The sequence below is a fragment of the Arvicola amphibius genome, chromosome 4, assembly GCF_903992535.2.
Source record: "Arvicola amphibius chromosome 4, mArvAmp1.2, whole genome shotgun sequence".
Taxonomy (NCBI): Eukaryota; Metazoa; Chordata; class Mammalia; order Rodentia; family Cricetidae; genus Arvicola; species Arvicola amphibius.
The window spans coordinates 69090686-69162559 of record NC_052050.1 but is presented as its reverse complement, the minus strand read 5'-3'; the positions used below and the strand labels follow the sequence as shown (position 1 = coordinate 69162559).

The 71874-nt window shown below is 44.2% G+C and overlaps 2 protein-coding genes across 2 annotated transcripts in view; one reads left to right on the top strand and one right to left on the bottom strand.

The window, feature by feature from the left end:
- Positions 1-24444, bottom strand: part of Sec24a (SEC24 homolog A, COPII coat complex component) — a 64263-nt gene extending 39819 nt beyond the window's left edge. Inside the window, exons 1-4 of the mRNA XM_038324565.2 lie at positions 24062-24444; positions 9859-10314; positions 3474-3626; positions 547-624 (exon numbers count right to left, since the gene is read on the bottom strand). Of these exons, the coding sequence (XP_038180493.1) occupies positions 547-624; positions 3474-3626; positions 9859-10314; positions 24062-24158 (784 nt within the window). The 5' untranslated portion in view covers positions 24159-24444. The remainder of the gene's footprint in view (positions 1-546; positions 625-3473; positions 3627-9858; positions 10315-24061) is intronic.
- Positions 24445-33973: 9529 nt separating this feature from the next.
- Positions 33974-65938, top strand: Sar1b (secretion associated Ras related GTPase 1B). The gene is made up of 7 exons (XM_038324566.2): positions 33974-34144; positions 48311-48385; positions 53305-53424; positions 56424-56489; positions 60647-60750; positions 61704-61835; positions 65341-65938. The coding sequence occupies exons 2-7, from the start codon at positions 48328-48330 to the stop codon at positions 65455-65457; spliced, it is 597 nt and encodes a 198-aa protein (XP_038180494.1). The 5' UTR covers positions 33974-34144; positions 48311-48327; the 3' UTR covers positions 65458-65938.
- Positions 65939-71874: the final 5936 nt, after the last annotated feature.

Below are 71874 nucleotides of genomic sequence, written 5' to 3'. Positions count from 1 at the left end.
AGAAACTTGGATGCTTGGAAGTTAAAAACAAAACAAAACACAATTGTGGGTACATGTACATAACATACGTAAAAACATCAACGGTGGGTACATGTACATAATATACGTAAAAACATCAACGGTGGGTACATGTACATAATATACGTAAAAACATCAACGGTGGGTACATGTACATAATATATGTAAAAACATCAACGGTGGGTACATGTACATAATATACGTAAAAACATCAACGGTGGGTACATGTATATAACATACGTAAAAACACCAACAGTGCATGCATGTACACATGTAAAAACACCAACAGTGCGTGCATGTACACATGTAAAAACACCAACAGTGCATGCATGTACACATGTAAAAACACCAACAGTGCGTGCATGTACACATGTAAAAACACCAACAGTGCGTGCATGTACATACATATATAAAAATATCAACGGTGGGTACATGTACATAACAAACTTTTCCCCTCTTAGTTCCCTATAAGAACACATATTACTTCTATAATCAATGAAGAAAGAAAAATGTTCATAAGCATCTCACCCAAGAAGCCACCTCCTTCAATTTCATCGTAAGTACTATGAGCCACCATAGATCCACTATTGGCATTTGATGTAATACCTAAAAAGGAAATTCATCAACAAGATTTAAATAAGAACGACTGCTATAGTTTCTTCAAGAAATGAACTAATTCCTAAAAATTTATAAAACTGTTGAAAAAAAATTTAAACCATAACCTATCAAATATGTCAAACATTGCCAGGCACAATGGCGCACACCTTTTAATCTTCGCACTGGGAAGGCAGAAGCAGGCGGATCTCTGAGTTTGAGGCTAGACTGGTTCACATGGTGAGTTCCATGTCAAGGCTACACTGCAAACCCCATCTCAAAAACAAAACCACTACAAACAAAAATCTGGTTAGAAAGATGGCTCAATGGTTAAGAGCACTTACTGCTCTTCTAGAAGACCTGAGGTAGGTTCCCAGAAACCCACACCAAGCTCACAAACACCTGTAACTCCTACTCCACAGGATTCTGGTTCTTGTGTCTGAGGGAACTGCACACGTGTATATACCTACACACAGATACATATTAAGAAGTAATAACAAATCTTTATTGTTTGTTTTTTGAGACAGGGTCTGTCTCTCTGTGTATCCTTAGCTGTCCTGGAACTCACTCTGTAGACCAGTCTGGCCACAAACTCACAGAGATCTGCCTGCCTCTGCCTCCCAAGTGCTAGGATTAAGGGTGTGCACCACCACTGCCCAGCTATAACAATAAATCTTTAAAGGCGCCCGCCATCAAGCCTGTGAATGAACCAAGTTGATCACCAGGAAGGTGTGAAGGAATGGAATCATGTGCTGGAAAGTGTGAACCAACTTCAATAAATTATACTCTGACTCTTGCAGGTGTGCATGTACACATACACACAAACACATATGAATGTAACAAAAATATAATTTAAAATAAAAATAAAATAGCTGGTATGGTGGCACTTGCCTTTAAACCCAGCACTCAGGAGGCAGGTGCAGGTGGATCATTGTGAATTCAAGGCCAGCCTGTTTACAAAGCTATTTCCAGGACAGCCAGAGCTACTACACAGAGAAACATTGTCTTGAAAAGACAGACACACACACCCACAGAGAGAGAGAGAGAGAGAGAGAGAGAGAAAGAGAGAGAGAGAGAGAGAGACAGAGAGAGAGAGACAGAGACAGACAGACACACACACACAGACACACACACAGAGACAGACAGACAGACAAGCAAACAAAACTCCCAAACAAGCAAATGTTGACAAGAATGTGGGAAAGCAGACTCTTCCAGAGTGCTATTGGGAATGTAAAACAGTACAGTCATTACAGAAAAGTATCCAAGTGCTTCAAAAAGTAAAATTAGGAATACTGAAATTAGTGCATCAGAGAGATGCCTGCATCCCATTTATTGAACACGTCACACAATAGCCAAGATATGGAATGAACTTAATTGTTCATAAAGAAACTGAGGTATATCTACACAATGAAATATCAGTCCTAAAAAGGAAGGGAGAATATTATGTTAAATGAATTAGTCAGGCACAGAAACAACTACTATACCTTCTCATTCATATAGAGAGACTAAAAGAGTTGATCTCGGGGAATGAGGAGAATTATAACCAGATGACGGGGAAAGAAGGTAAAAGAGAAGTTGGTTAAGGGTGCAAAATTAGTCTCAGGACAATTTCTAGAGTTCTTTTCTTTTTCAAATTTATTTAACTTTATTTTATGTGCGTTGGTATGAAGGTGTCAGATCCCCTGGAACTGGAGTTAGAGACAGTTGTGAACTGCCATGTGGGTGCAGGAACTGAACCCAGATCCTCTTGGAAGAGCTGCCAGTGATCTTAACCACTGAGCCATCTCTCCAGCCCCTCTAGAGTTCTTTTTTTTTTTTTAGATTTATTTATTTATTATGTATACAACATTCTGCCTTGATGTATGCCCGCACGCCAGAGGAGGGCGCCAGATCTCAGTACAGATGGTTGTGAGCCACCATGTGGTTGCTGGGAATTGAACTCAGGACCTCCGGAAGAGCAGCCAGTGCTCTTAACCTCTGAGCCATCTCTCCAGCCCCCCCCCCCACCCAGAGTTTTTTTGTTGTTGTTTGTTTGTCTGCTTCAAGACAGGGTCTCTCTGTGCAGCCCTGGCTGTCCTGGAACTCATTCTGTAGACCAGACTGGCCTCAAATTCACAGAGATCTGCCTACTTCTACTTCCTAAGTTCTGGGACTAAAGGTGTGCGCCACCACTGCCCAGTCACTTTTCAGAGTTGTATAGAACACAAGGTGACTGAGTTAAAAACAACTCACCATTTTTCATAATACCTAGAGGTCTTTTGTTTATTCTGAAACAAGGTCTTCCTGTACAGCCTAAGTTGGCTTCAAATTCAAAATCCTCCTGTTTCAGCTACCAAATGCTGACAGGCATGTCTACCAAGCCTGGCTTAGAAGAGATGATTGTGAGTGCTCACCAAGTAAGGAATGACAGGCACTGGAGATGGCAGATGTCATAATTATTCTGACTAGACTGATCATCATCTATTGTACATCAGACCACCACACTCCACCCTCTACATATGTACCTTAAGTAGTAATTTTTAAAAAGCTCAAATGTGAAAATAAAAATTTAAATACTGGCAGGAGAAAGGCCAGGAATATATCTTAGTGGCTGAATGATTGCTTAGCACACGTAAGCCTCCAAATTAGACTCCTAAGTGCTGGAATTACAGGTGTGTGCCACCAAACTGTTTCCAATAACCTAGATGCAGCTTTATGGAAAAGGAGCATCAGTCCTGGAATCTTCTTTTCCCTGGAGATTGGAAAGGGATCTTACAATATTCTAATTCTAATGGAGTCTAGAAACAGGCTGCAAAGGCCCAGAGGTAGTCCATGCTCTCCTTTCTGTCACTGATGAGCTGAAATTCCTTCGATGGACTTACCCTCTTGGTTGACAGTTGAATTCAATGAAGGTAGGAGTGCAGCCCGAGGAGGTGCTTTCTGGGAGGGTGGACCTCCAGTGGGAGGGGGCCCAGGAGGAGCTCCCGGCTGAAAAGCAGTGGGCAGAGGTGGACTCTGTAAGGGAAGTGCAGAACCTATGGAAACATGGGTTTTCACGTCACGCACGTACTTAAGACAAAGGCCTCAAACAATCTGTACTAAAATCAAGCAGACTTCTAGATCGAAATTTTTAATAAAAATAGCAACCAATATATTAATAGAAATACACTAACTTCCTGAGTTTGCAACTCTACGTACAATCTACATTTTATAGTGCTTTCTTACCATGCTTCTTAGCTGCCAGTTTTTTTTCATTTTGTTTTTTCGAGACATGGTTTCTCTGTGAAACAGTCCTGGCTGTCCTGGAACTCACTCTGTAGACCAGGCTGACCTTGAACTCACAGATATCCACCTGCCTCTGCCTTCCAAGTGCTGGGATTAAAGATGTGCACCACCACCGCCTAGCTATCTGTCATTTCTTAATGTAAAATAATTAAACCAGCAACCTATGACCTCAGCACTCAGGAAGCTGAGACAATAGGATCAGCAAGCTGGAAGCCAGTCCAAGGCGGATTGGAAGTAAGACCTCATCCCCATAGAAAGTACATATACACTAGTACCAAATCACTTCTAGGGTAAATAGAATATTCTGATTATTTTTTTTTAACAAACTGATCATAAAAACTTTAAGTCATATGAAATATCCCAGAAATAAATTAAAATGAATAAAATTTCTGAAAAAAAATTGAGGGAGGGTTCACAGGGTTTCTCTGTAAAGCCTTAGCTGTACTGGAATCACTCTGTAGACCAGGCTGGCCGCAACCTCAGAGATCCACCTGCCTCTGCCTCCATGTCCAGTGCAATTTTTTAAATACACTATATAGTACAGGTGACTTCAAACATATGCAATCCTCATGCCTTAGCTTCTCATATACTCGCATTACCAGGGTGTGTGACCATGTCTGGCACATTTTATTCACTTTGTCTACTTGATAAAAATAGAGTATTACACTAATTCTCCAATTTTTATTTCGTTTTGCTTGTTTTTATTATGGTATAACTTGCCATAAGTGAAATTATAGGACATTCTTCCTTTGGTAGCTCTTTAACGTCATTATGGGGAGTTCTGTCTCATCTTCCTCTAATAAAGCCACATTCAGTCTGCTTAAAAATGAGATTATGGCCAGGGATAGTGGTACATGCCTTTAATCTCAGCAGGGAGGCAGAGGCAGGCTGATCCCTTTGAGTTTGAGGTCAGCCTGGTTTTACAGAGTGAGTTCCATGACAGCAAGGCCTACACAGAGAAACTCTATCTCAGAAAAAGCAAAACAAAACAAAACAAAACAAAACAAAAAACAAAAAAGCCGAAACCAAAAAAAAGAAGAGATTATGGCAGGCAGTGGTCACACACCTTTAATCCCAACATTTGAGAAGCAAAAGCAGGTGGATCTCTGTGAGTTCGAGGCCAGCCTGGTTCTACAAAGAAAGTTCCAGGACATCCAGGGCCGTTACTACAAGCTGTCCATACACACACACTAACCAAATAAAGAATTCCTGCAAATGACCTGGGTTTGATTCCCAGAACCTACATTGGGTTTACAACTATCTATAACTCCTGTGCCAGGGAATCCGATGCCCTCTTCTGACCTCTGGCATGGCATGAGGCAAGCATGCAGTGCACGTATATAGATGCAGGAAGAGGGGTGTAGTGACACAAGCCTTTAATCCTAGTATTTGGGAGGCAGAGGCAGGTGGATCTCTGTGAGTCTGAGGCCAGCCTGGACTACAGAGTGAGTTCCAGGACAGTCAAGGCTGTTAACAGGTACTGTGTCTCAAAACAAAACAAACAGAGGTGCAGGCAAAACACTTTTGCACAAAAATCTAAAATTTAAAAGATTATTTAATTTATGTGAATGTGTGTGTGCTGGCGTGTATGTAGGTTCCCCATATGCAAGCAGTGCTGGTGGAGGCCAAAAGAGGATATTAGATACCTGGAAGCTAGAGTTATAGGTAGTTTTCAGTGCTATGTGGGTGCTAGGACTTGGACTCAAGTCCTTTGTAAGAGTATTACACACTCTTAGCCACAGAGTCACCTCTCCAGTCCTTTGGTCTGTCTACTTATCTACCTACCTACCTACTTTCCTATTTGAGACAGTGCCTCATATTGCACAGGTGAGCCTATAAATCATTAAGTGGCTGAAGATGACCTTGAACTCTGCTCCTCCTGCCTCTACATCCTGAACACAGGCTGCCATCCTTGGTTTATGAAGTTCTGGAGAACTGGGGACCCAGAGCTTCAGCTGGGTAAACATTCTACCAACTGAGCCCTACTCTCAGCTCTTCTCCAGTTTTTGAGATCAAGCCTCATTGATCTTGAACTAATGATGCTCCTACCTCAGCCTCCTGAGGGCTGTATTTTTTAAGATTTATTTTTATTTTATGTGTATGGGTGTTTTATCTGTATGTCTATGAACATACTTGCATGCAGTACCACAGAGACCAGAAAGAAAAGGGTATCAAATCTTCTGGAGTTGGAATGATGGTTGTAAGACAGGGTTTCACATGTGGGTACTGGGAGCCAAACCTGGGTCCTCTGCAAGGGCAGCCAGTGCTCTTAACCACAGAGCCATCTCTCCAGCTCTTCATGTGCTGGGGTTATAGGCATGTATCCCTACACCTGGTTCCAAGACTTAAACAAATCCCAGCCCTCGGGAATCAGAAGAAGGCTGATCTCTGCTAGGCCAGCCTAGTTTATGAAGTTCCAGGACAGCCACAGCTGTTACACAGAGAAACCCTGTCTCAAAAAAATCCTATTGTTTTCATACTTGTTAGTGACATTGCTAATAAACTTTAATTATAGTAAACATTTTATAAACCAAAGGAACAAAGGTAGCCAAATATGAAAAATTGGAGAAAGCCATCTTATACTGTTAAATTTTCCAAGACTAAATGGAAAAACCTTTGTTATTAATAAACCTTATTGACCTTAGCAAGAATCAATCAGTGCTCACTGGAAAAGTAAAGATAAAGGTTGCTGCCAGGCAACTCCTTTATCAAGAAGGCACCCACTCATCTATGACAATACATACAGTTCAAAAGAACAAAGGGCAAGGTGCACTCCCAACTCAGCATTAATAAGAATCTACGACACTAAAAGATGTCTAACCACAAAGTTGCCAAGGCTTAATGTTTAACAAAACACAAGCTAGTTTACAGTGTTTTTCATATCTTTTAGATCATTCTTGAATCCAGAATATTCTATATTTCATAAAAGTATTTCAAGACTGAGTTTCTTTATGTAGCTCTGGCCGTCCTGAAATTCATTGACATTCTCTAGACAACCAAGGTGGCCTTGAACTCAGGCCTGTCCCTGCCTCCCAAGTGCTGGGATCAAATGTGTGTGCTACCATGCCAGGCCATAAAAGAGACTTTTTTTAAAAAAATATTTATTTATTTATAATGTATACAATATTCTATCTGTGTGTATGCCTGCAGGCCAGAAGCGGGCACCAGACCTCATTACAGATGGTTGTGAGCCACCATGTGGTTGCTGGGAATTGAACTCAGGACCTTTGGAAGAGCAGGCAATGCTCTTAACCTCTGAGCCATCTCTCCAGCCCCAAAAGAGACTTTTTATAAGCAGAGGGATTCCTGTTTTTTCACTGTTGGGGATTGATCATGGGCCTGGAACATGCTAGGCAGTGTTAAGTGATCAGCACCCCATTTATAACATGAAGAGTCTGAACTCGGCCTTTTCAGATCCCTAAAAGCTAATTAATGTGAGGGTGAAAAAGGCAGAAAAAAAACCCAACAGAAAATAGAATGTGAGGACTAGAAACAGGTATAACTTAGATTAGAGATTTTTTTCTCTTTTTTCTTCTTTTTTTTTAATGTTCTGTGTCGAAGGAGGGTTGGGTATGTATTTTAAAATTATTACTTATTTATTTTTATTTTATGTGCATTGGTCTTGCCTGCATGTATGTCCATGTGAGGGAGTCAGAGCTTGGAGTTACACAGTTGTGAGCTGCCATGTGGGTACTGGGAATTGAACCCAGGTGCTCTGGAAGTGCAGCCAGTGCTCTTCACTGCTGAGCCATCTCTCCAGTCAGTTTTTAGTTTTTAATGGCAGCTACTTCCTGTGTGTGTCACACATGTGGCAGTCAGAGGACAACTTGTGGGAGTCAGTTCTGTCCTTCTCTCCGATGAGCAGTGCATTGGGGATAGAAGAAGCTTATGTTACCAGGGTTGGCGGGTGGTGCTTCTCCCACTGAGCCTTCCTCTCCCTGCAGATCTGTAGTTATAGGTATGTCCAGGTCACACGACTTAGCGCACGAGTACTGAGACCTAACGCCTGTCCTCATCACTACACAGCAAGCACTCTTCATGGCCGAGTTTTCTAGACTCTAAAATAGTTGATACGTAATATGTTTTCCCAAACTATTTTATTGTTCACTGAACAAATTATTCAAGCTTCACATTTCTTAGCTGTCAAAGAGATTGCTATGAAAGCATTTTTTTTTGAGACAAGACCTCCTATAGAGGCCAGTCTAACCTAAAATTCATGATTCTCCTACCTTAGCTCCCCAAAAGAGAACCTATCGATGTGCATCATCATATCCAACTCTGCTCTGAAGCGATGATTAAATAACACAATGTATGTGCTAGTCTGGTAGAAAACTGGCGTCACATTGGGGGGCCCTGGCTCATGTGGCCTTTTTATTTTTTGTATAGTTTATGGAAGTTTTTTTTTAATGTATGTGTGTGTCTATCTGTGGGCTTGTGTGCACACTAGTGTGATGTGCGTGGAGTCCAGAAGAGGATGTCAGAGCCTCTGGAGAAGTCCCGCTTGGGTGCTGGGAACTCATCTCAAGTCCTCTAAGAGCAATATGCACTCTTTCTTTTTTGTTTTTTTGAGACAGGGTTTCTCTGTGTAACAGTCCTGACTGTCTCAGTCCTGGCTGTCCTGGAACTTACTTTGTAGGCCAGGTTGGCCTCAAACTCACAGAGATCTACCTACCTCTGCCTGACTGCTGGGATTAAATGTGTGCACACCATGTCCAGCCTCAATATGCACTCTTAATCACTGTGTAGCCCAGGCAAGCCTTGGTCCACCTGTCTTGTTGCCCATGTGCTGGGATTACAGCCATGTTCTACCATGACTAGCATATTTTATTATTATCGTGTGCATGTGTATGAATAATGAGAGGGGCACAAGGCACACATGCCACAACTGTGTGGAAGTCAGAGGACAACTTTCTGGGGTTAGTTCTCTCTTTCCACCATGGCATAGTCTACCAATCGAACTCAGATAAAGCTTGCGTAGCACTTTTACCCACCGAGCCACCTCATCAACCTGACATCTTCAGGTCTATTCTTAGCACATACTCTGAGGAAATGAAACAGTAAAACCTTTCAAATGAAATGGCTATTATCAATATCTATCTTCTTTTATTCATATTCCCTTAACTATATACAGATATTTTCCATCAAGCATGTAGTTTGTTAGCTGCTGAAAGTGATCTTAGAGGGGTAGAGTGGACAGTATTCAAGACTGATTCAAAGTCCTGGCATTTGTTAAGCACACATCTGTAATTTAACAATATTCCCACGTCCCTGGGCTTGGTAGTGCATGCCTGCAATCCCCACACTTGAGACATCCATAAGGAGACCAGTTCAAGGTCATCTTTAGCTGCATAGTAAACTCAAGAACAAGGCTGGTCCAAACTAAAGAACATCCTGTCTCCCTCCCCCAAAAAAAGGATGAAAGAAAAAGAGAAAAGCAAATCTGAACAAGTGGTGGAGCCCAGACCCTTCAGTTCACTCTCACCACGACTGTCCTCATGCCAGAGCAATATCTGAAACTCATCTCACATCTAGAAATATACATTATTTTCTAGGGCACCACCAAACCCTTTGTGTGTGTGTGTATCTCAAGTGCTAAGGTTTAAAAAGCCTGTGCCACAATAGCTGTTATCTTTCAGGCCTATGGAAGGACTGCACAAAAACAAGTCCCTAGAAATCTCAGGAGAGACTGAGAGGAAGATAGCTTGAGAACCAGATGTTTGGGAGGCTGAGTACAGAGTTGCAACTCAGCACAGATAGCATGACAAGACCCTGTCTCCTTAAAAAGAAAAGAGAAACAAAACACCTACAAAGCAAGAGCAGCAAGAGTTCAGGAATGTAAGCAATCTATTAAGTCAACTTAAAGATGTGAGGGAAACTTATTTAAAGATTAATTTTTAAAACCATCTTTCTATAAGGTTTAAGGTTTCAAGTATTCAGTGCAAGTTTTATATTTTTACATTTCAAACACTCCTCAGTGAATACCTGGCTTGACGAAGCTGGTTTGAAGTGCAGGGTCTCCAGGAGAAACATACTGATGGTCTGCTGTTAAATTTGTATTACCAGATATAGTTGGTTGAGCTACATGAGGAAAATGGTTAGTCTGTGGTCCTGTAGATGGATAATTATATTGCCAATTCAGAGGTGGTGGTGGGTTGGCTCCAGGAAGAAAGCTACCAGAAGGCATTGGTGTAGCAGCTGGGTTCTGAGAAGCAGGTAGTGGCACTCGGGGAACAGGACCACCATGAAGTGAAGGTGGTACTGGACTGGAAGCCACAAGTGGTCTATTAAGAGTCTGCCCAGATCCCTGAGAACCACCATAGTTTGAATGTGCAGAGAATGGATTCAAAGTCTTTGCTGGCATTGGACGAAGGTAGGATCCTGGAAGCTGGGAATCATATCCTTGGCTTGATGACACTTGTGATGTATTTTGGACAGGACCTTCAGATGAGACAGGAAAAAAAAAATCAGTCTTGCAAACAAATGTAACAATGCATTAAAAAATACAATAGGGGCTAAGAGCGTGGCACATACAAAAGATCCTGATTTCAATACCCAGGAGCAGGGAACAATAAGTATAGCACTTAGAAGACTATTGCAGGATTGTAAATCCCAAGATAGCCTGAGCTACAATGAGATTGTATATACAAAAAAAAAAAAAAAAAAAAAAAAAAAAAAAAAAAAAAAACCCACCACAAAAAACAAAACAAAACAAAAAAACCCAAACAAACAAAAAAGAGGCATGGGGAGCACTGGCTCAGGAGTAAAGAGCATTTACTATATGCTAAGCATGGTAGTGCACGCCTTTAATACCAGCTCTTGGGGGGCAGAAGCAGGTTAAGTCTGTGAGTATGAGGCCAGCATGATCTAAATGGCAAATTCCAAGGTAACCACGACTAAACTAGGAATAGTGGTATATAATTTTTGTTTGTTTGTTTTGTCTTTTGTGGTTTTTTGAGACAGGGTTTCTCTATGTAGCCCTGGATGTCCTGGAACTCACTCTGTAGATCAGGCTGGCCTCAAATTCACAGAGATCTGCCTGCCTCTGCCTCTCAAGTGCTAGAACCAAAAGTATGAACCAACTAGTGCATTCATTCATTCATTTATTGTCTGTGTAACAGCTCTGGTTGTCCTAAAACTTGCTTTGTAGACCAGGCTAGCCTTGAACTCACAGAGATCTGCCTGCCTCTGCCTCCCAAGTGCTTGTGTAAGCTTTTAATCCCAGCACTTGGGAAGTAGAGGGAGGTGGATCTTTGGAAGTTCAAGTCCAGTCTGATTTACTTAGGGAATTCCAAGCCAGTCAAGGGTTACAACAGTGAGAACCTATATCAAAACAAAACACACAAAGCTAACAAATATTAAATATTATACTCAAGGGCTAAGGAGATGACTCAATGGTTAAGAGCACTGGCTGCTTTTGCTGAGGAACAGGGTTCAATTCCCAGCACCTACATGATGGCTCACAACCACCTCTAATTTATAGTCTCAGAGAATCCAATGCTGTCTTCTGACCTCCAAAGGCAACAGATATATGGCATACAAGCAAGCAAAATACCCATACACATAAAAATATTAAAGAAGTCTTAATTTCTCCTTAAATGTTGTTATATTTAACAGTAGAGACAACACAATTAAGAAATAAACAGATCTTTTCTTGTTTGTTTTCCAGACAGGGGTTCTCTGTGTAGCCCTGGCTGTCCTCGAACTCAGAGACCCACCTGTCTCTGCTTTCCAAGTACTGGGATGGTGAGGGAGAATTGTTTGTATTCTGTCAATCATCTTTTAAATAAATGCTGATTGGCCAGGCAGGAAGTATAGGCAGGTCAACCAAACAGGAAGTAGAGGTGGGTCAATGAGAACAGAATTCTGGGAAAGAGGAAGCCCATTCCTCCCATTCCTACCCAGATCACCAAAGAAGCAGGATGTGATCTACCCAGCTGAGAAAGGTACCGACCCACGTGGCTAACACAGATAAGAATAATGGGTTATATTATATTATATTAATAAGCTACAAGAGCTAATAAGAAGCCTGAGCCAATGGGCCAATCAGTTTATCATTAATGCAGACTCTCTGTGTGATTTTCTTTGGGACCTACCGGCTGCGGAAACTGGGCAGGACAGAAACCCCAACAAGCCTGGCCCATGTTACACTAGGATTAAAGGTGGGCGCCACCACGCACGGCCAGCAGAAGATCTTAAAAGTCATACCAAGAAAACATACATAAGCTGGGCATGGTGGCACATGCCTTTAATCTAACAACTCTCAACCTGTGGGTCTCGACTCCTTCGGGAGTTGCAAGACCCTTTCACAGGAGTCACCTAAGACCATAGGAAAACACAGCTATTTACATTACAATTTATAACAGTAGCAAAATTACAGTTATGAAGTAGCAACAAAAATAATTTTATGGTTGGGGTCACCACATGAGGAACTGTATTAAAGGGTTGCAGCTTTAGGAAGATTGAGAACCACTGCTTTAATTCCAGGGAGACAGAGACAGGTGAATCTCTGTGATTGAGGCAAGCTTGAAATACAAAGCAAGTCCTGGGACAGTCAGGGCTGCTACACAAATAAATACTGTCGGGGGTGGGGAGAAAGAAAGAAAAGGAAATGAGACATACACACTTAATAATTATGTGCAAAGACATTAACTTGGAGCTGCAGAGACGGCTCAGGAGGTAAGAGAACTTGATGTGTTATCATGAAGACTAGTGTCCAACACTTAGAGAACAAGCCAAGTATCCCACAACCACCTGACTCCAGCTCCAAGGGATCTCAGGCCCTCTTCTGGCCCCACACAGGCAAAGGCACTTGCACCTGCACGCACACATGCACAGACTCACACAGACATATAAATAAATAAAATCAATCTAAAACCAGACATTCATTTATTCAACATACTAGCCACTGGAGAATGGCAAATGAGAACTAAACAGTAAGAGAACCTCTCAGACAAGCCAGGTGGTTAAAACAAAAAAGAAGTAAGAAGTCAGCATGCTGGTGGGAATATTAACTCATGCAGCTGCCATCCCTGCTCCCAACATTTGAAACACTGTATGATCCTACAATTCCTTTAGGTTGCACAACAACTTTACACAAATGTTCAGAGAAGCACTGCTTACAGTGTATGTGGGGCTGCCATCTTTCCCAAATTGACGATAATGAACTAAGCCTCTAAAATTGTAAGCAAGCCCCAATTAAATGCTCCCCCTTTTAAGAGTTACCTTGGGAGCCGGGTGGTTGTGGAGCATACCTTTAATCCCAGCACTCGGGAGGCAGAGGCAGGTGGATCTCTGAGTTCAGGGCCAGCCTGGTCTTCAAGATACAAGAGCTAGTTCCAAGACACAGGCTCCAAAGCTACAGAGAAACCTGATCTTAAGAAAAAAAAAAAAAAAGGTTACCCTGGGGGGCTGGTGATATGTTTCAGCAATTAAGACTACTGGCTACTCTTCCAGAGGTCCTGAGTTCAATTCCCAGCAACCACATGGTGGCTCACAACCACATATAATGAGTTCTGATGCCCTCTTTAGGCATGCAGGTATACATGCAGACAGGGCCCTCATAAATAAATAATTTTTTAAAAGTTACTTTAAATTTGTCATGGTGTCTCTTCATAGCAATAGAACAGTTACTAAGCCAGAAGTTGGTACCAGAGATTGGGCTATTGTGACAGGTCTGGCCATGCTGCTTGCTGGAGGAATCTGAAAGACTTTGGGATTCAGACTAGAAAAGCAGTTGGACACTGTAAATGGGGCTCAATGGGCCACTAGTAGGAGCATGGAAGACAGTGCTGAAAGCAATTTGAATTGTGGAGGCCCAGCTCAAGAAATTTCAGAGGGGAAGAACAGTAGTAAGTGGACTAGAGACTATTCTTGTAATATTATGGCAAAGAATGTGGCTGCTTCTTGTCCTTCTCCTAAACACCTGCCTGATCTACAATAAAAAGAAGCAAGTGGCGCAAGAAGAAATACAAAATGTACAGTTTGAGGAGAAAGGAGTACCAGGAAATGTAATGGAGCTTTTATCTCTAGTGCTCCAGGAGATAAAAGGTTGAAAGAAAAGCCTGGAGCAAAATGAAATAAAGAGAGTGGTGACCTCAGGGTAAGACCCAACTCAGTTAGGGTTCCAGTTGGGAAAAGGAATTAAGGAAAAGTTTAGGGAGTAAAGGAAACCACATACAACAAAAAAGTGGTGCAGATATAATTGAACAAGGGAGCCAAGTTCCAGCCCCATAAAGAAGCAGAACTTGGCAGCTTTGGCCATGTGGTTCTGGCTTTAGAGTTAAGGATACAAAGAAATGGTTATGGAATCTCCCTTCAAGGCTAAGGAAAGTCACAGAGGACATCCATGTGTGTATCAGGGGCATCCCTACATGGAGGCCTAGAGAGACCACTGTGTGAAGCTATGAAAGGGAAGCCTGGATTTCCCTGAAGACTTCAAGATGATGGAGATGCCATATTCGTCAGATGCCTGACAAACAACCAGCAGTCAACAAAGCTGAAAGGAGCTGAGAGACGAAGAGCACTTTGATATCAGACATAAAGACACAGAATTTGGAGTTTGTCCTGCTGGTTTTATGTCTTGCTTTGGCCCAGTGTTTCCTTACTATGCTCCCTTTCCTTCCTTTTGGAATGGTAATGTATATTCTGTGCTACTGCAAGTTGGAAGCATGTGATCTGCTTTTTTATTTTGATTTTACAGAGGCTTACAGCTAAGATAATCCTATTGAGTCTCAGAAGGGACTTGAATTTTGTTTTTTGGGGTTTGTTTGATTGTTTGTTTTGTTTTGTTTTTTAAGACAGGATTTCTTTATGTAGCTGTGGCTGTCCTGGAACTCAGTCTGTAGATCAAGCTGGCCTTGAACTCAAGAGACCTGCTGGTCTCTGCCTCCCAAATGCTGGGATTAAAGGGTGAGCCACAAATGCTGGCCTCAATTTGGACTTTCAAACAATATTGAGACTGAAAGAATATGGGGACTTTTGACGTTGGACTAAATGCACTCTGCATTATGAGCTTATGTAAACCAGGGAGTAGAATGTGGTGATTTGAATAAGAATGGCTCCATATGCTCATATATGTGAATGCTTAGTCATCAGGGAATGGCACTATTTGAGAAGGACTAGGAGGTTTGACCTTGTTGGAAGAAGTACATCACTGGGGTGTTTTGAGGCTTCCAAAGCCCATGCCAAGCCCAGTTCTCTCTCTTCCTGTGGCCTGCAGGTCAGGATGTACCTCTTGGCTACTGCTCCAGTGCCATGTACACCACCATGTCTCCTGCCATGATGCTAATGGACTAAGCCTCTGTAACTGTAAGCAAGCTTCGCCAATTAAATGCTTCCTTTTTAAAGAGTTGTCTAGGTCAAAAATGGTGATGGCGCACGCCTTTAATCCCAACATTCATATTGGGGAGGTAGAGGCAGGCAGATCGCTGTGAGTTCAAGGCCAACCTGGTCTACAAGAGCTAGTTATAGTACAGGCTCCAAAGCTACAGAGAAACCCAGTTTCGGAAAAAAAAAAATCCTATCTTGAAAAACAAAGAGTTGTATTGGTCTTGCCGGGTGGTAGTGGCAGCGGCGCACAACTTTAATCCCAGCACTTGAGAGGCAGAGGCAGGAAGATCTCTGTAAGTTCGACAAGGCCAGCCTGGTCTCCAAGGCAAGTTCCAGGACAGCCAGGACTGTTACACAGAGAAACCCTGTCTCGACAACAAACAAAAAAGAATTGCCATGGTCATGGTGTCTCTTCATAGCACTACTACAGTGACTAAAACAATATCCCCCAAATGGAGACAACCACCATCAGCAGGAGGACAACCCTGTGGGATATATCTATACAGTGGAATATGATTTGATAGCAAAAATAAAGCACTGCAAAATGCTATAAATGAATAAACCTTAAAAATATCATCGTATTGGGGGCTGGAGAGATGGCTCAGTGGTTAAGAGCACTGGCTGCTCTTCCAGAGGTCCTGAGTTCAATTCCCAGCAACCACATGGTAGCTCACAACCATCTGTAATGAGATCTGGCGCCCTCTTCGGGCATGTGAGCATATATGCAGGCAGAATGTTGTATACATAACTAACTAAATAAATAAATCCTTAAAAAAAAAAAAATCACCGTATGTTGGGACTAGTTCTCGCTCAGCAGAACAGTGTCTGTTGCTATGTATAAGGCCCGGAGATCACTTCCCATCACCACACACAATCTTTTAGTTGAAAAAAGCCAGACACAGGAGGGTGTAATTAGACTTGCACTGTATAATTAACCCATATACAATGTCCAGAATAGGAAAACTCGGACACAAAAACCAATTCACGGCTGGGGCACTGGAGTGATGGCTGAAGGTTTGTTTTTTTTTTTTTTTGTTTTTTTTTTTTTTTTTTTTTTGGTTTTTCGAGACAGGGTTTCTCTGTGGCTTTGGAGCCTGTCCTGGAACTAGCTCTTGTAGACCAGGCTGGTCTCGAACTCACAGAGATCTGCCTGCCTCTGCCTCCCTAGTGCTGGGATTAAAGGCGTGCGCCACCACTGCCCAGTGGCTGAAGGGTTTTGCTTGTCTCTGGGGATAGCAATGTTCTGAAATGCTCATCGGGGAAAGGCATATGCCATGCAAGCTGACAACTTGAAGTCATAACAGTAGAAGAGAATCAACTCACCAAAGATGTCCTCTGCCCTCCACATGTATGCACCATGGTATGTATACATCTTATCACACATACACGCAAACACACAGTATATAAGTAAAATAAAATGTTGCTTTCTTTAAGTGTGCATACCAGTGCCAAGTATGGTAGCTCATACCCATATATCTCAATATTCCAGAGGTTGAGGCATGAGGATCTCTGTGACCTCAGAATATGAGGCCAGCCCTAGGCAACAGAGACCGTGTTGGGGGTGGACTTCCATATTATATACCCGGTCACTGTCATAAAACTATCCCATCCTATAGATGTGATGACCTTCAAGGTTGCTGAAGACACAGTCTAAGAGGGTTGCTCTTCCCCACTCCCCTGCTTGCTCATATGAACCATTACAAATGTTTCCTCATGTTCTGTGAACTGTCTATCAAATTACTACATCCAAGCAGAAAGGTCACAGGATTCACTGATATAACCCATCAGAAGCACAGGTCAGAAGTCTGGACTTGGTACTGGTGTCTGAAACAACTTATGGGGCTGAATCCTTATTTGACCTGAAGAATCTGTTGTATCTCCAGGTAGATGGGGTCACAACTGAACAAGGACAGGTTGTTTGTAGTTGTTGCACTTGGTGTCTACTGAAGTGTATGTGCCCACACCCCAGCGTGGTCACAGGAGGGCTCTCTGCTGTGTGAGAGCAAGCAGACAGAAGCAGTGTTTGTTCCTTTACTACTGACCGCTTCTTAATGCCATTTAAGTGTCCTCCAAGAGGCAGCGCCCCTCCCTCCCCCACAGACCTCACAGGGGCTTAGAAACACCTGTAGTAACATTCACACAACAGTCCCTTCACAGCAATTACTGGGCAATTTAGTTCCCAGTGTTTTGCACTCTATTATCTTAAAGCAAGAGAGTAGAGGGTGAGGGACAACTATTTCTCAAAGTACTTTGTTTCCCCTAATTGCCTATCTACTTCTCATTTCCCTACTAAGATTGCCTTAAAAACCCTACATAAGTAGCTGGGTATGGTGATGCACACCTTATATTCCACTGCTAGGGAAGCAAAGCCAAGTGGTCTCATAGTGAGTTCCAGGACAGCCAGAGCTACACAGTGAGACCCAGTCTTCAAAAAACCAAACCAACCAAACAAATTTAAATACTTTTTTCCAGTTTTTGTATTTTATAATTTTTTCTTTTATTACTTTCAATTATGTGTGTGTATCTATATGCAGGTACCCACAGAGGTCAGAGGTGTTGGATCCCCTAGGGCTTGAGTTACAAGTAGTTGTGAGCTGCATAATGTGGGTGCTGGCAATGGAATCTGGATCCTCTAGAAGAGCAGGAGGTTCTTTTAACGACTGAGCCATCTCTCTGACTCCATGGGATTTAGGGTTTTTGGTTGTTTAGTTTTCTTGTTAAGACAGCATCTCAGATGTCATAGTTGGTCTTGAATTCATTATGTAGGGAAGACATCTGGCCTTGAATTCCTTGATCCTCTGCCTCTACCTGCCAAGATCCAGGATTAACATTTTTACAGGTAGTCATCTGTGGCTCTATTAAGGACAGTCTAAGGAACACGTGGGAACAGAAGCTGTCTTAGTTAGGGTTTCAATTGCTGTAAAGAAACACCATGACCACAGGAACTCTTTTTGTTTGTTTGGTTTGTTTTTCAAGATTGAGTTTCTCTGTGTGTAGTCCTGGCTGTCCTGGATCTCATTCTGTAGACCAGGCTGGCCTGGGCCTTGAATTCACAGAGATCTGCCTGCCTCTGCCTCCCAAGTGCTAGGATTAAAGGCGTGCACCATCACTGCCCGACCATGGCTACTCTTATAAAGGAAAGCATTTAATTGGACCTGGATTACAGGTTCAGAGGTTTAAGCCCATTATCATTCATGGTAGGGAACATGGTGGCATCACAGGCAGACTGCGATGGTGCTGGAGAAGGAGCCGAGAGTTCTACATCTGAATCTGCAGGCAGCCGGAAAAGAGAGGCACACTGGGCCTGGCTTGAGCATCTGAAACCTCAAAGCGTACCCCGTGACACACTTCCTCCAACAAGTCCACATCTCCTAAAAGTCACTCTCTATGAGCCTATAGGGGCCATTTTCATTCAAACCACCACAGTGGCCAAATAAGACAAAAAAAAAAGTAACAAAGCAAAAGAGCGTCAGTTTAGTATAGAAAAGTGTTTCACGTTCCTGCCAACGGCAGCTCAGAATCAAAGAGGAATTTGTAACAAGGGTACAAATTGAGACCCCAGGTCTAACTTTAGTAAATTTACATTCTACAAGACTCATGGAAGCCAGGCATGGTAACCATGGTAGTTTGAATGTAATTGGCTCCCTTAAGCTCATGGCGAGTGGTGTTAATAGGAAGTGTGGCTTTTAGGAATAGGTATGGCCTTATTCAAGGATAAGGCCTTTTGTCACTGTGGAGGCAGGCTTTGAGGTCTCATACATGATCAAGCCACACCCAGTGGTTCAGATCACTTCTTGTTGCCTGCTGAGCAAACTGTAGGACTCTCAGCTCCAGCACCATGTTTGCTTCACACATCCATGTCCCTCCATGATGATAATAGACTAAACCTCTGAAACTGTGAGCCACCCCATTACATGTTTTCCTTTGTAAGAGTTGTCATGGTCACGGTGTCTTCACAGCCATAGGAACCTTCAGACAGTAACTCACACTTGTAGCTCCAGTACTTGGGAGACAGATACTGGAGGACCGCTGTGAGCTGGAGGTCTGCCTGGGCTACAGGAGACAATGCTTTACGCCTCCCAAACCTCCAGAAACAGACGGATAAATAACAACAGAATCCGAGCACCTGGAAGAGTGCATGCCTCATGAACTGATAGTTCACATAGATTTTGGAATGGACCTTAGAAACCACTGCTTTAATATGATAGTATGATATGGCATATCATATTTAGTATGATATGGCATATAATATTTAGTATGATATGGCATACTTCTGTAATTCTAACAATTTGGAGGCAGAGACAGGAGGACCCATCAAGTTTAAGGCTAGCCTGTTCTACATGGTGTTGTAGGCCAACAGTAAGATTCTGTCCTAAGAGAAAATGACAGCGGCAGCAGAGGGAGAAGGATGATGCACATACAAACTCACACAGACAGACATTCAGGCCAGCGTTGTTAAACTAGCAAGACACTGTCTCAAAAGCGGGGAGGAGCCGGACAGTGGTGGCGCCTTTAATCCCAGCACTCTTGGAGACAGAGGCAGGCGGATCTCTGTGAGTTCGAGACCAGCCTGGTCTACAAGAGCTAGTTCCAGGACAGGCTCCAGAGCTACAGAGAAATCCTGTCTCAAAAAACAAACAAACAAAAAAACAAACAAACAAAAAGTGGCGAGGAATGCCTGTGATATTTTAGCTCTAGGACAGCAAGCTTGCTAGCTATGTGAGACCACGTGCTCAATCCCTAGCAACCCTAAAACAAAAAAACTAACTGATATAGATAACTTTTAAAACAATTGATGTCCTTATTATTCTTCATAAATCAAACATAAAATTAAAAGAATCCTTTGGGTAGCATCACGCCAATTAATAAAAAAAACATGATTTATAAGCTGCCTAGTAAGCCTACTAAGCAGTTAAACTACCTCCTTCACATCAAAGTCCGTGGAGAAGAGAAGGCTGGTCCTGGCAGTTCAGGCCTATAACCTGGGAGGCTGAGGTAGAAGGATCACATGTTTAAAGACTACCCGGACTACAGAATGAGCTTGAGGTCAGCCTGAGCAACTCACTGAGATTCTCTCAAAATTTAAAAGTACAAAAAGGGTTTGGGATGTTGCTCACCAAGTACATATAAAGCCCTGAATTTAATCCTCGGTATCATATAATAAGTAAATAAACAAAACGTAAAGGAAGCAGATATGTCCCAGCTGGTTTTCCTTAAAATTCTCAGTAGGATAAGGACCGAGGACCTTTCTACTCCTTCAGCCATTCATTTACTAGTCCGTTACATACTGAACCACTATTGAGCAGGTGGTTTTTATTTGCCAACTATCACACATGGGCCCAAAGGAAAGACTAGTTTAAAATTAATTGGGGGGGGGGGGAAGCTGGAGAGGTGGCTCAGTGGTTAAAAGAGCACTGGTTATTCTTACAGAAGATTTGAGTTAAATTCGCTGCACCCACATGGCAACTCGCAAACCTGTAAATCCAGTCCCAGGGAATCGACAGTCCAGGGGACCTAACTTAGTACCTCATCTCACATCATTAATCAAAATACATTCTTCACCTGAAGAATCTGTCAACGAAAACAAAAGGAAAGAAAAGCCAGTTGTGATGGTATTTACCTATAACCACAGCACTTGTGAGGTAGAGGCCTGAGGATCAGCAATTTACGGAATTCTTTGCTACAGTTAGCTTAAGGCCAGTCTGGGCTACCTGAGACTCAGTCTCAGAAAAAACAAACAAAAAGGGCTGAAGGCGTGGTTGAGGGCATTTGCTTCTCTTTTAGATGACTAGAGGTCAGTTCCATATCATCTGGTTCACAACTCCACGTAACTCCAGCTCCAGGGGATTAGACACCCTCTTCTGGCCTCTAATGGCACTCATATATGTGTGCGTGTGTGTGCACACACACACAGAGGTTTAAAAAGCAGGGTGGGGGTGCACTAAGGATGCAACTCAGCAGGGAAGTGTTGGCCTAGCATGCAGAGAGCTTGGGTTCGCTCCTCAGCACCATAAAACAACAACAAAAGGAGGAAAGTGTCAGGTGCTGGCGCACACCTTTAATCCCAGCACTAGGAAAGCAGAGGCAGGCGGATCTCTGAGTGTGAGGCCAGCCTGGTCTACAAAATGAGTTCCAGGACAACCAGAGCTGTTACATAGAGAAACCTTGTCTCAAAAAACAAAAAGGGAGCAATCCTGAGCTGCAGATAGAGGTATATACCTATATAAGGAAACCCAAAATAAGGCTCTGATCCCTGATTCCTGCGCTAGTTCAAGGAGAAGACTAGGGAAGTAATCAGATGATACTGAGCCATTGGCCAGAGGCGGTGGGAGTGCTAGCTCCTATTATGTCTTTCTCCCAGAGCCCCGCCACCCGCAGAGACACAGAAGCTGCTCACCAGCTACTCCATGCAACAATGATGCATTCTTGGGACTTGCTCTCTTCTTCTAGCAGTGCTGAGCGTTGAACCAAAAACCTTGTACAAGCTAAGCAGGTGTTTCACTGCCGAGTGTTATCTCTGGCCTCCGTAATACAGAGGTACACAAAGAATTATGGGAGCTCAGTTTCTGCCCATTCTGAAAACAATAAATGGAGCTCAGCCACAAAGCCAGTAGGAGGGACTAGACACCACCTTTAAGCAGAGCCTGTTTCTGAATAAAGACTGCCCATAAAAGGGGCTGAACCAGTGGCTCAGCGGTTAAGAGCACTTGCTGCTCTTCCAAAGGACCCAATTTCAGCTGTAAGCACCCATATCAGGTAGCTCACAACTGCCTGTAGCTCCAGCTCCAGGGCATCTGATGCCTTCTTTTGGTTTCTGAGGGCACCTTCACACGTGATATATATATATATACAGAAACTAAGTGTAAGCACGCATGCGCGCGCACACACACACACACACACACACACACAAAAAGCTTTTTTTTTTAAAGCTGAAAATGTGACTTGGAGAGATAAATGGGTTAGCAGCTGTTAGGAGCTGGATTGCTCCTCCAGAGGTCCCAACTTCAATTACCAGAGCCCATGTCAGACGGCTCACAACCACCCGAACTCCAATTCTAGAGGATCCTACAACTTTGGCCTATGTGGGCATCGATGAGTGCACACACACACACACACACACACACACACACACACAATTTAAAATAAATAAAAGCCAGACAGTGGTGGTGCACATCTTTAATTCCAGCACTCAGGAGGCAGACAGGCGGATCTCTGTGAGTTCGAGGACAGCTTGGTCTACAGAGCTAGTTCTAGGACAGCCAGGGTTACAAAGAGAAAGCTTGCCTCAAAAAACCAAAGAGTTTTCTATTTGCAGGCATATGACTCTATTCCTTATTTAACTGATGGCATTTCCAGCACAATCACCAGCTTCATATCTGAATTCCCAGATGGATCTAAACAACCCACCCGTGAGTGCTCTCATTCTCTTACAGTCAAGTCAGAACGTGGATGTGCGACAGGTGCGCATTTAGCTTTGCCCAAACTAGTGAGGTAAGTAGGACATGGAAATTCCACCTCCGTAATCCCAGCACTCGAGCAGCTGAGACAGGAGGATCGCCACAAGTTTCAGGCCAACTGGAGATACAGAGTGAGACACTGTCTCAAAGCACAGCCTATCATCCTGATTAAATTCCTGCAGCCTCTCAAAAATCCTAACAACTATACTTACCTGTAAGCTCACAGGCACATTTACAGAATTTGCCATTTAAGTGCAATTTATAAGAAAAACCTATACCAGAGATATCTTGCTTGTTCTCACCTTAAAGGGAATGGTTTCATCTTCTGTGCAATGTTGCTGTCACAGAAGAAAATGTAGTTTACATAATTTGTTACTATAAACTTAAGAATCAATTCAAGTTGACTTGTCAATGCCTCTAGCTTCTCTTGCCCTGCCCACATAGTTGCCTACCCACAGACATTTTTAAGTCTTATAAAGAGTCCTTTTTGGAAAGAAAACAGTAGTCTTCTTTAAACGCATTGTAACCAGCAATTTTAGTCACTGGCTATTTTCTCCAACACCAATGAGCACAGTAAGTGCTTGAGTATTATTCTCCCTGTCTTCTTCCCACAAAGCAAAGATTTGTAGGCTAATTTGTAAGTAGGCAGAAAATGTGTCTTTATTATATCAATTAAAATACGCTTAGCAATTCACGCTGTAGAAAAGCTTCAGGAATCCTAGAAGAGGTATCAAATTATAAGATATTCTCATGCCAAATGATAAACCATAGTGCCAGATGTACACTCTCCCCCGGTTCAGAGAGTTGTGTCAAAGTCCCAAGTGAGGAAGAGTCCTCTAGAAACGATCCCTAGCCTTCCATCTATTTGGCTTGTCCACAACCGAAAAACTGCACAGGCGGCCAAGGGACAGCTGCGGGAAGATCCTTGGAGAAAGATCCCTGGAGGGATGAGTAGTCCTAAAGGGGTCTGCCAAAGGCGGAGTCATTCATTCATCTCCGCAAACTCGGACTAATAAACACGATCCGCACCCCAGTGAGCTCCGAGCTCACGGACCCGAGATGAACCCTGCCCTCCAGGACACCGGACCGAGGTTGGCGCGGAGGGTGATGACACCCAGACACTATGACCTCCCCTGTAAGGCAGTTCTGAAGAACTGATTTCGTTTGCGATTCTTTTTCACCCCTTGTTTCTCTCGGACGCTGCAGAGCGCAGGTGCTTACTGTTTGCTAGCCGAATGTATAAATACATGTGAAACTGTGACCCCAGCGCGGGGCTGCAGGTGCATTTCTGCCGAGGCTCCCGGGTTGAGCGGTCACCTGCCACTCCCCGCGGCAGACCCAGCAGGGAGGTCTCCCGGGTCCTGGCCGTGCCGTCCTCCCCACCCCCATGCGGCACTCACCGTTGGTGTAGGGAGACCCTGAGGCCGAGGCGGCCCCGTTCTGGGCCTGGAGACGGGCTGCGGCGCCGCGGGCAGCCGGGATCCCGGGCTGGGCCATGGCGCCCGGAGTTCTCAGGGTAGGACTGAGTCCTCGGGGTCGATCGCAGCGCCGAGCCAAGAGCTCTAAGAGGAAAGCCGAGGGAAGGGAGCTGAAGGCCGGAGAAGTGGGACTCGCGAGGGCGGCACGTCAAGGCCGAGGCATGGCGTCTCGGTCTCCTCAGCCCGCCGGCGGCCACGACCCGGCCTGGGCGCGGAGAGGCTCGGGAGTCAGGCCGGCGGGGCCGCGAACGCCGGGCTCGGAGGCGCCAGCCAAACCCGGAGAGGAGGGAGGTCCTGGGCGGAGCCGCCGGCCGCGCAGGCACAGTGGGGACACGTGGCACTTCCGGTTCCGGCTGGCAGCGCTCTGTCCCGGCGGAGCTGCCCCGAGGCCACCTGACATTCCCGTGTCCGGGCCCGGAGGACCGTGCACGGACTCGCCCGCCACGTCACTGACTCCCGCCGCCCACCGGAAGTGGCATGTGTGGCCACTACGAAAATCCCCGGCGTGGAGAACGTCACCTTCCTGACAGATCCGGCATCCGAGAGCGGTGCGGACTTTTAGAGTGGGATAGGACGGACCCCGCTTCTCTTCTGGGATTCTCTGAGGATTACCTGAGACAGACGTCATCGTCTACTGTCGAGACCCAGCCACCGCTAGTGACTCAGTCCGTGCTATGCCGGGTGTAGAGGGCAAGAGAATTTTAAAAAGAGATGTTAAAATACATGTGTATGTCAGTGTCACGGGCTGAACCTGGTAGCAGCTGAGAGGCCGAGGCAGGAGTATTGCTCTAAGTTCGAAAGCGGTCTAATCAGGTCTGGCAGGGTTGGAGAGGTCAAGGTGAGAAGAAAAAAAATGTGTGATGACGTTTAGGAGGAAGCCTTTTCTTTTCAACTGGAAGACTGAGAGGTCATTTTAATTTTGACGTTAGCTTATTCATAACATAGTCACTCCGAAGTACGCTCCCACACGTGGATCGGCACTCCCCACTCTTCCTCTCCCAATGTTGACCTTGGAATCTAAGGTCTTCGGGAAGTTACTTTACCACTCAGCACATAACTTCTAACAGCAAGTATTTAGCTAATACTGAGGGTCCGGGCTTAACACATTAAATAGTAGTTTTAATCCAGAGGTGGTGCCGTACTCTTGGAGTCCTGGGTACTGGAAAATGAGGTGATGTTGAATCCAAGACCAACCTGGGTAATGTAGCAGGACTTTGTTTCTCAAAAAAGGATTAGGGATGTAGATTACTGGTAGAGAGTTTGCTTAACCTTGTTAGGAAGAAAACCTGAGTTCAAAATTTAAAGGCAGTTTTAATTCCTCTTTTAGGAGTTTAAATTAAGGTGAGTAATTCACACTTCCTTTCTAGGCAAGTAATTTGTGGGCTTCTTTCATTTTTACTTGTTTTTTTAACCATAAATAGACTTTTTGACTTTTAAGGCACAGCCGAAGTAGAAGCTGGTGGGTTACACAACGTAACTAGTGATATCAATAGTAATCTTAGCTACCTTCCTTCTACTTTAGTTTTTCCTGCTCCACGCTGATGACAAAGTCCTTCACAGATGTGCACTGCTGATTAAAATGTCACGTTATGCCTTGAGTTTCACAACGTCAGGGGAAAGTACAGCTTACCTAATTCATCAAACATCTCATGCCTGCTGTGAAGTATTACACAGAAAAAGAGCACAGTCTGACTACTGTCAGACCCAAGAAGCAGGCAGTAATGACATATAACAATTTATCCTCACCAGATGGTGGCAGTGCACGCCTTTAACCCCAGCATTTGGGAGGCAGAGGCAGGTGGATCTCTATGAGTTCGAGGCCAGCCTGGTATTACAAAGTGGGTTCCAGGACATCAGGACTGTTATACAGAGAAACCCTGTCTTGCTAAGTAAATAATTTTTAAATAAATATATAAAAATTTAGCCTCCAGCTGGGCATACCTTTAATCCCAGCACTCCGGAAACAGACAGGTTTTCAGGACAGCCAAGACTGTGCAGAGAAACCCTGTCTCAAAAACAAAACAAAAATTTAAAAAATGTATCCTAACCTTGATTTGTTATCATTTACCTCAAAACCACACTAAAACCTATTTTCTCTGAGTGGAATTTTAAAAAATTGTCTTAAAGTTTATTTTCTGTATGTATGAGTGCCTACCTGAAAGTATTTTACACCATGTGGAGACAGTGCCCAGAGAGGCAGGAAGAGGGCGTTGCATCCCCTGATGCTGGAGTTGACAAGCAATTGTGAAGCCCCTGATGTGGGTGATGGAAAAGGAACCTTAGTCCTCTGTGCAAGAACAGTCAGTGCTCTGTTGTTGGCTTTTTTGGATTTGTTTTGTTTCTAAACTCTTTTGACTCTTTGCTCTTTTTGGCAGCCCACCACCCAGCTCCCAGATAAATACACGGAGGCTTATTCTTGTCAATGCCCGGCCTTAGCTTGGCTTGCTTCTAGCCAGCTTTTCTTAAATTACCCTGTTTATATTTTGCCTCTGGGCTTTTATTTTTCTCTATTTTATTTGCATTTCTTTTTTTCCTTCTTTCTCTTTCTTTCCTGCCTTCCTTCCTTACTTCTTTCCTTCTTCCCTCCCTCCATTGCTGGTTCTGTAGCTGGGTGGCTGGACCCTTGAGTGCTCCTCCTTCTCTTATTCCTTGATCTTTCTTGCTTCTCTTTTTCTCCTTCTATTTATTCTGTCTGCCAGCCCCACCTATCCTCTCTCCTGCCTTGCTATCCACTATGCAGCTCTTTATTAGACCAGTCAGGTGTTTCAGACAAGCAAAGTAATACAGTTTCATAGAGTTAAACAAATGCAATATAAAAGAATGCAACACATCTTTGCATCATTAAACAAATGTTCCACAGCACAAACAAATGTAACACACCTTAAAATAATAGTTCACAACAGTGTTCTTCTCTGCTGAGTTGTCTCTTCATCCCCCCACCCCTTATTACAAAGTCTAGGTAGGCTTCTTTAGGATGAAGATACTTATATCCAAATTTTCACCTAAAAGTATCTCTTACAACATCCTAAATTACATATCTAAGAACATTAAACAACAACAAAAAAAAAACAACAAAAACACGTCTTGCTTTAAAGAGAAAATAGAACTCAGATAGAAAACAAAGCTTTGAAAGGTTAGAAAAAGAAAAGATCACTCTTCAAAGAGGTAAATGCAATGATTTCTAACTTCTGTTGACTTTATCGTCTCTTTTTATTCAACTCCTTTGGAATAATCTTGGTTTGTTGACCTTGGCACAGTGGTTTGGTTTGGTTACATCAATCTTTCTTTGAACTTTGTCCTGTTTAAGCAATATCTGTGTGTTCAAATCTTTAAAAGTACATAATCTCATTGGTTAAATCAGTTAAATATCTATAAATAGTTTGCTAATAAGTAAACAATTTGTTCCATCTTTAAATTTCTTTGTTGCTATTATTAACCCCAAACTATGGTTAAATCTCTGAATGTTTTTTTACATTTTCAGTTAGTCATCTTTAAGATACTGAGGAGAAGCTAGGCAGTGGTAGCTCATGCCTTTAATCCCAGCATTTGGGAAGGAGAGGCAGGTGGATCTCTGTGAGTTCAAGGCCAGCCTGGTTTATAGAGTTAGTTCCAGGACAGTCAGGGCTACACAAGTAAACCCCATCTGGAAAAACAAAATCAGTCAAACAAGAAAAGATACTAAGGAGAGGCGAGGCATGGTGGTATTTGGGAGGCATTTGGGAGGCAGAGCCAGGTGGACTGATCTCTGAGAGTTTGAGGCCAGCCTGATCTACATCGTAAGTTCCAGGACAGCCAGGGCCACACAGGGAAACCCTGTCTTGAAAAAACAAAAACAAAAGAAAGAAATTGCTGATACTCATAAGTAGACTGAGGCTCATAATAGGCTCCTTTGCCCATGTACCCAGGCTGTTAGGTTATCAGCTGATGAAATCAAACTTTCAGGAAGGGGGATAGCGGAGAGAAGACTTTGTAGGAAGAGATGCTCAGTGCCAAGTCTCATGACGTAAGTTCGATCCCAGGAACTCTCATGGTGGACAGAAACAACTCCCTGATAGCTGTCCTCTGACCTCCAAGAACCCACAGATACACATGTGCACATGTGTGCGCGCACACACACAAAACAAAAAAAAACACATGAGAAAATACATATATTTAACATTCTTTTTAGTTTAGTCTTTGTGTCTTTCACATCATGCATCTCTATCCCATTCTTTTCCCTGTCTCTTCGTATCTACCCTCTGCCTTTGTAACCTCCCCCCAAAATAAAATAAAATAAAATTTAGGAGAAAGATAAAAGAAAAAACCAATCTTGTCATGGAAGCTGCAGTGTGACACAGTGAGCCACACAGTAAACCCCCTCTGTCCATACATCTTTACTGTCCATTGTGAAGAGTTATTGGTTTGGTTCAAAGCCTCTGGTTTCTGCTGTTATTGATGCTGAGCTCTCACTGGGATTCCTCTTGGTTATCCTGCTGATGTCCTGTGTCATGGAGGTCCTGCAGTTTTGGGTCTGCAGGACCGGTCCCTTCACATGCTCCAGCAGATCACAGATGGAGTGGATGTTGGGGTGCACCAACTCCTAACCCTGGATCTGAGCCGCCAGCTCTTTCTTGTCCTCACCACCAGGGTGAGCTCTCCTGCATTGCCCTGGCTAGTTCAGCCCTTGGAACCATGAGAAGGGGTGAGACCAGTTCTCCAGCTTCCATGTCCTCAGTCTTCAGGGTGGGCTCTCCTACATCCACGCCTCCAGGGCCAGCTCTACTGTGTTGTTCAGGTGTGGCTTAGAGCTCACTCTCCCAAGTGCTGCAGTTGAGGAGGGGCAGGGACAACTCTCCCACTCTTAGGACCTCAGGACTAGAGCTCTCACCTGCCGCAGGCATTGATGGGGGTTGAATCTCTCCCCAGCCCATGCCACCACATGACAGATGAGTAACGGGGGGACAGTTCTCCCATGCTAACAACTTCAGAACTGGCTCACCCCCACCTCCACCAACAGGATTGGCTCTATAGTGCTGCCCAGGTGAGGTGTTCTCCCACCTGCCTGGGGTGTTGCAGCCAGTGGGGGTCAGACAGGCAGCTCTCCCACCTGCCTCAGGCATTGATGGAGGGGATATATTTTTTAAAAGGTCAAATTACCAGACATGTTGGCCTTTAATCCCAGTACTCAGAAGATAGAGGCAGATCTCTGTGAGTTTGAGGTCAGCCTGGTCTACATAGTTCCAGGACAGCCAGAGCTATGTAGAGAAATCTTGTCTCAAAAAAAAAAAAAAAAAATTCTGTTTCTAGTTCAGACAGAACAATTTCAGTTGTAGACATTTGTATGAAACTCACTTGCCTCTCCAGTTTAGAAACAGTTCCTTTGCCCTCATTTGCCTGTATGTACCAGGACACCTGTTTGTATGTGACATCAACTGCTGGGAAGCACGCCCCGAGTACAGTCATCTTACAGCAAGCCAAGGAGCTTCCAGCTCTTGGAAGTCTCCCTTATGACATAGCATTCGCATTACCCACCATGTGGAGTTTGCAGCACCCTGGACTTAAACTACTAGAATGTTTTTTCTGGATTCTTTCTCCCTGGTCCATACTACAAGCTCCAGGTATAGATTCTGTTTTATCTTCGGGCACTCCAAAATGTGTTACTGTTGCTCCTGCTTGCTCAGTCAAGTTATAAATTCCTCTCAAAGGTTTTTCTTATCTCCTGCGGAATAAACCTGGAAGTCCTACCCACAGCCTTTCAAGCCCCTCATGAGCCAGCTTTGCAACCTCTCTGCCCTCACATCCAGCTAAGACAGTGGTCTTCAACTTTCTTAACACTGTGAATTAACCTTTAATTCAGTTCCTCATGTTGTGGTGACCCTAATCACAAGATTATTTTATTTTCACTGCTACTTTAGAACTGTAGTTTTGTTACTGTAAATAAAAAGAGAACCACTTAAGTAAGTGAAACATTGAGAAAAACCCAGCTGCTGCGAGACTAATTGATGGGAAGGAATGGGGAGTTGTTTTAATTGGGAACCGCCGATGACAGCGACTTACAGTACACGGTGTAGAACAGAAATGGACGTGTATTTGTTAATCCCTGTGAAAACTTTGGACTTTGCTCTCTTTATCCCTGCTAACCACATGAAACCTTGCAACGTATATTTTTTCCCCAACCCCAGGCCCTGGCTACCTCTCACCTGCCTGACTGCAGCTGCCTCATTGCCAATCTGACTTTCAGTTTTGACTTGCTCACTGTAACCTGTGTGTACTGTTACCACATGAAACCTCCCCAAACACAGTTTCCAACTATGCCTTTCCTGTTTTGATCAAAACGTCTCAGAGGTTTTTGGATTTTTGAGACAGGGTTTCTCTATGCAGTCCTGGCTGTTTTGGAACTTGCTCTGTAGACCAGGCTGGCCTCCAACTCACAGAGATCCCCTCTGCCTCCTGAATCTGGGACTCTAAAGGTGTGTGCTACAATGCCTGGCTAAAACCTCTAAGAGTTTGCAAGTTGAGGTCCTCAGTCTAGTTTAACCTAGTTAAACAGTAGTGCTTGCTAATGCTGTTCCCATAGTCACTGCTTTCTGTGCGTTTTTTCTGTCTGCTTTTAGACAGGGTCTCGTGTGGTCCTGACTGGTCTCAGACTTGGCTATGTATTCAAGTGAGGCCATTTTTGAACTCCTGACCCTCCTTGTTTCTGCCTCCCAGTTGGGATTACAAGGGTACTCCACCATGCTTGGCGACTGTTACTGTTTCTTCATAAAACTGTTCATTTATGGATATTAGTCCTAATTTTACAGAAGCAGGAACTAAAAAGAAAGCTGAAGTGACTGGTAACCTCGGAACTCATGTGGACAGACTAAGTACTGTGTTCTATAATGCTACCAACGATGTAAAAACTGGTAATATTGAGGGTTGAGAATGATCTTTATTTCTATTTTTTCCTGTTCTTCCAAACTTCAAATAATAAAAAAAATTCCCTCCTTCTTTCTGTGTGGAAAAATGGTAAACAAGCCATGATGCCCTTGCGGAAGTCAGATGACAAATTTCTTTATTCAGTCTTGGGGTTCCAGGGATTAAACTGTGGCCATGATGCCTTTACCTGCCGAGCTATCTCCCTGGCCTCCTTTCAAACTTGGACATCAAAAGGACTGGGGGATTTAGGGTGGGAGACATGGCTCAATTAGTAAAGTGCTTGCTCTGAAAGATGAGGACCTGAGATTGATCCCCCAAAGTCATGTAAAGAAATCATAGCACAGCAGCTCATGCCTGTCATTGCACTGCTGGCTGGAGAAGGGGACACAGCAGGATCCCCAGAGCTGGCCAGCCAGGGAGTCAGTTCATCTGTGAACTCCAGGGTCAGTGACTGTGCGGCTTATTTTATGTCAGTGTGACTCAGAAAAGGGAACCTCACAGGCAGATCTCTGAGTTCAAGGCCAGCCTGGTCTATATAGTGAGTTCCAGGACAGCCAGGGTGACACAGAGAAACCCTGTCTTGAAAAACCAAGAGGATGAAAGGAAAGGAAACCTCAGTTGAGAAAAGGCACCCCACCAGACAGACCAGTTGTGCGTTTTCTTGATTGATGGTGTGGGAAGGCCCAGCCCATTGTGGATGGTACCATTCCTGGGCAGGTGGTCCTGAGGTATAGAAAAAAATGTGGTTGGGGAAGCCAGTAAGCAGGACTCCTCCATGCCCTCCATATGGCATCTGTATCAACTCCTGGCACCAATTTCTTGCCCAGACTTCCCTTCTTTCTTCTTTTTGGTAAATTTTAATTTTTTTTTATTGGAAAACAATATACAATTTGGAATGAATTTGAGGCAAATTGTGCCATAAGCAGATTTTAAGTGGCTAAAAAAAGCTTAAAAAGCAAGTAACAATAAAAGAAAATGTTTCTGGTACAATACCAGCAGTACAAAAAAATAGTGTACGAGTACCTGGATAAAACAGCCGTTTTGCAATAGTGCAACTTTGAAGAACATATTGACTGTCCACGGTCCACACAGAGTTACAACTCCACACATCAACAACAACATGCTGACCGTTCCTAAAAACTATTTAAAAAGGCATAACCCAGATGTCCCCTCATTTGACCAACTCCATCTAAGTTTAGATGTGCAGAAGGGCTTGGATATATCCAGAGTAAGCCACATGCAACATGTGACTTGATCAATTTTCTAAAATAAGGTTTAAGGACAATAACAGAAGATAAGGGAAGAAAACATGGAGGAATGAAATCTTAACTACTATACATGCATATTTTTTGACAGATAAGTTACAAAGAAAAGGCAGATAAACAATTTTGTACAAGAAATTTAACACATTCTGTACAATGTCTTCACTTTGCTGCCATCATTTGTACAAACTCTTCATAGTTTACCTGCCTGTCACCATCAATATTTGCTTCCCCGATCATTTCGTCACTCTCTGCATCTGTCAGCTTCTCTCCAAGGTTTGTCATCACGTGACTTCCCTTTTTGATGAGTTGATCTGGACATAGAAGCTAAGAGAAACTCTTTCCTCCCCATGTTGATGTCGGTCATGGAGTTTATCACAGCAGTAGAAACTGTAACTGAGACAGTGAGAGAAACTGTCTCAGACAATAAGGTGGGGGGCTGGGGAGATGGAGCAACAGTGAAAGTGCTTGCTGCTCCAGCAAGAGGACCAGAATCTGGGGGCCGGAGGGAATGGCTCACAGGTCAAGAGCTCTTATTGCTCTTCCAGAGGATTGGGTTCAGTCCCCAGCACCCACATGGTGGCAAACAACCTTCTGTAACTCCAGTTCTAGGGGATCCAACGCCTCTTCGGACCTCTTCAGGTTCCTACATACAGTGCACATAGACACACTCAGACATATAGTGTGCATGTGTGTGTGTGTGTGTGTGTGTGTGTGTTTACTGCTTTTAAAAAGAGAACCCGAATTTGGATCACTAGAACTAATAAATGTTGTGTGGTTGTGAAGTCTTAGAAGGTAGAGACAGGGACTTCCCAGAGAAACTAGCTATATCAACAGGCCGTAGACTGAAAGCACCTGCTTCAAAGAGTAAGGTAAAAGAGTAAGCCAGGATAATTCCTGACAGTCAATCCCATACACACATGAAGACAGGAAAAAGGCATGACAGGTAAGACTTTAATCCCGCCCTCCAGAGGTAGAGGCAGGTGGTTCTCTGTGAGTTCGAAGCCAGCCTGGGCTACATAGTGAGTTCCAAGATAGACAAACTATGTAGAGAGACCCTATCTCAAACAAAACAGATAGGACCCAATTTTTTTAAAAATATATGATGCTTGGGACTGAACTCTGCATTTTGTAGGCCAGGCAGGCTCACTACCATTGAGCTATATTTCTATTCAGCCTCTAAAAGATGTATTTGGGTGGAGGTTAATAAAAACATTTTAATATAGGCTTAAGCATGAAGGATAAGAGAAAGATGGGTACTCAGAGGAAAAATGAGACACAAGAGCAAGGGTGTGAGATTCTCAAAGAATTGTAGGAGGTAAAACATACCCTAGTGGAAGCCCAAGGGGTCACTCAAAAAAATAAATTTTTAGGTAACAGATGCTAGGTTGGTCCTGGTGCTGCAGGATTATACTTCCAGTTTCTTAGGAAGCTGGGGCAGGAGGACGATAAATTCACAGCCTGCCTGAGCAACTTTGTGAGATCCTGTCTCAAAATATACATAATAAAAGGGTGGTGGATGCAGCTCGGTGGTCGACTGCAGCCCCTAATACCGAGAGGAAAAGGGGGGAAAAACAGACGCCAAATACAATTAATTTTTTCACATGCCTCTTGAGGTTGGTGTGAAGTGGCCCGGAGCTGGTCCACAGGGATTGGTGGTGGGACCGCAAGGAGGCGGAACCGAGGGCGAGCGGCGCTAGAGTCCCGCGGACTGCCACTAGCAAGCGCCCGCCGACCCGGAAGGAGCTGAAGAGAGCTGGGGCCGGCAGCCATACCGCTTTGCAGAGCCGGCTCGGAGCGTGGAGGGCGGTCGCGGAGCACGGAGTCGCGTTCTCTGGAGTCGCAGGTGGGTGGCAGTGCCCTCGTCCGGGAGGAGTTCGGGCGACAGCCGGGGCCCTCCGGAAGGCGCATTGTTTAGGCTGTACACTCGATCGCCCGGAGCCCTGGTTCCTGAGCCTTCGCGAATGGGGAGCCTGGTATTTTTGTTTGTTTGTTTGGCGGTGCGAGGGACTACAAGTCCGGTCCGTGCCCACGGGGACCGCTCTGGTGGCCCTTGGGGTAGAACAGTGGTTGTCACACGCAGTTCTTTCAGGAAAGAGTGCCAGGACGGCACACGAGCCTCTCTTCTTCCCCTGGGCCTCAGTTTCCTCACTTGGTAAGGTGAAGAAGGAAGCAGGGGTCATTGACAGCTGGGGGTGAGGCACGCTCTGTGTTGTCCCAGTTAGTGTGGGGACCAACTGAGCCTCTTTTCAGTAGTTACCGTTTTGCCATTGCTCAAGCCTAGTTGAGTGGAGGGAAAAGATACTGGAGGGGTGGGGGGAGGATGTCCGACAAGATAATAATTTGTTTTGAAACATCCAAATCTGGCCTTGTTAACTGAAGGAATCAAAGTCGTCTGGAGTTTAAAGTATTGGGGTGAAGAAAATCAAACCTACTGTTGTGACTTTGAACGTACGTGTGCGGGTGTCTTACCCTGACGATCTGTGTCTCTTGCTAAAATATTGGTCAGAATGGTTGCCCTGAAATGAACGAAGGAAGGTGGCCCCCATACAACACTGCAGTCGGCTAAGAAGACAGTCCCATCGCCTGTTTTACAGATGGCTAAGGAGGGAGGCTCTACAGTTTGCCAGTGATGAGTGGTATCGGTAAAATGGAGCGGCTACCACTGCACCTTTCAGTAGATTTGTGTTTGAGTCCAAAGTATTTTGACCTTTAAAAATTTTATGAACTTAGGCAGGCACCCTGACCCTATAATTCCACCTACTCAAGAGGACAGGAGCATCATTTGAGCCAAGACTGCCTGGACAACATACCCAAGATCCTATCTCAAGGAAAAAAAAATTACCCCCCAAGTGTTAAGATACTCCCTGGACCTTTGTGAGTTTACAGGAAAGGAAAGTGGCCGCATTGTCTAAATGTTAGAGACGTATTGTGATTGAGTTTAAAGAAGTGCGTTTTACCTTCCTTGGCCTGGTGCTGGAGGAGAAATGCAAGCCAGGCTTGACACGAAGGTGTAGTCTATCAGAAATGGAAATCACTGCCACCTCATTCAAGCTTACAAACCAGAGTGCCAGGGCAGTGATTCACCGCTTCTCCACTCCCTGTCTTATATGCAGAGTTGGCCGAAACTCATTCAAATTACTTTTTTTTTTCTTTTTGCAAAATATGATGAAGCAAATAATATTTAAATCAGCTCTGGTCAGAAAGGTTAGCTGCCGGAAGGTATTCAAAGGTGCTCCAGGCAGGTGCTCCAGGCAGAGGAGCATTAAACGCACAAAGGCCTTAGAGAGTCTGTCAATGCGGGATGCGCGCCACACCTCAAGACCTAGCATCACCTGGACCTCTGAGCAGGACTTTGTTCTGGGAGCAGGGGAATGGCCCTTATTGTGGAAGGGTTATCTATAAAGGTGAGAAGACCAGCCTGGCTGGAAAGTTCAGAAAGTTTCTCCATTGTATGTAGTTTGGAGAAAACTTTGATTATTGTTTTGTTATTTTGTCTCCCCCACCCCTCCCGCGAAGCTGAGGACCGAACCCAGGGCCTTGCACTTGCTAGGCAAGCACTCTACCACTGAGCTAAATCCCCAACCCCTGATTATTGTTTTAAAATATTTTATTATTATTATATATGCATATGATTATGAGTGTGTCTGTGTTAAAGGTCACACCAGGAAGTACGGGTAGAGGCCAGAGAACGATTTGTGGGAGCTGGCTCTTGCTTTCCACCGTGTGGGTTTCTGAAATTGAATGCAGGTACTCAGGCTGAGTGACAAGCTCCTTTACCTGTCGAGTCACCTTGCTAGCCCTCTATTGGTGTTTTGAGGTCGCAATTTGTTATCACATATACCGGTTTGAATTTTCTTAGTTCACTAGTGGCAAGTTCAAATTCAGTACTCAGGCTGAAACATTCTTTTTGTTGTCTCACAGGCGGGCCTCTTTGAGATCCTCTTGCCCATCAGCTTCTCTTTCTTCTCTTTCTCTCTCCTCCCCCTTCCTTCTTTCCTTTTTCTACTAGCCTTTTGACAGAGGAGTTTTTTTTTTTACCCTCTCCTTTTTCACTCTTTTTTTTTTTAAAAAAAATTTATGTAAATTTATTTTATATACATTGGTGTGAAGGTGTCAGATCTCCTGGAAGTGGAGTTACAGACAGTTGTGAGCTGCCATGTGGGGGCTGGGAATTGAACCCGGGTCTTCTGGAGAGAGCAGCCTCTCTCCAGTCCCTCCATTTTTCACTCTTAATGCCATATTTCCTGATGTTTTAACCTTCTTTCAATTGGGTGCCACTTTTTTTCCAGAGGAAATAAGGATGGACTTTAAAAAAAACTATATAAATTAAAAGGTTTAATAGAACTCTCTTGAAATATTTAATAGTCAAGCTAGGTGTGGTTAAGTACTCCTTTAATCCCAGTACTCAGGCAGAAACTGGCTGATCTCTGAGTTGCAGGCCAACCTGGGCTACATAGAAAGTTCTAGGCCAGCTACATAGTGAGACCCTGTCTCAAAACAAACAACAACAAAAACTGGGGTCAAACATGGTTTCACCTGATAGCACAGGCTGGCCTTGAACTTGTTGTGTAGCAAGGAATGACCTTGAGTTCTGAATCTCCTGTCTACTTCCCAAGGGCTGTCCTGCGTCTGGTTTATATGCTGTCAGGGGTCAAACCCTACGAGTGAGGCAAGCACTCTACTAACTGAGCTACATTTCCAGCCTGGTCTTGGATTTCTAGTGGAAAGTTAGACCAGACAGCATTCCACCCATCTGGTGTGTGGGGCAGGGTTGTATGCACCATGTTGCGCATGTAGACATCAGAGTAGTACCTGTGGAGCTTAGTTCTCTCCTTTGACTATGTGGATCCTAGGGATCCAACTCTGGTCTGTGTGTCTGTCAGCCATTGTCCTACCCACCACTGAGCCATCTTGCATCTTGCTGGCCCTTCTTTTCTGTTGTTTTTTTTTTTAATTTTTTAAGCTAGCATATAAAATAATGGGTTTTATTGTGACCTTTCTAAGCTTTATTTTATATGCATGCCTGATGCCCGTGGACCAGAAGACGGCATTGGAATTGGAGTTATAGATGTCGTGAGCTACCATGTAGATGCTGGGAGCTGAGCCTGGGTCAGCAAGAGCAAGAGGCCGTCACCACTGAGCCCCTGTTCTGACATTTTCATTCTTGTGTGTCACCACACCTTGCTCCTGTTCGCTGTGCTGTTTGGTCGCCATTGTTGTCTGTTGGAGACAGTCTCATTAGCTCACTCTGGCCTTCACTCACAGGAGCCTCCTGTCGAGTCACAAATGCTGGAGCTACAAGTTACAGGCAAGCACGTTATACCCAAATCTCCCTCCACATGCACAGGGGAGGAAGAGGCAGGCAGATCTCTCTGAGTTCAAAGCCTGCCTGGTCTACAGAGCGAGTTCGAGGCCAACAGGGGCTACTCAGTACAACCCTGTCACAATAAGAATATATAAAGAATCATGATGAAATCAGTGCTAGTTTCAAACCAGGAATCCTTCTGCCTTAGCCTAGAGTTGTGAGCAGGTGTGTGCCACGCTGGTTGGCTTGTAGGAAATTTCTGTACCTCGGCTTGCAGGACACAGTCCTAGTCCTTTTTCTAATGGCAGCCAGTGATAATGTATTCATATGTAATGTGAAAATGGGGCTGACAAGGTGGCTCCCCAGGTAAAAGTGCTTGCTGTACAAGTCTGCCAACCTGAGTTCAAGTCCCAGAACCCATAAAGTTGTCTCTGACCTCTACACAGGTACCATGGCATGACGATGAAGGGCGCTTAAAAGATGGCACACGAACCCCTCCCCTCCCCACATATATGTACACACACACACACACACACACACACACAAATCAGTAGGTTTTAAAATAAGAGTGCTATCAATCCTTTATATATTAAAAGTTATTGATATTAAGTTGGCATGGTGCCACATGTTTATAACCCCAGCACTGGGGAGAGGGAGGAGCCAGCCTGAGCTACATGATAACTTGTCCTAAGGAGAAAAAAACCCCAAAACCTCAAGCATAAGAATCCTGTTTCCTCGTAAATGAGTTGTAAACATGAGATGTCTGTTTAAAGCTTTAAAATTTGCTTTTATTTTGAGTGATAGCTTTGTTGAATTAGACTAGACATACAGTAATGTTTACCCTTTAGCAGTGTACGGAGTGTTCTCGGTATAGTCACAGTCTTACACAACCTTCACCACCAATTCCAGAACATTTTTCCTCACCTCTGAAAGAAACCCAGCCCCCATTAGCAGCCGTCCTGACTCCCCTCCCCCTCATGACTGCTCTAACCTGCTTGCTCTCTAGATCTGCCTTAGTGGACATTTCTCGAAGAGAGTTATCCATGGACATTCAGTGGGCAGAGCTGTAAGAGTGATTTGTAACCTGAGTTCTGTTCACTGCGCTGATTTTCATGTTACCTGAGTAGATTGCTTTTTAATCTGCGGAGCTCTTTCCTGTTTGGTGTTCATGTAATAAATAAATCTGCTGACATGCAGTGTTTCCTTGTCAGCGACCTTTGCTCTTCACATGTCTCTATGATGTGTTCCTGGGTTGTGTAATGTGTTCTCAGGGCTCAGGTGTCTGTTTGTAGCTAAGTGGCTTTATTCTTAGTTGGGTGTTTTAATTTTTACTTCTATTTGAAAAGAAACCAAATAGCTAATTCTGTTTTAGTAATTCCTGGCTTGTTTTGAGGGTTTTATAAATTGTGGTTTTATAGGAATATAGTATCTATTTTCTCAAGTGGGGTTTCTCTGTGTAATTAGATAATGTCTTTGAGGATAAATTTTACAACAGCAGATTGGCACCACCCTCGTGCAGACGAGTCCTTCCCTTCAAGGCTACCCTGTTCCACCCTGCTCATCCCAGTGAAGACTTTGCCCCTTGATTCACTGGCATGCATAGCAATGCCCTCTAGTCTTTCAGATGAGTCTGCATCCTCTCACTGTGGACACTGCACCTTCTAGCCTGACTTCCTGGACCTTTCACCCCAGTGCCTCTTTACCTTTCCGTGCTGGTGTCAGACCTTGGAGCTGCCACCACACAGACCTGAACTTCTCTGACCCTTGCTCTTCCCCATTACCGTGAGCCCTGGTCCACTTCACCTGTTCCCCTTTACTGTAGACACTTACCTTCTGGTTCAGACCTTCCCACTACTCTGTTGGTTCTGTTCTGTGGAAGGCAGGCTTCCCACAGTTCTCACCCCAGTTCTCGCCTCAGCCTTGTTCACCATGCACCTCACTTCTTCTCATCCTTGTCCTGTAGTCTGCACAGCCTGGGCTGAGGGCAGCTCACAGCAGTGCTTCTCAGGGTGCCCACAAGTGCTGTCCCTCATGTTCTCCCCCACCCCCCCGCCCAGCATTAGACTAGGCTCAGACCCAGGGCCTTCTTTAGCCCCTTGTTCATCTCTGTCTTGGAAGTTAAAATTGTCTAAAGCCTAACATCACTGAGGGTGGGTGTAAGGTAGGGGTGTTGAAGGCAAAAAAAAAAAAAAATCAGTGCTGATTGGCAGTGCTATGAATGTCTGTTAGATCGCCAACATTTTTTTTTTTCTTAAACTCAGTGCTGGCTGGGTATGGTGGCACAAGTTCCAAGACAACCAGGGCTACACAGAGAAAGCCGTCTTAAAAACAAAATAAATACATAAATACATAAACTCAGTGTTAGAGCACAAATCCTGGTCCTTTCATGTTCTTGGCAAATATGCTACCACTGAGCTACACCCCCAGCCTTTGAACGATCATCTGACTTGATCTACTGCCACAGTACCTGTTGTGTATCTCAGAACTGCCTCAGCCGGGTGGTGGTGGCGCACGCCTTTAATCCCAGCACTCGGGAGGCAGAGGCAGGCGGATCTCTGTGAGTTCGAGACCAGCCTGGTCTACAAGAGCTAGTTCCAGGACAGGCTCCAAAGCCACAGAGAAACCCTGTCTCGAAAAACCAAAAAAAAAAAAAAAAAAAAAAAACTGCCTCAGCTCTCCTCTGTCACTGTTCTGAGACAGGGTTTCCCTAAACATATAACCCAAGCTAGCCTTAAATCATTCTTCTGACTCAGCTAAATTCTGAGATTACAGCGTGAGTCACCAGCTCTACCACCCCTCTTCATCTCTGGAGTCAGATTCCTGCCCACTCTGCAGATCTCCTGGGCCTCCCTTCTCCTCACAGAGGAAGGGTTCTCTCAGTTCAAGCTCCCTGTCAGCCTTTACTCCTTCTCTTGTTTAATTTCTCCCTTCTTTTTGTTTATTATGAGCTCTCTGTCCTGAATTTGCTCTATAGACCAGGCTGGCCCTGAACACACAGAGCTCTCCCTGCCTCTGCTTCCCGAGTGCCGGGACTAAAAGCATGCACCGCCATGCCCAGGCTTCCAGAAGTTTTTTCCTTCCTGTTATCATTATACCCATACCTCACCCTTCCTGGAGAAGAAAATCTTACTTCTTTCATTCCATTTCAAATTTATTTATATATTTAGGCGTCTGCAGTCTAGCTCAGGCTGGCCTGGGGTCTTCTGCCTTAGACTCCACAGTGAAGGGATTATAGAAGTGTACTACCTCATCCATTTCAAGCTTAAAGAAATCTATTTTACTTTTTAGCTTTTAGATTTATTATTTTATGTGTTTTGCCTGTGTTTATGTTATGTGCACTATTTGCCTATAGATGTAAGAAGAGGGCATCGGATCCCCAGGGACTGGGGTTACAGATGATTGTGAGCCACCATGTGGGTACTGGGAATTGGGTTCTCTCTGCAAGAGCAGTAAGTGCTCTTAACCATTGAGCCGACTCTAGCCCACAGTTAAAACTTTTGAAGAGGAAGAGGATCTCCTCACTGTCCTTCTATCTGTTAGCCTCTGCTTTTCATTCATGTCTCAGTAATAATAGCAGCCAGCAGCTCAACTTTATACAGTTTTGTTGTTGTTGTTTTGTTTTTTGAGACAGAGTTTCTCTGTGGCTTTGGAGCCTGTCCTGGAACTAGCTCTTATAGACCAGGCTGGCCTCGAACTCACAGAGATCCACCTGCCTCTGCCTCCCGAGAGCTGGGATTAAAGGCGTGTGCCGCCACCACTTTCAGTGGAGACAGGAGAAAGGACAAGTCTGATGGCAAAGTGTGGACCACCAATCCTTTGACCCTTGAAAGCCACAAAAAGAGAAGTAATACGTATTAAGTTTGGAAAGGTAACTAACAGATAAGTAGAAGAAACTCTGGAATACTAGACCAGGAGTTTGAATTATTTCTCAGATATATATATATACACACACACACACACGCACACATATATATCAGATATATATATATATATATATATATATATATATATATATATATATATATATGGTGTATAGCATGGACAGATAATTTGTCACCTAAATTGTTACACTGAAGAGACTATGCCCAGTGGTCACCCTGGCTATGCAGCAAGTCATTTCCAAGATGGCATTTTGGCAGAACTACTCTGGAGGCAGCATATAGTGGTGGGGACAGATTTTTGAAATGAGAGTTTGTAGTTTAGGATGTAACTTTTTATTTGGAGACTGCAGGCATCTGTCACTGTGATAAGCAACACAAATTCCTTAACCAGGAGGCTTCTGTGGGGACCAGACAGAGTCTATATGGCAAGCCATGGTAGGACTGTGGTTCAGCTGAATGTGAGATGTGAGGGAGAGGGAGGAATCCAACATCTTGAGCCAGACTGGTTTAAACAAACAAACAAGCAATAAAAACCAATGCTATACCTCAGTGGTAGAGTGCTTGCCTAGCCTGTCTAAGGCTATGGGTTTGATCCTAAGCATGGGAAGGATAAAAGGTAACGACTTAAATATGCTATCTATCTATTTATCTATTTATTTTTACTGGGAGCTATACTTAGGATCTTCCCAGATGGTACCACTAAGCTATATCCAGAACCCCTCCTTTTGCTAGAGACTGGTCCCACTAAATTTCCTAAGCTGGTCTTAAACTATGCACTTAGTGGCTCAGTGAGACCCTGAACTTGAGATACACTGCCTCATTCTCGCAAGTAACTAGGAATACAGGCTTGTCCCCCTAGACCTACTCAGTTTTGTGGTTTTTGAGCCAGTTTGCGTACCTGATGATGGCCTAGAACTTGAGAAGTAGTCCAAGCTGGCCTTAAATTCAGGTTCCTCCTGTCATCCCACCTCCACCAGTGATGAGGTGTGCACCATCATACCCAGACTTGATATAAAGCTTAGAGCCACCTTAGTGTGATATGAGGGTAAAGGCATGGATGTGGAAGTCAGAAAGGTACAGATTTGAAACTTAGATGATCCAGTCACTGATAGTTGAAGTTTTTAGTCAAAATAGCCAGTTTCTCCTATAAAATCGGGACATCAGTATATTCTGAAGATTTTTGAGGGTACTAGTAGTGAGCTAGAGGTACACACAATGTCTGCTGACTAGTGTAGGCTGTGCCGTAGGACTAAAGCTGCAGGGGCGTTACTGAGTGAGAGTGTTTGTGCCACTAGCTTACTCATCTTCACAGCCACAGGTGAGGGAAGTCAGTTACCTAAGGTGGACAGCAAGGGTCCGGTCCTGGCTCCAGAGTCCCTAGTCTTAACCTCTAGACCAGTGGCTCTCAACCTCTGAGTAAAGAGCCTTCGGCAAACCTTTGTCTCCAAAAAGGTTTAATTACAATTTATAACAGTAACAAAATTACAATTCTGAAGTAGCAGTGAGAAGAATTTTGTGGTTGGGGGTCACCACAGCATGAGGAGCTGCACTAAAGGGTCACAGCATTAGGGAGGCTGAGAGCCATTGGGCTAGACCATAATATGCCTAGAGATCTAGTCAACGAGCAGTAGCTGTTTCGTTTTCCTTTGTCTTTTTTGTTGAATGACTGCAAGGGGTTGAGGTGGCCTACACTTATGATCCCGGCATTCAGGAGGCACAAACAGGATTTGAAAGTTTGGGGCTAGCATAGAACATGTAACAAGTCCCCGTGTCTCAACACCCATCCCATCTGCAGCCGAAATGAACATAACCGAATGAGTGACTCAGCACTGCCTCCTTTGTCTTTATTGTAGGTGAGGGACAAGAAGTGTAATGTCTGTCTAGTGTGTGACTTACTAGTTAGCACCCATTGATTGATTTCAGTTTTTCCTGAAAACTTGCTATGAAATTGCAGATGATCTTGACTTCCTGATCATCTTCATTCTGCTCCACCTCCCAAATCCTAGGATTACGCCACCCAGATTTTTGCTGTTTTAAGATTTTGTTTTGTTTTGAGACAAGGTTTCTCTGTGCAGTCCTGGATGTCCTGGAACTTGCTTTGTAGGCTAGGCTAGCCTAGAACTCAGAGATCTGCCTGCCTCTGCCTCCTGAGCACTGGAATTAAAGGCATGCCCCACCACTGCCCTGTTTTAAGAATTTTGTGTGTGTGTGTGTGTGTGTGTGAGAGAGAGAGAGAGAGAGAGAGAGAGAGAGAGAGAGAGAGAGAGAGAGAGAGAGAGAGAGAGGGAGGGAGGGAGGGAGGGAGAGAGAGAGAGAGAGAGAGAGAGAGAGAGAGAGAGAGAATTCGTGTGCATAAGTGCAGTTGCTCTTGAAGTGCAGAAGAGGGCGTCAGATCCCCAGAGCTGGAATTACGAGGTTGTTAGCCACCTGATGTAGGTGCCATGAACCAAACTTGGGTCTTCTGGAAGACCAGCAAGCACACTCTACATCTTAGGTGTATGAGTGTTTTGTTTTGCCTGCATGTATGTAGTATGTGTATCACATGTGTGCCTGATGCCCTCAGAGATCAGAATAAGGAGTCAGATGCCCTGGAACTGTCTAGGTGCTGGGAACTGAACCCAGGTCCTCTGCAGGAGCAACAAGTGCTCTTAAGTGCTTGTTAAGTGCTGCTCCATCTCCCAGGTCCCTTCTTCAGCCTAAGTGCTGGGATTCTAGGTGAGAGCCCAGCCCCCACAGCCTGCTGTGTACTAGTAGGGTTTTAGCATTTTTTGGTTAAATTGCATAATTGCATCTGTGTAGCTAGTTTGTCATTCTACAGCCTTTTTTGTTTTGTTTTGTTTTTTGAGACAGGGTTTCTCTGTAGCTTTTGGTGCCTGTCCTGGAACTAGCTCTGTAGACCAGGCTGGTCTCAAACTCACAGAGATCCGCCTGCCTCTGCCTCCTGAGTACTGGGATTAAAGGCATGCACCACCATCACCCAGCCACTCTACAGCCTTTTTGAGGTGAAGAGAGACGGGAATCATCCCTCTTTGTATTCTTAGCTCAGGTCATAGTCCTTAATGTAAACTCAAAAAACATGAATTAAAATAATAACATATTCTGTTGCTTTGGAAAGATATACTTTTCATGTATATTCTCTAAGTTCCAATGCGTTTCTTTCTTTCTTCTTTTTTTGGTTTTTCTGAGACAGGCTTTCTCTGTGTATCTTTGGCTGTCCTAGAACTCTGTACACCCTGCTGGCCTCGAACTCACAGACATCTACCTGCCTCTGCCTCCTGAGTGCTGGGATTAAAGGTGTGGGCTACCACGCCCAGTTAAATTCAAATGTATTTCTATATTTTCTTCTGATTTTCTTTTGGAAACTGAACCCAGAGCCCTGTGAATACCATTGCCCACACCCTCAACTTCTACACAGTTCAATTTCTGTGTCACCCAGACCATAATGGTAGCAGGAGGTGTAACTTTTGGGGGAAGGGAGATTTTTTTTTTTTAGCAGGGTCTCTCTATGTAGGCCAAGCTAACCTGGAACTGGATGTGCAGTTTAGATTGTCCTTGAACTCAAAATCCTGCCTCAGCCCTGTCAAGTGCTAGAATTCGTTTGTGAGCATCCTGCTCATATTCCTCATTCTTGCGGTACACTGACACATTCATAGTTTTTGAGTATTTGATCTCAAACTGGGATTCTTGGGCTATAAATCAGAATTTGAGTTAGATATAGGATTGTATCAAAAATTTCAGATACTTGGGAGGGTGAAGCAGGAGGATTGTGAGTTGTAGGCCAGCTTAAAGAATTTAGAGACCCAGGCCCTGCTCCCCTTAAAGAAATGAAAGGGTTAGGAATGAAGCTCAGTGGGTGAGAGCTTACCCAGTATTCTTTTTTTAATATTTATTTATTATGTATACAGTAGTCTGTCTGTGTATATGCCTGCAGGCCAGAACAGGGCACCAGACCCCATTACAGATGGTTGTGAGCCACCATGTGATTGCTGGGAATTGAACTCAGGACCTTTGGAAGAGTAGCCAGTGCTCTTAACCTTTGAGCCATCTCTCCAGCCCCACCCAGCATTGAGACCCTCGTTTGACACCCATCTGCCACTCCTCTCAAACTAGTTAAGAAAGGGGGAGAAGAAAAGGGGAGTCCGGGGCTGGAGAGATGGCTCAGTGGTTAAGAGCATTGCCTGCTCTTCCAAAGGTCCTGAGTTCAATTCCAAGCAACCACATGGTGGCTCACAATCATCTGTAATAGGGTCTGGTGCGCTCTTCTGGCCTGCAGGCATACATGCAGACAGAATATTGTATATATAATAAATATTTAAAAAGGGGGGGGAGTCCATTGCCAAGACTTGGAGTATCTCAGAAAACAAGCTGGGCTGCAGACAAGCTGCAGGTGGGTTTGCCCACTTGTCATTCTGAGGTGATGTGGTACAGGGTCGCGTGGCTGCTTGCTTTCTGTAGCCATTGATGTCAAGTTTGACAGCCAGCTGCAGAGACGACTAAAGCAAGCAGACGTGTCTGAAGGATGACAGCTAGCATAGCCTTCCCAGTGTTTGCACTGGGCCCAGGCTCCAGACCAGAGCTATTTGTTCACATCTAGAAAGTGAACTTTGTTGACCTGTGAAAGTACATTTCTGTGTCTGTGACTTGTTTTTCCTGTTACCCTGTTAGTTTGCCAGGCTATGTTAAGTAAATGCTGAATTGTACTGTTTTCTACTGTGACTTAAAAGATTTGTTTAATGTGTGGTAATAATTAAATGTTGAAAAATTCAGAAAGATAACACACGCCAAACTTACCACACGAAGCCAGTTGCCATGAGGAGCTGCTATGGAGGTCCGCACAGGGTTCTTAGTGCTTGGGAAATGGAGACTGAATGATTGGAAATTCAGACCTCCTTGGCTACATGGCAGCGAGCCTAAGGGGGATTGAACCTAGGGCCTCACATGTTAGACAGGCTCTCCACACTAAACTTTTTTTAAAACTTACATTTTATTTATTGGGGAGGGGCACACATATGCCATATGTTCTTGGGGAGGTCAGAATACAGTTTGCAGGGTGGTTCCAGGAGCTGAACTCCTATCATCAGGCTGGGCAGCAAGTGTCTTTGTTTATCGAGCCATCTCATCAGTCCATACACCGAGCTTTTTTATTTTTATTTTTTTGCAGGGGTAGGGAGTGGATGAGAGAGTGGGGTGGGCTTGTTTATTTTTGTTTTTATTTTTTTGAGATGGGCTCAGTAAGCCCAGACTGTCTAGTTGAGCCTGGCCTTGAACTGTTCCTCCTGCCTCCAACAGTTGAAGCCCCATTACATCTGATTCCAGGCTTTTTATTTAGTTATTTTTGAAATATCGTCTCACTATGTGTGCCAGGCTCTTGGTCTTGAGCCTATGGTGTAGCCCAGGCAAAACTTGAACGTGGTGATCATCCTGTCTCAACCTCCTGAGTAACTGGAATATAAGACTTGTACCACCAAGTCCAGTTTGGAAACCCTTACTATTATTATAAAACTCAGAAAATAGACCAGGCTGGCCTCAAACCCAGACACCTGCCTGCCACTGTCTCCAGAGAATGCTGGAACTAAAGACTTGTGCCACATCTGGCCTTATTAATTATTAGTATTTGTTGTTGAAACAGTCGATGGTAGCCCAAGCTGGCCTTGAAGTAGCTATGCAGCCAAGGATGCCCTAAGCTTGACCCTCCTGCTTCCGACCTCCTCAGTCAGGCATGCAAACGTGTCATCTTCTTTCTCTCTGATTTTTCTTCCCAGCCCCCAACTCTCACAACAGAGATTTGCTAAATAGCTCACATCTGCATATGAGGAACACAGATGGTTTCTAAAATTTGTCTTTTAAATTTTGAAAGCATTTGTGTGTGTGTGTGTGTGTGTGTGTGTGTGTGTGTATAAAACAAGTGTGCCAGTGCCCTTAGAGACAGAAGACAGCTTTGGAAGCCCTGGAGTTGGCTAGACTCATAGGCAGTTGTTGGCTACCAGACATGAGTGCTGGGAATTAAACTCAGGGTCTCTGGAAGAGCAGGAGGTGCTCTTAACCTCTGAGCCATCTCTCTGGTCCCCCAGTTTTTCTTATTTTGAGATGGAGTCTTACAGCTCACTCTGTAGTCTTAGCTGGTCTTGAATTTACAATCTTCCTGCCTCAGCTTCCCAGTGGCTAGGATTACAAGTCTATGCCACCATGGTTGGCTCTAACTTAGTTTTGAAAAGGTTTTATACCCGTTTATACTGCAACCTAATTTATGTCCTCGTTTAAAATAGGCAAGGTAGCTGTGACTGGCCTAGAACTGCTGTATATAGACCAATCTAGCCTCAAACTTGCAGTGATCCTCCTGCCTCTGTCCTGAGTGCTAGGATTACAGTTATTGGCCACTATACCTGGCTCTTAATTTCTTCTAGTCCTGTTTGTTGTAATTAATTTTGTTCCTTCCATGGACAGAGAATGGTCTCTGCCTGATAGTTTAGTGGCATTTTGAGATTTACGCATCAGCACAGATGAGGTTCTGTCAGCCTGGAAAACAGTCTGTTGGTGTTTATGTGTGCACACATGCACAAGTTCATGTGCACCACAATGTATGTGTAGAGGTCAGAGGGCAACTTGTGGGTTGGTTCTCTCCCTACCATGAGGGTCCCAGGGACTGGCCTGAGGGTAGCAGGCCTGGCAGCAGTGCCTTTCTGTACTGAGCCCTCTTCTCCAGCTCTGTTATAGTTCCTAACACTTGTGTAATGTTGGAGGGTTATTCTGGCTTGTTTAACATCTGTCAGTATTTTGTGTATGTTGGTGATGCTGACTGCTAAATCTACACCTTGTTTTTCAGACCTGTAAGATCTGGACATGTCCTTCATATTTGACTGGATTTACAGTGGGTTCAGCAGTGTGCTGCAGTTTCTAGGTAACCTCAGCTTTGCTCTTTGTAGCTATCCCGTTGACCCTGTTTATGTCAATGCACTGTTTGTAGAGAGCTCCTTTATGTAAGCCTGTGGTTAAGACAGCGAGCTCTGGAATTATGAAATACATCCAGTGACTCACTCCCTTGGAATCACGTAATCTTAGGTCAGGTGTGGGAGAGCACACCTGTGTCCCAGCACTCAGGAGCCTGAGACCTGAGGGTTCCAGCAGGTTCCAGCCAAGCCTGCTCTTCAGAATGAGCTCAAATTTCTAAAAAATTATATAATCTTGAATAATTTCCTATTTTACTTTACCCCAAGTTTACTTATCTATAAAATGGCCATTTTTTTAACATGCTGGAGCTGGAACTTAGGACCTCACGCATGTTGGGCAGGTGCTCTAGCACTGAGCTGCATCCCCAGCCTTGGCTCTAATGAATCTACTCTTGTGATTTATTTATCTAGACACAGGGTCTTACTATGTACCGCTGGCTGGCCTGGAACTCACAGAGATTTGCCAACCTCTGCCCCCAGCTCCTAGTGCTGAGATTAAAGGTGTGTGTCACCATGCCTGGCATCTATCTCTTATAATTGTTTCCAGTAATAGTCCTAACAGAAATATGTATTGCTTCTTGACTAGTTTGTCTGCATTTTTTTAACATTTTATCTCATTGAATCTAGTGTAGAATCCGGTGTGTTACTTTCGCTTTTGGTTTCTTTTGGCACGGAGACTCTGACCCAAGGCCTCCTGCACGTTAGGCTGTTGCTGTATCAGTTGAGCTGTATCCCTAGCCCTGTCAAGTCTTAGGCTTTATTATAAACATCTATGTCTGGGGCTGGGGAGATGGCTCAGTCAGTAAAGTACTTGTTCAAGCATAAGGACCTGAGCTCCACCCCGGCACCCACAAAAATAAAAAGAGGCTGGGCGTGATGGCACACACCTTTAATTCAAGAGGCAGAGGCAGGCGGATCTCCGTGAGTTCCAGAAGAGCTACATGTGGACCTTGTCTTGAACAAACAAACAAACACTGATTGCGCTTTCAGAGGGCTCAAGTCAATTCCCAGCACCCACTTGGTAGCTAACAACTATCTGTAACCAGGTCCTCCTTGAGCACCAGGTGTACACACGGTACACAGACATGCATGCAGGCCAAACACCTATAAACTCAGTGGGCTAAGGTGCTGGCTGCCAAATCCGATGATTCCCCCAGAGCCCATGGAATACAGAAAGAAAAAAAAAATTAAAAGTTTAAAATTTATTACCAGGCAGGTAGGTGGTGGCACATGCCTTTAATCCCAGCACACGGGAGGCAGAAGCAGGCCAATTTCTGAGTTCAAGGCCAGCCTGGTCTACAAAGTGAGTTCCTAGACAGCCAGGGCTACACAGATAAACCATGTCTCAAAAAAAAAAAAAAAAAAAGCAAAAACAAACAAACAAACAAAAGAAGTGCCTGCACACCAAGAATTTAGTTCAGGACACATTTTGTGGGTTGTTTGTTTGGAGGGGGGGTAATGTGCTTAGGATTGGATCCAGGCCCTCATGTGTGCTAAATAAACTATCTACTACTGAGCCACAGCTGCTGCCCCACACAGTCTTTGAAGAGTCAGGTTCAAGTGTTCTGTGTTCTGGGTGTCCCTTTTGAGAATCAGATTGAGGTACTTTACATTTAATATTTTTGTCACTGAAAAACAACAACAACAACAAAAAAGAAAGAAAGAGAAAGAAAGAAAGAAAGAAAGAAAGAAAGAAAGAAAGAAAGAAAGAAAAGGAGAAAATAGAATCTGCCAGTATAGCCAAGGCTGGCCTTTACGCAGTCCTCAGATACATACCATCATATTTGGTTAGTAGCCAAATTTTTCTTTCTTTCTTTCTTTCTTTCTTTCTTTCTTTCTTTCTTTCTTTTTCTCCTTCCTTTCTTCCTTCCTTTCTTTCTTTCTATTGTTTGTTTGTTTAAGATAAGTTCTCACTATATAACTCTGGCTGTCCTGGAACTCACCTTGTAGAGACTGGTCAACTGATCTACAAAGTGAGTGGATCACAAGATCCACCTGCCTCTGTCCCCTGAGTTCTGGAATTAAAGGTGTGAGCCACCATGCCTTCCTGGGAGAGTTATTTTCAGAAATAAAAGGAAATTAAAAAAAAAAAGGAAGCAAAGAGGGAAGAAAGAGATCAGAGAGGCATTGACATCTGACCACAGATTAGGACTGCAGACAATATACTTCTTAGCTAAAGTGCCAATAAAAATATGTATTGTTTTGGAAAGAATTTATCAGAGAATGGATGGCCTAGAATGAGTTCCTTAGTGACCTAAGACGTCAGTGTAATTAGGTATATAAACATGCCATGGCACACATGCAGAGATCAGAAGATGACAGGAATTGGATCTTTCCTTCCACCCTATGGGTTCTGGGAATCAAACTCGGGTCATTAGGCTTGGCTGCAATGCGTGCACCCACCCAGCCATCTCACCAGCCCCAAGAAGATATTTCTTGAGCTGCTGCTATGGTTTATGAAAAGCTTCCAGTTCTTTTCTGCTAACATTTGGTAAAGTCAAACAATTAGACACAGCAAAAGAAAATCTCGGAGCTGCCTGTAACTTAGAGATGGGCACTGAGCAGTGTGAGGGCCTGGCTTCCATCCCCAGCACCAAAGCCTTCTTTTCTTTTGACACAGTGCCTCTCCACATTCTTTTTGTGTAAATGTAGCACTAAAATGACAGTCTAATATAGATAGGCCAGTGCTACCATTCTTCCCTTTCTCTGTCTTTAAGATCGGACTGTTGGCCTGAAACACAGGTTAGCCTTCTGGCTCAGCTTCCCTGGGGCTGGGATTATTAGTGTGAGCCAGCATGCCTTGTTCAAACTTATTTATTTATTCATGCATTCACTCATTAGTTCATTCTTTTTTTTGTGGTGCTGGGGATTAAACCTTGGCTTCATGTATGCTAGGCAAGCAGCTAACTACTGGGTAATAGTTATTTCTTGAATGATTAATTTATTTCCAGCCATGAAAAATTCCTTCTTTCACATTTCATTGTGTCTGTCTCCATGCAGACATGACATCAGTTGTTGCATGGCGCTTCTCTAGCGCAGTGCACAGCATCACCTTTAGTTGACACAGCGCTCAACTTCTCCGTCTGTAGACGTGTGAGCAACAAGCTTCTGTTGACCAGGACCAAACTTAGTTTTTTAATTATTCAAGGTCCCAAATCACAGATAAACTGATGCACTCATCTGTCTGACTGTTGTCCTGGGGATGAAGCCTAGGCCTAGATTATGTAGGCGAGTGGTTCGCCACTAAACTGCATCCACAGCCCTGTTTTTAAACTTTTGTTTTGAGACAGGGTCTCAGTTAATTGCTCAGGCTGGCTTGGAACTCATGTTCTTCCTGCATCCATCTCCTAAATACGTAAGATTACAGGGATGAATGGGGCCGTGGTGTTGCTTGCCTTTAATTCCAGCACTCTGGAGGCAGAGGCGGGTAGATCTCTGTGAGTTCAAGGCCAGCCTGCTCTATAAAGTGAGTTCCAGGACAGCCAGGACTGTTACACAGAGAAACCCTGCCCTCCCCCACCAAATAAAAAGAAATAAAAGGAAAAAGATTACAAGGGTGGCTATGTAGCCTAGCTAGCCTGGAATTAGCCTGATCCCCCTGCCTCCACCTCACCAGTGCATGTTAGAATTACAGATACATTTTGCCATGGTTGGATAATGTGTAGATTTTAAATTGCTGCTTTAAAGTTGAAAAGGAGGTACTGAGGACATGGCTCAGCACTTAAGAGTACTGACTGCCTGCAATTCCAGAGGCCCTGGGCTCAATTCCCAGCACCCACATGGCAGCTCATGTAACTGTCTATAACCCAGGCTCAGGGAACCCCTCTGGTGGCCTCAGACACTGCACTACAGGCATAAAATAAAACCTGAAAATGAGGGCTAGGCCTTACTTGGTAGTATAGACATATAACCCCAGCAACTCAGCTACTAACCCCTCCTGACTGAGGCAGGAGGATCACAAATTAAAAGTTAGCAACAGAATGAATTCAAAGCCAAGTTGGGCAATTTGGTGAGATCCTATCTCACACTAAACAGTAAAAAGAGGACAGAGGTACAGCACAGCAATAGGAAACGCCTGGCCTGACGAGGGTGGCACTGCCACACAAAAACAAGTACAGAAAGCCTGAAAATAAGCTCAGGAAGCCAAGCTTGTTTAGGCTTAATTACTTAGGCTGAGGCAGAGTTAGAATTGATTATTGTTTATTTGGTTTGTTTGGTTAGTTGGTTGGTTTTTTCAAGATAGGGTCTCTCTGTGTAGCACTGGCTGTCCTGAAACTTACTCTGTAGACCAGACTGGTCTCAAATTCACAGAAATCCGCCTGCCTCTGCCTCTCAAGTGCTGGAACTAAAGGTGTTTGTCACCACCGCCTAGCTGTCTGTTTTTTAAAGCAGTCTGTCTGCATAGCTCTGGCTGCCTGGAACTGTAGGCCAGGCATGATACACCTCCCTCTGCCTCCTGAGTGCTGGGATTAAAGACAGGCATGTGCTACCATACTTGGTCTGGGTTTTGTTTTTTTGAGACAGGGTCTCAGGTAGCCCAGGCTGACCTCACACTTGCTATATAGCGAAGAATTGCCTTAAACTTCAGATTCTCCTGCCTTAATCTTCCAGCTCTTGGCATTGCAGGTATGGTAAAGTTGGGTTTATTAGGGTTTTAATGTCAGTGTAAGCACAGGCATTAGAGAGGGGCACTTAGGAGAAGGACACCACACACCCAGGAGTTCTAGACTTCTCAAGAGTGACACTTCAGGTGTCTTAACAATAACCGAGGACAACAGCAACAGTAACTTTCACGTCATGTCCAGCATAAAGTCATTTTCATGATCCATGTTTGATGTCACTCTTACTGATCATAGCTCTTATTCTGCAGGACTGTATAAAAAAACTGGCAAACTGGTATTCCTTGGATTGGACAATGCGGGGAAAACGACGCTGCTGCACATGCTGAAAGACGACAGGCTTGGCCAGCACGTCCCCACACTGCACCCCAGTGAGTCACAGGCCCTGCCCAAAAGGGTTTATTTGGGGTTTTTGGTGGATAAAGTATGAGATTTTTTTATCCTGTTCCCAGAGCACAGATTGAGACCTAGAAGTAGCACTCAGACGTTTTCATCCCTGCACAGCCATGAGCCCAGCCTAGGCTACAGAGTAAGAACCTACAGAGCCAGCAGCAGGAACAGAGGGCTAATTTATATCTGTAACTGTCACAGTGAAAAGATGCTAAACCAGGCAGATAGAGTTTAAAAACAAGTTAATTGGAGGATGTGTGATGGCACACACCTCCAACCCCAGCACTTGGAAGAAGAAGCAGGTGGATCTGCGAGATCTTGGACATCGTAGTAAATTCTAGGTCCATTAGAGCTCCATAGTGAGACCTTAGCACAGCAAACAAAAATGAAAAGAGAGTCGCCTGTGGCCTGTGCATCCACCTGCACTCATATCCACATAAAATAAAAGTAAATAACGCTTTAAAAGAGCTTGATTTGTTAAGACGAGGAGTGTCTGTGTGCAGAATTAGAGCCAGCCGAGTACTTTTACTTCTCTTTTGCCTGCTGGTGCTGCTCCCTTCATTTGCCCCAGGAGTATTTCTTGAGCACCTACTGTATGCCACACCTGCTCTAGACACAGACCCTGCAGAGCACAGAGCAGGTGCTGTCTCAGCTCTCTTGCATCTCATTCATTCTGACTTGTATTTTTTCATTTAAAGTAACAGCCCTGTGTCCTCTGATCTGGCAATTCTACTACTAGGTGTTTATCTGGAAAAGTGAGAATATGTATTTGCTAAAAAACTTGTATGGAAAAGAGAAGGAAAGCAGCAGGAAATATTCTCCAAGAAAGAGGCATAAATGCTGGGCGTGCACACCTGTGGTTCCAGCATGTGATAGGCAGAGGCTGGAAGTCAACACTGAAACCTGGTCTACATAGAGTTCCAGACCAGCCAGGATAAATAAGACTGTCTCAAAAAAAAAAATAAAAAATAAAATAGACCTCAGTCATTCCACAAGAGAAACTGGTCATAAGTTCCCTGCTGTGTTACACCATCACATGAAATGTCAGAATTAGCAAGAATAATCCGTGGGGGATAGGCTTGAGTTGCTTCTAGGGGTGAGGTCTAGGTGGGGGGCCGACAGGGAGGGGAGATGGGGCATTCTGAGGTGTTGACAGTCTCCTTCCTGTACCTTTATTATTAAATAGGAATTTCTTTTTCTAGAGGGTTTTAACCATATGAATGGGTAGCCAGCCATATTCAAGCATTGCCCTTTCCTTGTGGGAGTAACTTTAAATACAGACCCAGTTAAATATTTAATTTACTTGAAACACTGTGTAATTCCCTCCCTTTAGTTTTTGAGGCAGGCTCTTGCTTTGTAGCCCAGGCTAACTTCAAACTCACCATCCCTCAACTTCCCTAGCTCTCCAGTGCTGGAGATGTGTGTGCTCTGGTTACAATAAATGCCTAACAGAATAAATGCTCTGGTGCCATGTATTTACGTGGAAATTTTCATTGTGGTTATGGGAAACTTCTCTTTAAGCTGTGGGGAAAATAAGAGTCTGGAAATCTTCCCACTACACACTAGATAACTAGACCGAAATGCATGTGAGCGGCTGTTTTCAGACCCTGAGCAATAGCTGGTGCAGGACGAGTTCCTAAGAGAATGAAAATGAGCTCTTCATGTTCCAACTTTTATGCAGAAGGTAGTTTTCAGTCCTAGGTGTAAGAGGAAACCCAAACAGCCCAGTCAACTGTGGAGACAGAGACCAGAACTGGGAGGGTAGAACCTGCCAGGTACAGCTCTGGAGGAAAGGATGGAAAGAAATTACTCCAGAAGTTAGCATGGACAATACCTGTCTGTGTGTTTGTGGAGCAGAACCCAAGAAACCACATCTGGAGAAAGAACAGTTCCACTAGAATGGAGTTCAAAAGAATACAGTGAAGTTTAGTATATATTACAATTTTATAACGTCGAATTAGTCACACATGCAGAAAGTAGGTTAAGCCGGGCGGTGGTGGCGCACGCCTTTAATCCCAGCACTTGGGAGGCAGAGGCAGGTGGATCTGAGTTCGAGGCCAGCCTGGTCTACAAGAGCTAGTTCCAGGACAGGCTCTAGAAACTACAGGGAAACCCTGTCTCGAAAAACCAAAAAAAAAAAAAAGAAAAAAAAAAGAAAAAGAAAAGAAAGTAGGTTAAGTGTGACCCATAACCAGGAGAAAAATCTCTCAGAAGAAATGGACCCAGAAGTGACGAAGGTGAAGGATTAACAGATAGGGAGAGGCAGCTCTGGTGGGCTGGGGATGTTGCTCAATTGGCAGACTATCTGCCTAGCCTGTATGAAGCTGTGCAGAATCTGTATGAATTAAGCATGGTGGATCATGCCAGTTATCTGCTTCATAGCAAGTTCAAAGCCAACTGGGGTTGCATGAGACCTGTCTGAAGAATGAAGTCTGAAAGGCTCTTCTTTGTTTCTTGTATTACACTGACCTAGTCAGGAGTAGGGTATATGCCGTGCTGCAAGTGCAGTCAACAGACAGATGGTCGGTGTCAGTTCTCCCACCCACCCTGTGGGTTCTGGGGATCAAATTTAGGCTTGGTGGCAAGCACCTTTACCTGTTAAGCCATCTTGCTGGCCCGCCTTTCTTTCTTTCTCTCTCTTTCTCCTCTCTCTCCTCTCTCTCTCTCTCTCTCTCTCTCTCTCTCTCTCTCTCTCTCTCTCTCTCTCTCTCTCTCTCTCTCTCTCTCTCTCTCTCTTCTCTCTCTCTCTCTCTTGTGACCAAGGATTTAAAGGAAAATATGCACTCAATGAGGAGATAAATGGAAGATTATAAACATGTCTTTATAGTCTAGGCTAGCTTTGAACTTGCTCTGTAGCCAAGAATAGCCTTAAACTTCTGTTCTTCCCATCACTACCTCCTAAGTGCTGGGATTATAGTCATGAGTCCCTGTGCCTGGCAGATTTCTGATTGTGTTGTTAAAATGTCTTGTTTTTATTTAGCTTCAGAAGAACTCACTATTGCTGGCATGACGTTTACAACTTTTGATCTGGGTGGGCACATCCAAGGTAAGAATCTGCTTCCCTTAGTCTCTGTCTTAACTTAGTACATGTGGGTGCTATAGTCCAGGGCTTGGAACTGCATGCTCTTCAGGTAAGGCAGAGTCAGGTCAAGGGTTATCAGCAGATATACACGCCTTGGTAGCCAAGAGGGCTTTTATGATACCTCTGATTCACTGAAGTGGGAACTGCTTGTGGTGGGGAGGGAGGAAGAAAATCCAGCTCCCATTCTCTTCACATCTGGCTCCTCTCACCTGTTGTCAAAATCATATTATGAACCCATGATACAGCCACCCACCCAAGCTCCCAGTGACGAACCATTCCTTATAACACACAGACTTGTCATTGTGCCAGCATTCTCTATGGTCCTTTCTCCCCATTTCTCTTTCTCCCACTAGAGCTGACCTCCAGTTCTCTCTCTCTGCTTTTGCTCACAAATCCCCATCTGTGAGATGTGGCTGCCTCCCTGGAGAAGCACCTTAGCTGGGAGTGTTCCAGCTGTACATGTGGCTTAGTGCTTCTGTGTACATCTCTGCAGGATCTGAACCCTGAGCTGGATTTCTGTGACAACATCCTGTCCATTTTTTATATCCCAGTAGCTCTTAGCATGTGAGGCACATGGTACAGCACACCTAGTGAGCAGACCTAGAAGCCTCCAGAAGCCTGCTGCGGAGGAATGGTTAGAGCTAGTGGGCGTCTGGAAGCCTGGTGGTAGGATGGGTGCCAGCCCCGAGTACTGGTGCTCTGCGGTAGAGCTTAGCGCCTCATATGCCCTTCATTTCCAGCACCATACAGATAATAATAGTAAAATATGTTTTTAAATGATGCAACATATATTTGAAAAAGATTTTCAGTGGCTATGGCTAGTAAAAGCACATTTGAGACCTATTTCTGTTCATCTCTGGGGTATGAAGATTAGAGAATTGTAATCTAGAACTGGGGAGATGGCTCAGTGGGCAGGAGTGCTTCCCTCGCAAACTTGAAAACCTGTGTTCAGTTCCCAGAACCCGGGGGAGAGGAGAGAACAGACTCCAAAGGTTATTCTGTAAACTCCACAAGCCTGCTCTCTCACACACACACTTGTACTCACAGACACATCATACATATTAATAATAAATAAAACTTAGAACCTAATAGAGTGTGCCTGAAATTTTATTTCTACAGTGTTTTCCAGATGGACTATAAAGCTCGAGTTAGAGAAGAGAGTTTCCCATGAGGTACTCTAAAAGCTGCTTTCTCAAGGTTTGGTTCCCAGCACCCACATGGCTGCTGACAACTGTCCTTAACTCCAATCCAGGGGATCTCGTGCCCTTTCCTGGCCTCCACAGGAACCATGTGTATGAGACAGTATATATGTCTGTGCACCACATGTGTGCCTGGTGCCTGTCTAGGTCAGATTCCCCTGGAACTGGAGTTATAGACAGTTAGGAATTACTGTGTAGATGCTAGGAATGAATCTCAGGTCCTCTGCAAGAGCAATAAATGCTCTTAACCACTGAGCCATCTCTCCAGCCCTGATGTTTTGATTATATAGTCACCAGTGCCGAGAATGCTGCTTTGCATAAAGGCATAGTGCAAAATGGCAAAAGTATGTGCAGGGCCATTTTAGAAACTGTTGGAAATTCTAGCCTAATTCCAATCTAGATTTATTTAATGATTTTCCCCTTCCTTTTATAGTACTAAGGTCAGCAACTTAAACAGCAGTTTTTACAATGAATCATTCAAAAGCAATACAATTCAAAGTTACATTAATTTGATACTTACGTAGTGGGAAATGATGGTAGGAAAATATTGAAAGTCTTTATTTTCTGTAATTAAACCATTATTTTTCTGTAACAGCAGAAAACTTTCTGTACAGCTAAAACACTGCAATTCCTAACGTACAGAAGTCTGAACTCTGACCCGAGGTGTTTGAGGCAGTATTGGTTGGAGCTGTGTGTTGTGATACATGCATGCCCAGTGCATGTGGTAAGAACCAAGGCAGCAGTGAAGCCAGCTGTGACCATGCACATGGGCCAGCAGTGCTGGAAACACCTCAGAATCAAGACTCCCTGGTTTTTTTAGTTCATTTGTGGCTGTCGGGCATTCAGAAACCTTTTATTGTTGTCCATTTTTTCTTGACCCGCAGCTTAAGAAGCTTAGGTATGGGCTGGAGAGATGACTCAGAAGTTAAGAGCACTGACTGCTCCTCCCAAGGACCTGGGTTCAATTCCCAGCACCTTCAAGATGCCTAACAACTGTCTGTAACTCCAGTCTCAGGGGATCTGATGACCTCTTCTGGCCTTTGTGGGCAATGCATGCATGTGGATGGTCAAAACACGTACACATAAAATTTTAAAAAGTTAAAAGCTGGGTTATAATGTACATATACCAAAAATTCTTCAGGAAGGGGATAGAAAACAGTAAGTGAAATAATGGACCCCAGTTTTCCCAGTCTGGTGAAAACTGAAACTTGGGACTGGAGAGAGAGCTCACTGGCTAAGCTCTTGCAGATTTGATTCCTAGCAACCACATGGTGACTCACAGCCACCCCATCTCCAGATCCAGAAAATCCACTTCCTTCTGTTCTCCTTGACTACCTGGCATATATGTGGTACACAGACATACATGCAGGCAAACATTCATGCACATAAAATAAAATAAATCTAAGAAAACTGTCACCTCTCAGGTGCAAAGAGCTCATGATCTGCAAGCACAGTGTGATGCAAATGCATTAAAACCCACGAAAATGAAAGTGCTCTGAGCCAGGCACTGAGAGGAAAAAAGACATGTCTTCCACCTAGAATGGAGATAAGGGACGCACATCAGGCCAGAGTTGGCTCAGCAGATATGGGTACTTGTGCCGAGTCGATGACCAGAGTTCAGTTCCTCGGGATCCTCACAGTATAAGGAAAATTGTTCTGACCATGTGGTGGTGGTGGTGGTGGTGGTGGTGGTGCACCTTTAATCCCAGCACTCAGGAGGTAGAAGCAGGCAGATCTCTGTGAGTTCAAGGCCAGCCTGGTCTACAGAGTGAGTTTCAGGACAGGCCCCAAAGCTACACAGAGAAACCCTGTCTCAAAAAAAAAAGTTAAAAAAAATTGTTTTCTGATCTTCACGCATTTACTGTGGCATGACTGCTCCCACACACATATTCTCACATACAGAAAATAAATAATAAACGTAAAAGATAACACACTTATCATCAGAAACAAGGTAAACATGAAGACAATGGAGAAATATTTTTCAAATACTGAAAGAAAACCTTTTGTTTAGATTTACTTATTTTGAACATTTTGCATGCATGTTTGTGCACCCTTAGGGGTTAAAAGAGGACATCAGATTCCCTAGAACTAGAGTTACAGATGGTTGTGAGCCACCTTGTGGGTGCTGGGAACTTAACCCTGGTCCTCCAGAAGAGCATCCTTCTTAACCACTGAGCAATCTCTCTAGCCTCCACGAAAATGTTCTTATAGTTGCATATGAAATCTCCTCACAAGGTTATGTGTTGAACATTCAGTCCCTAGATGATTTTACTATTTTGGTATATTTTCTTCATTGTTCTGTTTTGAATACAACACAGCCAAGCCTGTACCTGGTGCTAACATTGTTCTGTCGTTGGCTTTATATTTATCACTAGCGAAAACCTGAGAAAGTAGAATGTCAAAAAGTTAATACAGCACACACACACACACATTCTATATATGGTTTTTACTTCTTAAATTTGGTTGATGATAGTCATAGTGGTTCTCTAGTGAGAGTTACTGTGTCTGTCAGCATACACCATGTATGTGCAGGATGGACGTGTGTGCAGGGGCCTATGGAAGCAGAAGAGGGTGCTGGATTCCCTGTAACTAAAATTGCTGGTGGTTGTGAGCCAAACAGGGGTTCTCTGGGAGAATAGGAAGCACTCTTAAGCACTCAGCCATTTCACCTGTTCCTAATTCAGTTTTTTTAATGGGAGGAGAGTTAAGGAATTGAATTGTCCACAATCAAGGTAAGTCTGGAATTTGTTTTGGTATTCTAGGAAAAAGCTTATACCAAAATCTTTGACAATACAGGCAGTTGGTTGTCCAGCAGCAGCCAGAGGGCTGCCTCAGTACTTTTGAAACCTTATTGGATTCCCGGTGAACCATCTGATAGGCTTGACCAACACATAAATCCTAACTCCTGATTGTTTTTGTTAGCCCGAAGAGTATGGAAAAACTACCTTCCTGCTATCAATGGCATTGTATTTCTTGTGGATTGTGCAGACCATGAAAGGCTGTTAGAATCAAAAGAAGAACTCGATGTAAGTTGAATAATTAAAGCTAAACACAGTGAACTCCCTCTGGGCAGCCTGAAGGAAAAGGTGCAGATGGAGCAGCTTTCCTGCAGCATCTGAGCAAACTCCCAGCAGTCCCTTGGGCTCAGTGATGGTTTTCACTGGCGATGACTCTAGAATGGAGAGGAGTAAAGTGCAGTAGCCCTAACCAGTGAGGAAGTGCTAGCAAACGCTCTTCTGCAGACTGCGGCGCTCATCCTCTCCAGAATGTGCCCTGCATGTGTGTGCATGCTGCTCATTCCCAATGCCAGCTGACTCAGTGTCACCTCAGGGTCCCATGTCTTTGGCAATCACCCAGCCATCTTTGTGACCACTTCCAGAAGAAAGCAGGTGCATGTTCACACCCTCTGCACCCTCTCTAGGTCAGATACTTTGTAAAGAGGCTCAGCAGTTTCCAGCAAGGCAGACCTAAATCTGAGACCACAGAGTAGGGAGGTCCAAGATCTGACCGAAGGTTAACCCCGATCATTCCTTTATTTAGAAAAGTTCTGCAGTCCTGGCACAGGGTCAGGTAGTTGCTGACTCTTCCTTGTATTTGGTCCTCTACAAGCACTAAATTGCTTCACTCAGCACTCAAATCAACCCTAAGTAGTCACTGCTGATCCTTCCCAAGCTTCCGTGGGCTAATTGCCCAAGATCGGAACCTAGTCGCAGAACCAGAAATGAAACCAGGTGGCCCCACCTCCAGGGTGTCCACATTCCCTTAGTGATTTGCATAGTGAGTGTCTCAGAGAGCTGTAGGGGTGTGGTAGAATCGAGCCTCCAGTTTCTTAGGCTCACGTGAGGAAAGTGTGACTGAACAGATCAGGGTGTCATGATACAGTGAAGAAGGAGCCCTTGGCTATTTGGTATCTTCTCAAAATAAGCTTTTCAGATAGCTTTAAGTCAACTTGTCTTTCCTGTTATTTGCTTTCTTTCAGTCACTAATGACAGATGAAACCATCGCCAATGTGCCTATCCTAATTCTTGGAAATAAGATTGACAGACCTGAAGCCATCAGCGAAGATAGGTTACGGGAGATGTTTGGCTTATATGGGCAGACAACAGGAAAGGTAAAATCCTTTTATTTTTCTTTTCTTTTCTTACTTGATTTTGAGATAGAGTCTTTCCATGTAGCCCTAGCTGTCCTGGAACTCACTATGTAGACCAAACCAACCTCAAACTCAAAGAGATCGTCCTGCCTCTGCCACCACACCCAGCTAAGAAAGTAAAAAACTGCCGGGCGGCAGTGGCGCACGCCTTTAATCCCAGCACTTGGGAGGCAGAGGCAGGCGGATCTTTGTGAGTTCTAGACCAGCCTGGTCTACAAGAGCTAGTTCCAGGACAGGCTCCAAAGCTGCAGAGAAACCCTGTCTCGAAAAACCAAAAAAGGTTTTAAACTGGGGCCCATGATGTAGTCCTAGCTAGCGTGAGAGTTTAATGCTAAGAGAACTTGGTTCTCCTGCCTTTACCTCCCGGGAATGAGATCAGAGGCATGCCCAGGTGTGCCCACTTGTGACCAGTATGAATATTTAGTTCTGCAGTAGGAACGTCTTCAGTGACTGTGTACAGCTGCACAAGCTCATTCTTTCTCTTCAAGAAAACCTAATTCACTGGGTGTAGTGGCACACGCCTTTAATCCCAGTACTTGGGAGGCAGAGGCAGGCGGATCTCTGTGAGTTCAAGACTGGCCTGGTCTACAAAAAAAAAAAAAAAAGAAGAAACCCTAATTGTACATTTGAGAGTTCTTTTAATATCCCCGTTACTGTCTGCTAGGGCAAGAGAGCCTTTCTCCTGATAACCATTTCAAGGCCATTATTCATAAGCGCTGTGCTTACGGAAAACTAAGTCAAGATTTCAAAGTTTTAATTATCACAAACTTTTAGCATTAGCTACAATGCCTAAAAATATAGGTCAGGTCTGGGTTCTGTCATCAGCACCACCCAAAACCAAAACAAATAGCCAAATAGTCACTGCCAGGCCATGGGGGCATACTTCATATATATATATATACAATATACACACACAAATATATTTTATTCATATATAATATGAATATATATATATATTCATAAACACATTTACCATGGGGGCATACTTTATATTAATTTGAAATTTTGAAATTTATGCCCTGGCAATGCTGAAGCATGCATGCATGGGCAGCCCATATATGGTGGTTCTGTTGAACTTGTCCATATTGGGTTTCTCTAAGTTGATGCTCTAAGTTGATGAGGACGACTGACCAGGTCTCTTCCTCGAGAGGACACCAGATCTCATTACAGATGGCTGTAAGCCACTATATATACACATAAATCTACATATACATACACTATACATAAACACAGATACATACATGTGTTACACATACACACACACACACACATATATATATATATATATGAACCCCCAGATCCCATTTTAAGTTTCTATTTTGAGTTTTTGAAGCCCTGACTGGCCAGGAACTCACTTTTATAGACCAGGCTGCTGCCTCTGCTTCCTGTATGCTGAGATTAACAGTTGTACACTACTACTCCTGAATTGATGTTTTTGTTGTTATTTATTCTTTTCTTTAAGTACTTTTAGTGTGTGTGTTACCAGGAATTAACCTAGAACCCCACATATAATCTACCATTAAGCCAGATTCTTAGCCTATATTTTCTGCTCTGAACCTACACTTTTTTTTTAAGATTTATTTATTTGTTATGTGTATAGTATTCTGCCTGCATATATCCCCACAGGTCAGAAGAGGGCATCATATCTCATTGTAGAGGTTGTAAGCCGCCATGTGGTTGCTGGGAATTGAACTCAGGTCCTCTGGAAGAACAGCCAGTGCTCTTCACCTCTGAGCCATCTCTCCAGCCCTGAATCTACACTTTATAATAAACTTTTGTTTGTTTGTTTTGGCTTTTCAAGACAAAGTTTCTCTGTGTAATAGTCCTAGCTGTCCTGGAACTCAATTTGTAGACCAGGCTGTCCTCAAACTCAGAGAGTTCCATCTGCCTCTGCCTCCTGAATGCTGGAATTAAAGCATATACCACCACTGCCTTTAAAATGAATAAAATATACTATTGTCTGGTGTGGAGTTACAGGCAGTTGTGAGCCATCATATGGGTGCTGGGAATTGAGCCCAGCTCCTCTGCAAGAACACATGCTCTTAATCACTGTGCATCCTTCAATACCTCTTCTTTTTTTTTTTTTAAGTTTTAACTTTATGTTCATGGATGTTCTGCCTACATGCCTGTCTGTATACTACACATGTGCCTGGTGCACAAGGAGGCCACAGGAGGGCCTTCCCTGGAACTGGAGTCACAGACTGCTGTGAGCTGCAATGTGGGTGCTGGGAATCGAACCTAAGTCCTCTAGAAGAGCAGTAGCAATTGCTCTTGGCACTGAGCTGTCTCTCTTGCCCCAGACAGGACACTATTCTCTTGTTAGTATAAACAACCACACTAACCAATCACACCAGAGCTCTTTTTTTTTTCTTTTTTTGTTTTATTAAGACAGGGTTTCTCTGTGTAACCCTGGCTGTCTGTAGAGAAGGCTGTCCTCAAACTCAGAGAGATCCTCCTGCCTCTGCCTTCTGAGTGCTGGGATTAAAGTGTGCACCACCATTGCCTGACTAGAGCTTCTATTTTTTTAATGTATTTATTTTTATTTTATGTGCATTGGTATTTTGCCTGCGTGCATGTCTGTATGAGGGTGTCAGGTCCCCTGGAACTGGAGTTATAGACACTTGTGAGCTGCCATGTGGGTGCTGGGAATTGAATCCAGGTCCTGTGGAAGACCAGTCAGTGCTCTTGACCACTCAGCCATCTCTCCAGCCCCTGAAGCTCCTATTTTTATTTATAGTGGATTTGTTGAGGCCTGGGGTGGGGCATGTAAATACTGAAAAGTTCCAGAAACTAGGACATGGTCTGAAATCTCAATACTTGGGAAGCTGAGGCAAGAAGATCATAAGTTTAAGGCTACCCTGGGTGCTACATAGTGAGACTGTCTCAACAAAACCAAAAAGAAAAAAGAAAAAAAAAAAAAAAAGAAATGGAATGAACTTCCTAGTTTATAAACAGAACCTCCTTAGTTCACAAGGCTCTTTGAGGACAAAGAAATCCTGCAGCATAGGAAGGGACTCTGCGCTACTGCTGTGGGCATCCTTTGTAACGCATCTGCTCCACTCCAGTCTTAGGCAGTGATCTCGCTGTAGCCAGTGCTGGCCTTGAACTCTGATCCTCTTGAATGCCACCACCTTGCAGAATGTCCTAAATATCAGGAACGAGAATTTGGATTTCTTTTCTCTTTTGAATTTTGAGACAGGGTCTTACTTTCCAGCCTAGGCTGTCCTAGAGCTTGGGATCCTCTAGCCTAGGGCTCCAGGTACTAGAAACACAGGCGTGCGTCAGCACTTGGGTGATTGTTTTATTCCTTTGCATGTCCCAAGCTCACATCTTTCCCACTCACTGGCCACATCATCACAGTAGAGTAAGAAAAAGCTTCGTGTGTTCTGAAGGAGAATCTACAGTATGCTGGGAGTAGAACTTTCATTCCATGGAACCCCGGCCTAACAGCTCTCCTCCCTTGCAGGGCAGTGTGTCGCTGAAGGAGCTGAACGCCAGGCCTCTGGAAGTGTTCATGTGCAGTGTGCTGAAAAGGCAAGGCTATGGAGAAGGCTTTCGCTGGATGGCGCAGTACATCGATTAGCAGCCGGGGTCGTGCCACTCACATCCAGGCCTCCAGGACCCATCCCCCGACATGCATTAACTTGAATTCAATAGACTTTGGTTGGTTTCAGAATAGGTGTTTTTTAGATTATTAATATATCTGAGTGGGAATTGAAAACTGATTCAAGTTTGAATATCACAATGTTAGCTTTCTAATTCCATACAGATAGTTTTTACAGTTTACAGCCCCACATCAACCCCGTCACCGTTTATAAAGATCAGCTTCCCAGCGGTACATTTGAAGCACTTTTTAACAATGTGAAACTACAATATAAACCATATTTAAAAGCTCATCATGTGAAACTTTTATGTACTTTTTGGAAATAGTTTTTCCATTTTAGATTGTCCGCCTACCTTGTGTACAGTTAAAATCTGCTTATCAGCGATTGCATGATGCCTTACCGTTTTCAAGACTACTTTTTCTTATGCAAACGTCATGCAATAAAACAAACTCCAGCGTTTGGCTCTTTGTTGGGCAACTGTTTCATTTGGATGTCATGTGTGGCTAGTGTGCTCTGAAAATGTGAGTTTGGTGTTACACACAGGAGAGGGTGGTTGATGGGCAAGGAGGTTCTATCAGAACGTGACCTCATAGCACTTGGAGTCCAGTGTGCCTGACTCCAAGGTTCTGAGTCCTCCATTTTCCTTACCGGTCGTTCGACCTGGTGATACTACCACGGCCGCAGTCTTTGGCCTGGCCTGTCCTACACGCTCTGGGATCCCATGCTGGTTTCTGATGCTGAGTTTAGCAACTCTTTGAATTTAGTGATTCTTTGTCAAAACTAGTGACGAGACCTGCGTGCCTCGGGGAAAGCAGCAGCTCGTCAGGTGGGATTCCGCTCCTGTCCTGGGCTCTTCTGCATTGGGCCATGCTGATTTCCCGAGAGGAGGAAAATGAAAGCTTGTTTGGGGCCATCTTTGTCTCGCTGGTGCTCAACTTGCTGAGCTTGAATAGCACCAAGCTCTGGATTCTGCATGGGCTGCTCCTGTGAGCACTCCCGTGTTACCGGGGTGCTCACTGATCAGCCATGGTTAGTTGTCTATAGCGTTTTCATTCCCTAAAGAGCTTTCTATGCAGAAACTTCTCCCAGCTTCTTAGACCTGCTGCACCAACTTCCCAGACCTCTGTGAGTTTATTCTGTATTCAGCCAAGGAACGCCTATCTATTTTTCCAAACATGAATCTGTGACCGTGTGTTTGATTGTTTATCCACAGTATGCCTTATGTGGTGACTGAGGGTACAACTCCCCCTTTTTATTTTTTTAAGCTGCATCTTGAGACTGCCACGGCCTCATTTAACAATATCTTGTCCTTGAGGATTATAAAGAATGCCTGTTTTATGCTCAATTTTCTGCTGGGAACAAAATTGCTGAAATGTTTTACTAATATATCTGGATCCATTATCCATTTTTATAATTTGAAAAATTCCCAAATATGAAAAACATTTTTTTTTTTTTTTGGTTTTTCGAGACAGGGTTTCCCTGTAGTTTCTAGAGCCTGTCCTGGAACTAGCTCTTGTAGACCAGGCTGGCCTCGAACTCAGAGATCCGCCTGCCTCTGCCTCCTGAGTGCTGGGATTAAAGGCGTGTGCCACCACCGCCCGGCATGAAAAACATTTTAAGCAATGAGCTATCACATGCTTGGTGGCTTCCCCAATTTATGCAGTGGCCATTAAGAACCCTGAGTAGGTATCAACTGTCATATGCACATATTTTGATTTGTCAAATTCCACAACATGAGTAACATCCATTTGCCATAAATGATTAGGAAGAAGGCCTTGAGGATTTACTCCTAAGGGAGGCATAGGCAGATACTGTGGGTATATACCACATTACTTAGCAATCTGATAAGCCATTTCTCTGGTAAGGCCAAATTGTTTTTTAAATTTCTGCTATTCTGATAAAGAGCATGTGGCTGTTGACTCTCCCTGGGACAAGGCAACCATCTGGGTTGATTTAGCAGCTAGAGGACCAAGAAGACTGGAAAGAGCTCCAGTGTGACCCACAGAGCATGGCAGCTTTCTTTGATGAATGGCATCCTAACCAATGCAGGGAACAGTCCCTATAACCTGAAGGGCTCTAAAAGTATATGACTATCAGTATGTAAATTAAATGAACTATTTGCAAAAAGCTGAAAATCCATAGCTACAGCTTGTAATTCTACTATCTGAGCTGAATCTGGAGCCGTTTGTACTGCATAACCTTTACCATTAATAACATAGGCAGCTCTTCCACTGGAGGAACCATCAGTAAAAACCAGCATAGCATCTTTTATGGGATCTTTCATTACAACTTTAGGAAATATAAAGGAATATGTTTGGGCAACTTTGCAACAATTGATCGGGGCTGGAGAGATGGCTCAGAGGTTAAGAGCACTGACTGCCCTTCCAGATTAACTGTTGGAACACTAAATGCAAACCTTTGACAATCTTGGGGAGCCAAAAGAATGGTATAAAAACAATCCTTTAAGACTAGAGACAAGGCTCAGCAGTTAAGAGCACTGACTGCTTTTCCAGAGATCCCAAGTTCAATTCCCAGCAACCACATGGTGGCTCACTATCACTGTAATGAGATCCGGTGCCATTTTTTGGCCTGCAAGGACACATGCAGGCAGAGCACTGTATATGTAATAAATTAAAAAAATCCAGGGACTGGAGAGATGGTTTAGGGCTTAAGATGACTAGCTGCTCTTCCAAAGGACCTGGGTTCAATTCCCAACACCCACACAACAGCTCATAACTATCTGTAACTCCAGTTCTAGGGGACCTGACACTTTCACACCAATGAACAAAAAATAAAGCCAGGTGGTGGTGGTGCACACTTTAATCCCAGCACTCAATAGGCAGAGGCAGGCGGATCTCTGTGAGTTTGAGGCCAGCCTGGTCTACAAAATGAGTTCCAGGACAGGTGCCAAAGCTACACAGAGAAACCCTGTCTCAAAACAATAACAACAATAACAAAAAGCCCAATCCTTTAAATATAAAATAATTTTATATGTATCCTTTGGTATGGCTGTAGGAGAAGGCAATCCAGGTTACAAAGCTCTATTAGCTGCATGGTTCCATTAACTCTTCTTAAATCTTGTATCAATCTCCATTTCCCAGATTTCTTTTTAATCAGGAAAATAGAATTTCAGGGAGAATTAGTACAATATGGACACTATCCAGCTGTTCCTGTACTAACTGCTGGCTGGCTTGTATCTTCTCTTCTGTCAGAGGCCACTGATCCACCCATACAGACACCTCACTTTTCCAAATTATAGGGTCTGCATGGAGTGCACGTTTCTCAGGGACCTCTCCTAAAATATTCTAATCCTGTCTTGGGAGGTCTCTTGCTAGGCATGATAGGATCCATTCTTCCTTCATTCTCCCTGCTTAGCCCTTTATTAGGTAACAACCCTTGTTGGAACACTTGATTAGCAATAACTGCATTGGGGCTAAACAAATTTATAGGCAAGTGGGGAACAACATATGGTCGAAAAGTTCCTTCATGACCTGTCGTGCACCGCGCCCCCGTGTCTGCGTTTGGTGCGCTGGCACCCAGTTCACAAGATTCGGGCAAGGGGCAGGAGGTTAAAATACACAGACACACATAGACAGAGAGACAGCAACACGGGTCATCCTTGAATTCCCCAAGAATGCCCCTTTTATTGTGTTTAGGGGCAGATTATATAGAGATAGCCACGCCCCAGCCAAACCCACCAGAAACCACTCTCCTGCCATCAGGAACTCCTGAAGGTCTTGTGCTCAGAGCAGCTGTAGGCACTCAGATCAGGAGATTACAAGAAATTCAAGATCTGGGGTCTCACTGCTCCCAACAATGACCCTCTTCATCTTTCCAGAAAAGCTCATTGCTACTTTGTTTAGGACTCTGAGTTTGACCAATCCCTTGTAGCTGTGTAAGTTTCCATTTTTGGCCACATTGAAGGCCATTGACTGGCAGAGATAACAGACACATCTGGACCAGTATCCAAGAGACCAGAAAAGCTCCTTCCATTTATAAACAAAGTGAGTCTTGGGTGCTATGGACCTATGGCTTGTAGCCAATGGGCATCAGATAAACCAAACCCAGCCTCTCCTCTCTTACCTCCTTTAACTTGATTTCTAGTTTGTACTTGGGGAAGTAAAATTAATTGTACAAGCCTCTGGCCTGTCTTTACCACAGAAATTCTATTAGGTGAATGAGTCATAACCTTGATTTCTCCTTCATAATCAGAATCAATCACTCTGGGAGCAAAAAAGATCCCCTGCATCGTGGCACTACTACTTGTTTGGATGGAAGTTCCACCCCTAGCCCTCTCCCCTAGGAGTTGCTGCAGTCCAGACTCCAGCCCTGAGAAAGCCTGCCAAATGATGCCTCCTCCCCAGAGATGCTCAAGACCACTCCCACAGGGTATTTAAACTGCCCCTCAGAGAACAAACACATTGTTTTCCAGTCTTCCAAGTTACTCACCGCACTTCCTCTCGTCTATTATCCGAGAGGCCTCTTCACCTACGGGGTCCTTCACTTAGTCCCTGTTTTCAGGTCCCGTGTACAAGCGCCATTTGTCAGGAAAACCAGACAACCTGTTGAGCGTGCCTGAAAAGGGGAGTGAGGATGGAGAAAAGAAAGAGACAAAAGGCAGAGGAGGACAGAGTCGGGAGGGCTCCCAGTGAACACTGTAGCAGCCTCGAGTGTACTCTCATCCTTTTATATCCAAAGCAAAAAGCAGAGGGCAAAAGACTGACTTCCCAGGATACAAAACAAGCATAATCACCTCCTTAATACTCCAAACATCTAGTAACCGAGCCCTTAGTCAAACATTCTGTTATCTGAAAAGATTGAACTTGCCGACCTTAAGTCAAGATGGAAATAGAAAGAGTCACACTGCAGGCTCCCACCCAGCCCCTCTAGCCTGTTCCCAGATGATGGCCCTTCAGAACCTCGGCATGACTGCCTTGAGGAAATGCACCTGATTCAACCTGTCAGACCTGACTTGACCGATGCCCTGTTGCAGAAGGCGGACGAGGTACGGTTACTGAGGAGAGCAGTTTCGTCCAGAATGGAGTCAGGTATGCGGGGGCTGCAGAGGAAAACCCAGGATGGGACTGTTGAGTTGCAATCGCTTAACTAACCTCAGCTCAGCAAGTCAAGCTCCTAGCTCTAACTCGAGCATTCTGTTGGGGAAAAGACAAGTCTGTCACTACATATCTTGATGACCAGTCTGCCTTTACCATAGCCCACATATATAGGGCCCTGTACCAAGAAATAGAGATCCTCACCTCCACTGGGAAAATCAGAAATAAAGAGGAGAGCTTGACACTGTTAGTAGCCATCTGGCTACCCGGGAAAGTACCCATTGTCCATTGCAAGGAACAACAAAAGGGAGATTTCCCCCAAACACAAGATAAGAGGGCAGCAGACTTGGCCTCCTGGGAGGCACCCTTCGGACCAGTCAGTTCTCTTCAGATTTTGGCTGACACTGCTTGAACTACCCAGACTGTACATTGGAGGAGACTAACTGGGCTAAGCAAGAGGGAGCCAAACAAGAAGAAAAGGCCTGGTGGATGCTGCCAGACAAAAGACCTGTACTTTTTTGTTTGTTTTTTGGTTTTGTTTTATTTAGTTTTTTTTTTTGAGACAGGGTTTACTATGTAGTTTGTAGTTCTGGCTGTTTTGGAACTCACTCTGTAGACCAGGCTGGCCTCAAACTCAGAGGTTCGCCGGTCTCTGCCTCCCGAGTGCTGGGATTAAAGGTGTGCCACCATGCCTGGCAGGCCTGTACTTCTAATAGCTCTTGGAAACCCACTAGTAATGGAGCTCCACCAAGCCACTCACTGGGAGTGGGTTCCCAAAAATGTTATAGCTACCCAGACTCCACTATATCCCCCCATCCAGAGAGATGCTAGAGGGGGAAATGCTTCCTACTACAAAGTGGTTTCCCTTAAACCTCCTTTTCTGCTCTGACACTGGGATCAAAGAGAGACAATGACAGAGGATGCTCCCAGCCTGTCTAGAAAGGGAGCTGCTACGTCTGGCAGCAACCCTCCTGCCAGTGGCATGCACTCAGTGCACTCTACATACATGCATGCAAGACCCTCGAATACATAAAATAAAATAAATCTTTAAAAACGGGTGTGTGTGGATTGAGTATGTAGCTCAGTGGCAGAATACTTGTCTGGCATGTATGGGCTCAATCCCTGGCACCAATAAGAAACCTAAGTATTGTTTGTATTGTATTGTTTAAACATACACAACATTTGGTGATGTTTCAAAAATTCAAGAAAGAAGGACAAAAATGGAGATTAAAAGACATAAAGCACAACTGGGCAGTGGTGGGACACGCCTATAATCTAGCACTTGGAAGGCAGAGGCAGGAGGGTCTTTGTGAGGTCAAGTGCAGCCTGGCTTGGATGCTG

Excerpts from the sequence above, each read along its gene's own strand:
- Sar1b (XM_038324566.2), top strand. The coding sequence starts at position 48,328 with ATGTCCTTCATATTTGACTGGATTTACAGTGGGTTCAGCAGTGTGCTG. Across the intron at positions 53,425-56,423 it reads CGTCCCCACACTGCACCCCA|CTTCAGAAGAACTCACTATT; the intron begins GTGAGTCACAGG and ends GTTTTTATTTAG. Across the intron at positions 61,836-65,340 it reads ATGGGCAGACAACAGGAAAG|GGCAGTGTGTCGCTGAAGGA; the intron begins GTAAAATCCTTT and ends CCTCCCTTGCAG.